This window comes from Cervus canadensis, chromosome 27 (genome assembly GCF_019320065.1).
Source record: "Cervus canadensis isolate Bull #8, Minnesota chromosome 27, ASM1932006v1, whole genome shotgun sequence".
NCBI lineage: Eukaryota > Metazoa > Chordata > Mammalia > Artiodactyla > Cervidae > Cervus > Cervus canadensis.
Window position 1 is genome coordinate 38,468,434 of NC_057412.1, and position 67,601 is coordinate 38,536,034.

A 67,601-nucleotide genomic window follows, 5' to 3' on the forward strand; every position below is an offset into this window, starting at 1 on the left:
AGGTATTAATACATGTGTAATTTGGGGCACTTTTCTGCCTTACCTATACTAATGTTACCCACTGCCTATTAATGTGTTTCATTTTCTCTTTTCATTTGATTGGGATTTAAACAAAATTTAGGTTTTTACTATTTGACTCCAGATATTCAAAACACTGGCTATTCTTTCCACTGTGGTGTCTTTATTAATGTTACATTCTATCCTGATTTTGATAGTTTCACTTGTAATTTCAAAAAAGGAAGGGAAGGAAAATTCTTATAATTGTTTTGGAATTATATGCTTCTGACATATTAAAAACATTCTTGATTAACTGCATGATAACTGTCTACATTGACACGTATTGCCCTAACTCTTAGATTCTTCTTTTCTCCCTCTCTCTTCTTAAAAGAGGGCTTATTTTAGCTTTATTGGTAAAATGCTGAGTTAAAGTTTCTGTGAATGACTAAGCTAGGAATAACAGTGTTCTAGCCTAGGAAGAACTAAATAAATGTTTGATGACTAAATGAATGATTATGCTCACATATGAGAATTTATTCAGTAAAATTAAAAAGAATCTATTTGAAATTTGGTTTTACTTTGAGGCATGTATAACCAAGAGAGTCTATTAGGAATTTGGGGTAATTTTTTATGAATACACAATCAAGCAACATAATGGTAATGGATAGGACACAGCAAAAATGAAATTTTAACTTACTGTATTACTACTTCACCCATTAATGTCTTAGTAGGAAATAATGAAACATATCAGTAGTACAAAGGTATAGCTCATCTTTTGGTTCAATAGAAAAGTTACAATTGAGATTTTAAGAAACAGTGAAAACACTCTTGAACTTCAACAGTTCTCACTTTTTGGAGATTATAGACTAAAACATACTATATACTTTTTATTCTTAATTTTGTACATTTCACTGTGAATACATTCAGTTTTAAGGTATTACTGAGTGGAAGTTATGGACTAAGTCAATTGGTGTTAACCACTTTCTCCATAAACCTTTAAGTAAATGTATATATTTTTAAAACCTTTAAAAAACTCCTTCCTCCTCAAAATTTTTTATAATATTCTTAATACTCTTAGGGGTTTCCCTGGTAGCTCAGATAGTAAAGAATCTGCCTGCAGTGTAGGACACCTGCATTCAACCCCTGGGTCAGGAAGGTACCCTGGAGAAGGGAATGGCTACCAACCCAGTATTCTTGCCTGGAGAATTCCATGGACAGAAGAAGCTGGTGGGCTACAGTCCATGGGGTCACAAAGAGTTGGACACGACTGAGCAACTAACGCTAACACTCTAAAGGGTGTTTTTAAAAAGAAAGACCCTATACCTTCATATTTGTTCAGTAAAGGGCATCTGAAATATAGAAATATGAAATTGCAATCCAGTGTAAGTTTTCATGAACCTTGATTAATTTTTTTCATTTTACTTCTCCATTGCAGTGATCAGCCTGAGTGGATATGATGGAGGCAAACAAGACCCTGGTGATAGAATTTGTTCTCACAGGACTCACAGATCTCCCAGGGCTGCAGGTCCCCCTGTTCCTGGTGTTCCTGGCTATCTACCTCACCACCATGGTGGGCAACCTTGGACTGATTCTTCTTGTCTGGAAGGACCCCCATCTTCACACCCCCATGTACTCATTCCACAGCCTTTGCAGATGCCTGCTCTTCATCTACTGTGACTCCCAAGATGCTTGTCAACACCTTAGACAAGAGTCAAACGATGTCTCTCTTTGACTGCATGGCCCAATACTATTTTTTTGGTTCCAGTGCCACCACAGAATGCTTCCTCCTGGTGGTGATGGCCTATGACCGCTATGCAGCCATATGCAACCCCTTGCTTTACCCAGTGGTGATGTCCGACAGACTCTGCACTTGATTGATAAGTGCATCATATGCGATTGGTTTTCTGCATCCTATGATACATGTAGGATTATTGTTTAGATTAACTTTCTGCAGGTCTAATACAATACATCATTTCTACCGTGAAATCTTGCCACTTTTTACAATTTCTTGCACTGATCCATCTATTAATGCATTAGTGCTTTTTATTTTTGCCTCTTTTATACAAGCTTTTACTTTTATGGGTATTATAGTCTCCTATACTTGTGTCCTCTTTGCCATCCTGAAAGAGAAGTCTGAAAAGGGCAGGAGCAAAGCCTTCTCCATGTGTAGCGCCCACCTTCTCTCTGTTTCCTTGTTCTATGGCACTCTCTTCTTCATGTATGTGCGTCCTGGGTCTGGTCAGGATCAATATCAGGATAAAATGTATTCACTGTTCTACACAATTATAATTCCCATGCTAAACCCCTTTATTTATAGCCTAAGAAACAAGGAAGTTTTAGGTGTGCTTAGAAAAATAATAAAGAAATAAATATTTATCAAAAAAACTTTCATAGTCTTTCCTTTTTACTCTCCATTTACATAAAGTATAATAACTGGACCTGGATTTTGCACATAGGGACCAGTTAAGTATTTGTTAAATCAATTAATAATAATGTTTAGACTAGATATACTCACCTTAGTTATAAGTGAACCTAGGTCCTCAAAATAACTGATGAACAGGGTAAGATATTACTTACTTGTTGGTTTAAAATTCTTATGAGTGAAACTGCAATTCCCAAATTGCTAAGCTTGAAATATGTATAAGGTCTTCTATTTCCAGATACACATGTTTTAAAATTTTTACGAACTTATATGCTTTTAAAGGAAGATTCAAGTCCATGTGAAATTTCTATTTATAAAGTACTCACACCCTCCAAAATAATTCCTGAGCACATAATTTTTCAAAACCTTCTCTTCAGTTAATATTTATAATGAAACTTGAGGTAATTAAATGAACACTTCTAAGAGTTTTAATAGTAATTTTACAAATTAAATTAGATTTGTAATTACTCATAAAAAGGTACAAAAATTAAGAGATAATAAAAATAGTTAATTTTCCTATAATATAATTAAAAGTTTTTAAAAAACTTCTCCTTCTTAATTTATTAAGTGATCTTATTGAGTCCCTTTTCCTGACACACACATACTGAATGAATGAATTTGTACATGTGTATACATACATATATATATATATGTATATATCAGGAATTGGCAGCTACATGAATAATAGGTATGCTGATCAAATCATAATTACATAGCTTAAATGGAATTTTCTTTACAAAAGCTAAGCATAGTTTCCAACTGTCCCTTTTGCCCTTTGCCTCTTGACTTTATAACATTTTGCCTTGTGAATATCTTAGTGAGAAATAAAGGAAAATATATCTCCATGAACATGACACATTCTCCTGACCCCTAGCCTATTAACTGATCTGAGGAAACAAGCAATTTGTGGGTCAGACACCCCAAAGCCCCAAGTGGGCAGACGGCCTTCAGTACAGTGTGTTTGGGATTTGTTTGTTCAGACCCTCGATACTGTGATGCATCTGAGCTCTGCCTCTGCTGTGAGGACTCATTCTAAGCAGCTTGCTCCCCGTGGATCCAGAAGCTCCGTAGGAGTTTCTTTTCCATCTCTTCACAGTCAAAGCCAGTGGCAAAGCTTTCTTTTTTCTTAAGGGCCACACAGAGGGTTTAGGTTTGGCCATTATGCAATTGCTGTATGTCAATAGGCAGTCATTCTCCATCTCCTTTAAATCCTTAGTATTTCAGGCAATGTGGTACTTGAGTACATGCTTTTAATCACTACTCTTCTATATTACTGTAATGTCTTATATGAGAGGAAAGAAAATACCAGATGGGAGAGGATAGCCAAATATGAATAAGGACAAGTAAGTGTTTGCATAAGAGTAAATAGGAAAATAGACTGAGGATGCTAATGGCTGAGGAGGCACAGGGAAGGAGAAGGGGCTGGCCAAATCCTCAACTGCGTTTTTCATGTAACACTTGTCCTCAGACTAAGAGAGTGGAAGCGAGCCTCAGGATGTGCATCCTGACTTCATCTTTTTTCGTGAAAGTTTAGGTCACTATGCTAGGTTTTCCATAGGATCGTGTACACTCTTTGCAGAAATTTATCTTTCATGGTTTTCTGTTCCATGTAAAAGACGGTTTGGAATCCACACAATACCTGCAATAATCCATGAGAACTGGGCATTTCAGGTAGCCCTCAATCCAGTTTACAGCATATCATAAAAAGGAATAATTTTTGACGTATCAGACCCTGTTGATAAGTGACAGAACCAGGAAATAAATACATGTCATCAACCAGGTCTTGAATATTTTCTTCTTCCTCACCCAGAGAGTACAGACTGTGGTTCTCACTATTGGTTATCAACTCAAACCAAACAACTCAAACCTCTAGAATTTGTAGAGGGGTTCTCAGGCAATAGTAGTTTTATAAACCTCTTGAAGTGATTCTAATGTACAGCCAGTGTTAATAATGACTGGAAACAAGTCTTCTAGGAAATTTAACAAGCCTTCTATGAAAACAGATGATTATCAGTTCAAAAAAAGTTACCTGCAATTATTCCCTAAGAAATTCTTTTCTTGCCTATTAGAGTCTCATAGTTAGGCAGGTACTTAATTTTAGCTGCACAGTTCTCCATTTTCTGTCCATATTATTGGGTACTAAAATCAATCCACTGAATATCAGCTGAACTATTATAAAATGTCTACTAGGTATTTAATTTATATAGTTGGAGTGTACAGCCTCTATATAATATTACTTTGGTCACTTTAGTAGAAGAGGAGACAATAATATCGAGATTTTTTCACTTGAGTTTGTCATTGTCAAACTTAGATGACCACGAGCTCACAGCTTTTAGATTCAGCAGATCATTCTGGGCTGGGCCTGAGGTTTTTCATATTCAGAAGCATCTCATGTGATTCTGATGAATCTGCACGCATTGGACCACATTTTGAAAGTCAAATGACTAATAATGCTCAAGCATCCATGGCCACCAAGTTGGAGTCTGAATTGATTTCTTCCTAATAGGAAAGCCTACTTCCTATGATCTGAATGTGTGCATCACCTCAGCATACATATGTTGAAATACAAAGCCCCAAAGATGATGGCTTCCCTGATGGCTCAGATGGCAAAGAATCTGCCTGTAGTGCAGAAGACCAGGGTTTGATCCCTGGGTAGGAAGATCCCCTGGAGAAGGTATGACTACCCACTCCAGTGGAGAATTCTATGGACAGAAGAGCCTGGTAGGCTATTGGCCATGGGGTTGCAAAGAATCAGAGACAACTGAGAGACTTTCACTAGTCACTTGCCAAAGATGATGGTATTAAGAGGTAGGGCTTTTCAGTTCAGTTGCTCAGTCATGTCTGACTCTTTGCGACCCCATGGACAGGGATGCTAGGGCTCTCTGTCCATCACCAACTCCTGGAGTTTGCTCAAACTCAAGTCCATAGAGTTGGTGATGCCATCCAACCATCTCATCCTCTGTCATCCCCTTCTCCTTCCATCTTCAATCTTTCACAGCATCAGGATCTTTTCAAATGAGTCAGTTCTTCACATCAGGTGGCCAAAGTATTGGAGTTTCAGCGCCAGCATCAGTCCTTCCAATGAATATTCGGTAGGGTTTTTGGAAGTTGCTTAATCCATGCGGTGGAGCCACATGAATGGGATGAGAATCTTATAAAAGTGGTTTCAGAGAGATCCCTACCTTTATTCTCCATGTGAGGACACAGTGAGGATGGGTAGGCTAATAATCAGGGAAAGGGCTTTCACCAGAATTCCATCATTCTGGCACCTTGATTTGGACTTCCCCACCTCCAGTAACATGAGAAATAAATTTCTGCTGTTCATAAGCTATTCAGTCTAGATAGTCTGCTTTTATGGCAGCCCGGACTTCCCTGGTGGCGCAGATGGTAAAAGTGTCTGCCTACAGTGTGGGAGACCTGGGTTTGATCCCTGGATCAGGAAGACTCCCTGGAGAAGGAAATGGCAATCCACTCCAGTACTCTTGCCTGTAAAATCCCACGGACAGAGGAGCCTGGTAGGCTACAGTCCGTGGGGTCACAAAGAGTCGGACATGACTGAGCGACTTTATTTTCACATAAATGGACTAAGACACTACCTCATATTTAATTATTGCTTCAAGTCTTTCAGAGTGTTATCATCTGAATCATCTTAATTGATAGTGAGGTGGTATTTCCACCATTTACAAATCAGGCATCCTGGAGCAGTGGAAAAGCACTGGATGTCAAATCATAAGACCTATTATTTTTTTTCTGAAGCTCAAGTGAGGTTAAAAGTGATCACAAGAACCTCCGTTAAATCTACTAGCACATAAAGAGAAGAAAGGATGAGTGTTTGTTGCAAACTCAGTAGACAGTGCCTTAATTTCTTCATGTGTACAATGAGTATAATAATATACACTTGTGATGATACTATACATAGGAAATCCTAAAGAAGCAACCAGAAAACTGCTAGTTAATCAATGAATTTAGTAAAGCTGCAGGATACAAAATCAATACACAGAACTCACTAGGATTCCTATATACCAACAATGAAAGACTGGAAAAAGAAATTAATGAAAGAATCCCATTCACCATTGCAACAAAAAGAATAAAGTACCAGAAATAAGCCTACCTGAGGAGACAGAAGACCTGTATGCAGGAACCTGTAAGACGCTGATGAAAGCAATCAAAGATGACACAACGGAGAGATACAACAAGCTCCTGGATTGGAAGAATCAATATTATGAAAGTGGCTATACCACCCAAAGCAATCTACAGACTCAGTGCAATCTCTATCAAAACACCAATGGCATTTTTCACAGAACTAAAACAAAAAATCTTAAAATTTGTATGGAAACTCAGAAGATCCCAAATAGTCAAAGCCATCTTGAGAAAGAAAAACAGAGCTGGAGGAATCAACCTTCCTGACTTTATACTATAAACAAATTTTTATGCCTCTTGGTAGTTTTACATGTTTGCCAAATACATATAGGTCAGGCATGTACCTTGCCAAGCTTAATATAATAAATATGATTATGTGTGAATTCATAATTATAGCTTTTTATGATAATGATGTAGCCAAGGAAACAACCCAAAAGTTTCTCAAGCTAATAACAAGAAAATATGAATAATATATTATTTAGCTGAACTTATTTTTGAAAAATTATGTGCAGCACTATGTTAACATTATGTGTATATAGAAATGTTTATATAAATTATGTATAAGTATCTATATAACTTCTGTATATAATTATGCATAAAACCCCAATGTTAGCAGTAATGATCAGTGGTTAGTGAAATTAGAAGAATTTGTTTCCCTTGTGTTTTGTACATTTTCAATTTTTTTCTACAAATAAACAGTGATTCTTTTGTTTTTATAAAAGAAGAGTTGCAAAACAAGCTATAAAAGTAATAGTTGCAAAACAATGTTTGAAATGATTTGTTGATTAGTGTATAATGCCCAGTAGGTTGACTTTATTCTATGGGGAATATTTGATGGCTTTCAGGGAATTTCATTATTATCTTCACAAACAGATTTGAAGACAGAAGATATAAATATCTTTTTCTTCACAGGGCATTTTCCAAGAATATTAATTAGAAATGAGCATTTGTTTGGACATTTTTGTTCTTATACACTGAACTCTTCATGAAAGTCTGTATTTTATGGCATCTCTGTATCTTCTTATGGGAATTTCAGGTGAGAACACAATGCTTTATTTTATTTTCATTATTCTTTCCATAAAAAGTGATAGAACATATTTAGTTTTAGTACCTAGAGTCTCTCATCAACTGCCAAAATATTTAAATCATCTTTTCAGATGATTTGTCTACCAAATAAAACAGAAAGCAATCCTAAACTGAGTAGTTAAGTATATGTTATAATCTGTGGGGCTTCCCTGGTAAAGAATCCACCTACAATGTGGGATACCTGGTTTCAATCCCACGGTTGGGAAGACTCCCTGGAGGAGGACGTGGCAACAACTCCAGTATTCTTGCCTGGAGAAGCCCCCTGGATAGAGGAGCCTGGCAGGTTACATTCCACAGGGCCTCAAAGAGTCAGACACAATTGAGTTACTAAGCATACACATACATGTTCTCTGAACTGTTATGGATATAAAGCTATACACTTGGAGAATGAAGACTTGAATTCATGCTATTACATAGACTCTGTGTGCTTAACCACTATGCTATACTACTTACTAAATAGCAAAGAGGACTCATAGTTTCAAAGGCTGGAGGCAGATGTTCCTTAGAAAATCCAGGGCAATACAGATAATCTTAAAATGAAGCCATAAAGTGTTTTAGGTATAATCATTTAATAATTTAGAGGTAAAATTAGCTTCAGAAAATTGGTTACATTTTTGTTACATTTGGTTACATTTTTCTTTGCCAGAAGAATGACTTATAGAATGAATCTATTTAACATTCTTATCTGTAAAAGTGGAATTCATTCTGGCCTTTATTGTACTTTCACAAAATCCAGAAGGTTTTCCAACAGTGAAGAATGATAGGGTTATGGAGCTGTTAGGGCAGTTTATGTCTTTGCCTTTATCCTGGTTCTTGTTTTTTTTTTTTGTACTTCTCTGGAAATAGGCAGAAAGATGGAGTTGATCACATCTTCCCGGAGTCACACCTTATATTCTAGGCAGATTGTAAAACAGGAAAATGTGATCCTTTCCGGGATTTGTCAGCAGTGTGCTTACTTAATAATTACTGCCAATACTACCAACTCTCTATACTTTTAAAAGTCTAATATTAATCTCAAAACATCTCTTTTCCTATTCTCTATGTAGATGCAAAAGAACTTTTTCTCAACATAGCCTCTCTTATAGAATATATACTCTTCAGAGGTTAACTTAGTCAGAACTGGATTTTTCACAAACTCTATATTCCTTAAATTTTCCACATGGTGTCCTCTCTTTGAATTATAAAGTAGGCACTTGGAGAAAATGTTTTAGGCCAGCAGAGACTTGACAGTGAAGTCTTCAACAACGTTGTACAGAATTGGTGACTAGGTTAAAGAAATAAAGATCTGTGTTGGAATGACTCCCGCTCGGCTGGACATGTCATGAAAACAGGGAGCTGTGAATCCAACAATTTTGAGTACTCCCTTGCAGGGTTATGTTCTTAGATCAGCTGCTTCTAAATGGCCATACCCTGTTTCACATAAACCAGGCAGGGACTTGGGTACACAAAGCACATTTTATGTTCAGAATTCTGCATAATTTTTCACTGATGAGATGCATTGTGATGATGTGGACTTAGATTTACCTCCTGGGTTTCTACAGGATCTATCCTTCTTACATGCTTCCCAGGATCACTTGCTTCACAGATAGCTTCAAAAAATTTTTTTTTAATTGGAGGATAATTGCTTTACAATATTGTATTGGTTTCTGCCATAAATCAGCATGAATCAGCCACAGCAGACATATATCACCTCCTACCCCTCTAGACTGTCAGAGAGCACCAGTCTGCGCTGTGTTATGCAGAAAGTTTTCACTAGCTATCTGTTTTACATATGGCAATGTATATGTTTCAATGATACTCTCTCAATTCATCACACCCTCTCCTTCCCCCACTGTGTCCAAAGGTCTGTTCCCTACATCTGTGACATCCTGCCCTATGATTAGGTTCATCAGTACCGTTTTTCTAGATTCCATTATATGCATTAATATATGATACTTGTTTTCCTCTATCTGACTTACTTCACTCTGTATAATACACTCTTGGTTCAGTTCTGAGTGTATATATACTGAGTGTATAATACACTCAGTTCAACTGACTCAGATTTGTTCTTTTTTATGGCCCAGTAATATTCTATTGAGTATATGTAGCACAGATACTATATCCATTCATCTATCAATGGACATCTAGGTTACTTCTGTGTCCTGGCTATTATAAATAGTGCTGCAATGAACATGGGGTACATTTTTTTAAAAATTATGGTTTTCTCAGGGTATATGCCCAGTAGTGGGATTGCCCAATCACATGGTAGTTTTACTCCTAGATTTTTAAGGAATTTCCATACTGTTCTCCTTAATGGCTTTATTAGTTTACATTCCCACTACAGATGTCTTTATTAGTTACTTTCTATCAATGCAATTCATCTTTATTCTTATCTGATTTGGATAGAAACAACAATTATAATTTTTACTACTTAAATTGAGTTTCGAAACAGTGGCTTTTTGACATGGTATCTTTTGTAATGTTTTGATTCCCTCTGATTTTGAAAATCCCAGTTCTAATTTCAAACATAGCAGGAAAAAAAAGTTATAATTTTTCAATATTATGTGCCTTTGACATGTCAAAAACCATTTCTGGTTAACTGAATGATAACTGTTTACTTGGCATGTTTAACATCTCTTAGATCCTTCCCAAATCTGTAGATGAACTGGTTAGTGTCAGTTATTTTTCTTCTTAAAGGAGGGTTATTTTAGCATCTCAGTATAACACCTGAGTTAGAGGTTCTGTATTTGACTGAGCCAGGGACAACGGTGTTCTAGCTTAGGACAGCAAACTAAAAAGGTTTGGTAACAGAATGAATCATTATGATCATATACGAGAGTTTGTTAGATAAAATTATTAAATAATAAGAATCTATTTGAAATTTGCAGTGGTTTTGATGAATTTATAATCAAAAGAGTCTATTAGGGATATGGGGTAAGTTGTATATATAATCAAAGAACATAATGATAATGGATAGAAATCAGCAGAAATGGGATTTTAACTTATTATCTTCTTTTTACTCTTAATTCTGTAAAAAAATTTCAGAGTTAATGCAATATATTCAGTTTTAAGGTATTTATGAATGACAAGATATGGACTAAGTTAACTGTTAGATGACTACAGCATCCTTCATAACCCTTTATGTAATTATATATATATATATATATATATATATATGCATATACACACATTGACTTCTGAAAATAAGTTATAATATTTATAATATAACTACAATACTCTTTGATGTGTTTTAAAAGGACAGACTCTGTACCTTCAGATAGGGCATCTGACACAGAGAACTAAGACATTACCATCCAATATACATTTTCATGACCCTTATTTTTTATTTCACTTCTCCATTGCAGTGACCAGCCTGAGTGGATATGATGGAGGCAAACAAGACCCTGGTGACGGAGTTTGTTCTCACAGGACTCACAGATCTCCCAGGGCTGCAGGTCCCCCTGTTCCTGGTGTTCCTGGTCATCTACCTCACCACCATGGTGGGCAACCTTGGACTGATTCTTCTCATCTGGAAGGACCCCCATCTTCACACCCCCATGTACTCATTCCTGGGCAGCTTGGCCTTTGCAGATGCCTGTTCTTCATCTTCTGTGACTCCCAAGATGCTTGTCAACACCTTAGACAAGAGTCAAACGATGTCTCTCTTTGAGTGCATGGCCCAGTACTATTTTTTTGGTTCTAGAGCCACCACAGAATGTTTCCTCCTGGTGGTGATGGCCTATGACCGCTATGCAGCCATATGCAGCCCCTTGCTTTACCCAGTGGTGATGTCCAACAGACTCTGCACTTGGCTGATAAGTGCATCATATGCGATTGGTTTTCTGCATCCTATGATACATGTAGGATTATTGTTTAGACTATCTTTCTGTAGGTCCAACATAATACATCATTTCTACTGTGAAATCTTGCCACTTTTTACAATTTCTTGCACTGATCCATCTATTAATGCATTGGTGCTTTTTATTTTTGCCTCTTTTATACAAGCTTTTACTTTTATGACCATCATGGTCTCTTACACCTGTGTCCTCTTTGCCATCCTGAAAAAGAAGTCTGAAAAAAGCAGGAGCAAAGCCTTCTCCACGTGCAGCGCCCACCTTCTCTCTGTTTCCTTGTTCTATGGCACTCTCTTCTTCATGTATGTGCGTCCTGGGTCTGGCCCTGACCAGTATCAGGATAAAATGTATTCACTGTTCTATACAATTATAATTCCCATGCTAAACCCCTTTATTTATACCCTAAGAAATAAGGAAGTTTTACGTGCATGTAGAAAACTGATAAAGAAATAAATATTTTTCAGGAAATCTTTCATTTTTCTTTGCTTTTTACTGTTTTTAAATAAGGTATAATGATTTTCTCTGGGTTTTCACATAGTAGGGACTGCCTGAATAGTTGTAAAATGAATGAATATTTAGTCTAGATATGCTTGTCTTAGTTATAAGATAATGTGATCATCAAAATAATGAATACAGTAAGTACAATCATTGACTTTTTGTTGTTTTAAATTACTTTTCAAGGATGAAAATGAAAAATGAATCCCCAAGTTGCTAAAACTTTGCAATATGAACTCTTGTGTTTTCAGATACACGTATCTAAAGCTCTTCTGAACTTATATTCTTCTAGAGGAAGATTCAGTCTGTGTAAATACTCTGTTGAAAAGGTACTCATGCCCTCCAAAATAATCCTTGGGCAAGTAGTTTTTCAAAACTTTATCTTTAGTGGCTACTTATAATGATCCCAAATATATGAACATCAAATTAATATTGTTATCCTAAATATGACAACATACATTCCTCTTGAGGGCTTTGAAATGAATATTTCTAGATTTAAAAGTATTTTGAAAATTAATTATATCTGTGTTGTATTCATTGAAAGATATTAATTTAGCAAATAGCTGTTAATACAATGAACTTTCTGGCAATACAATAAAATGTTGAGTCTTTAAAATGTTTTCCTTTTCAGTTTATTAAGTAATCTTACTGAGTACCTTGTTCAGAGCATTCACATACCAAGTGAATATATTTTCCCACCCCAGAATTGACAACAACTTGATATAGCAGGTGCAGTTGTTCAACTCATAATTATGTAACTTAAATTTTATTTTTCTTACAAGAGCTTTGTATGTTTTGTGTTAATTAATCTTTGACAAAGGAGGCAAAAGCATATGACAGAAAGAACGGTCTCTTCAAGAAGCAGTGTTGGGAAAGCAGGACACTTATATGTAAATCATGAAATTAGAACAGTCTCTCATACCATACACAAAAATAAACTAAAAGTGGTTTAAAGACCTAATTATAAGACACAAGACCGTAAGATTCCTAGAAGAGAACAAAGGCAAAACCTTCTCTGACATAAATCTGTCTCCCAATGCAAAAGAAGTTAAAGTAAAATCAAACAAATAGGACCTGATTAAAGTTTAAAGCTTTTGCATTGCAATGGAAACCAGAACAAAATGAAATGACAATCTACAGAAAGTATTTGTGAATGACAGAAGGGGTTAAAATCCAAAATGTATAAACAGCTCATGCAACTCAATATTAAAAAAAAAATAATCTAATTGGAAATGGGCAAAACTTTTGAAAAGACATTTTTCCAGAAAAAACACCCAGGCCAACAGGCACATGAAAAGATATATAATATCACTAATTATTAGAGAAATGCAAATGAAAACCACATGGGATATCACCTCACACTGGTCAGAAGGCTATCATCAAAAAGTCTACAAATAGCAAATGTTAGAGGATGCAGAGAAAATAAATCCCTTGTATACTGTTGAAGGGAATGTAAATTTGTGCAGCCATTATGAAAAACAGTATGGGGTTTCCTTATAGAACTAAAATGGGGTACCATACGATCCAGCAACCTCGCTCCTGGTATATATCTCCAAAAGATGAAAACTAACTAAAAAAGATAGATACATCCCAATGTTCATAGCGACACTATATGCAATAGCCAAGACATGGAAACAACAACCCAAGTGCTCTTCAACATGTGACTGGCTTAACAAAATCTTTCTATGTAGATATTAATCAGTCATAAAAAATGAAATATTGCCATTTGCAGCAACATGGGTGGACCTAGAGAACATTATACTATAGACAGAGAGAGACAAATACTACACATCACTTACATGTGGAATCTAAAACATAATACAAATATATGTATGCATTAGTTGCTCAGTCGTGTCCGACTCTTTGCAACCCCATTGACTATAGCCCACCAAACTCCTTTATCCATGGAATTCTCCAGGCAAAAATACTGGAGTAGGTTGCCATTCCCTTCTCCAGGAGATCTTCCCAACCCAGGTATTGGACCCAGACCTCCCACATTGCAGGCAGATTTCTTTAACATCTGAGCCACCAGGGAAGCCCTATTTGCTCAGACGTTTTGAACTCTTTGCCACATGGACTGTAGCCCGCCAAACTCCTTTATCCATGAAATTCTCCAGGCAAGAATACTGGAGTAGGTAGCCATTCCCTTCTCCAGGGGGGATCTTCTCGATCCAGGGATCTAACCTGAGTCTCCTGCATTGCAGGCGGATTCTTTACCGTCTGAGCCACCATGGAAGCCCAGTACAAATGAATCTGTGAACAAAACAGAAACAGATTCATGGACATTAAAAATCTATTTATGGTTACCAGATAGAGAAAGTAAAGGGGGAAGAGGAAAATTAGAGGTATGGAATTCCCTTCTCCAGGGGATCTTCCAGACTGAGGGATAGAGCCCAGGTCTCCTGCATTGCCTGCAGATTCTTTGCCATCTGAACCACCAGGGAAGCCTAGATACAAACTACTACACATAAAATAGATATAAGCAACAAGGATTTACTGTGTAGCACTGGGAACTAACTATATACAACATCTTCTAATAACTTATAATGGAAGATAGTCAGTAAAAATAATTGAGTCACTCTGCTGTACACCTATAATATAAAGCAAATATACTTCAATAAAAGAAAAACCCTAGTTCTGGGTTTCAATAATGCAAAACAAAATGTAACACTGTATCTTTGAAGATGATTTTCAAGTTATTGCTATGCTAAGGGGCAGGAACCTCTTTTGGGTTGAAAAGGCATGAACAAACAATAATTCAGACAGAATGAAAGTTGTCACTTTCCTGAGGCCACCTCATACAAGATTTTCACATTCTAAATGTTTGTCAGAGGAAATCTTAGCGACTTGAGAGGGTTGTTGCATAAATACATAAATTTATTTCTGGTGATTCTGTGATTTAACATTTCTAAAATAATTCAATTCTTGCAGATATTCAAAACACCTCAGATAAACACAGTGCTAGACCATGGTTTCCTCTAGCATTTAAAGGCTTTGCGATTGCCTGTGACCTTCTTTAGAACAGACTTTCTCAGAACAAGCAGTTCAACTAGTCCTTTAGGGGCTTCCCCACGCAAATGGTGGGGTCTGCAGCTTCATTCAATGGAAAAGTTTGCATCTCAGAGCAGTGTATCAGGCATTTTTGGTGTAACTAGTGTGATTCTCAGAAACTCAAAGGCAGCAATGGTGATGATCCTCAATAAATCCTTATTTGTTTTACTATCCTAATCTTTGCAAAAACTGTATAGGGCATAGCTGATAATGGTAGAAACCAGAAACAACCCTGTAGAAACTTTCAACACAATATCTGGTATGAGATATATGCTACTGATGTATGCAAAATGTATTCTGCCAATACCAATCATGAATGAGGATTAGAAGTATTTTATATTCATCTGGGAAGGGTAACAGTATAAACTGAAGGTCTTGCCCTAGGGATATATGAAGAAAACTTTATTTTAGAAAATTTTTTGAACAGCAGTTTGGTTCATTATATTGATGACAATATGTTAATTGAACCTGATGAGTACTATGGGTACCTTTATAAAGTTCATGTGCTCCACAGGATGCCAGAAAAACCTATAAGAATTGCATTTTGGGTGGAGAAAAGGGAACTGTCTTGCACTGTTGGTGGGAATATAAATTGATACAGCCAGTATGGAAGACAGTATGGAGACACCTTAAAAACTAGGAATAAAACTATCATATGACCCAACAATCCCAATGCTGGGCACATACCCTGAGAAAATCATAACTGAAAAAGACAATGTATCCCAGTGTTCATTGCAGCATTGTTTATAACAGCTAGGACATGGAAACAATGTAGATGTCCATCAACAGATGAATGCATAAAGAAGTTGTGGTACCAAGATACAATGGAATATTACTCAGCCATAAAAAGGAACACATTTGAGTCAGTAGTAATGAGATGGATGAACCTAGAGCCTATTATACAGAATGAAGTAAGTCAGAAAGAGAAAAACAAATATCATGTATTTATGCATATTTATGGAATCTAGAAAGATGGTACTGATAAATCTATTTGTGGGGCAGCAATGGAGATGCAGACATAGAGAACAGACTTATGGACCCAATGGGGAGTAAGAAGGAGAGGGTGGGACAAATGGAGAGAGTGGCATGGAAATACATACACTAACACATGTTGAAGCTGAAACTCCAATACTTTGGCCACCTCATGTGAAGAGTTGACTCATTGGAAAAGACCCTGATGCTGGGAGGGATTGGGGGCAGGAGGAGAAGGGGACGACAGAGGATGAGATGGCTGGATGGCATCGCTGACTTGATGGACATGAGTTTGAGTAAACTCCGGGAGTTGGTGATGGACAGGGAGTCCTGGTGTGCTGCGATTCATGGTGTTGCAAAGAGTAGGACACGACTGAGCGACTGAACTGAACTGAACTGAACATTTGTAAAACCGATAGCCAGTGGGAATTTGCTGTTGATTCAGGGAACTCAAAGTGGTACTCTGTGACCACCTAGAAGGGTGGGATCGCACAGGAGTTAGGAGGGAGCCTCAAGAGGGAGGAGACATATGTATACTTATGGCTGAGCCATGCTGACGTTCAGCAGAAACCAACACAATATAGTAACTATCTTGCAATTAATAACAAGTTAAAAAATTGCATTTTGGGAGTGTGTAATTATAACATGTGGCAAGATGATATGTATTAACAATTGTTGGTATCTACACAAGAGACATAGCTGGTTTGCTGGAGAGAACAAAGTATTACCTTGAAAGCATAGCTTTTTGTTGAGCTGGACTTCCCCGGCGGCTTAGAGGGTAAAACGTCTTCCTGCAATGCAGGAGACCCAGGTTCAATCCCTGGGTCAGGAAGATCCCCTGGAGAAGGAAATGGCAACCCACTCCAGTACTCTTGCCTGGAAAATCCCATGGACAGAGGAGCCTTGTAGGCTACAGTCCATGGGGTCACGAAGAGTCGGACACGACTGAGCGACGACGATACAGGGACTAGACGGGAATTGGGTTTGACTACTTTTCAATTAGTTTGACTCTGGTTGGGAGAGGCTGAGAGTGTTCTACAAGAGGAGAGGAGGATAAAACAGGTAAATCATAAACAAAAGAAGTACAGAAGAAGAAATTATTAGCTGATAATCAAATCCAAATAACCATTTTCTTCTCCTCCTAGATACATGGCCTCACTTTTCCATTGACTGCAGTATTATGATTGAGGTTAGGATTGCAAGTGATATACTAGCTCACAAGCACCTCACAGTTGGAATCCCCCATGAATTTTCCCCTTCCAGCTTGATCCAGATGAGAACACAATCACTGAAGAAAGTCATGTGTGGGGACTTCCCTGGCAGTCTAGTGGTTAAGACTTCACCTTCCCCTGCAGGGGGTGCAGGTTCAATCCCTGGTTGGAGAGCTAGGATCCCACACTCCTTGTGGCCAAAAGGCCAAGGCTTAAAGGAAAAGCAATACTGAATGTTATGTGTGGGAAATGCTGAATGATAAGATGGAGCCTAGGACTCTGCATCATCAGTGGGGTAGAATAATCTAACAATTAGGAACATGTGATCTATACTCACCATGAATGAGAAGTTATGTTCTATTTTCTCAATTTACTTAGATGTTGAAAATTATCTATAAGTTCAACTAGTGTTACTGTAAATGATACACACATACAATGCAATAAAATTCCTTAACTGCATAGAGTTAATTGTTGGGCCTATTTCTCAGTATAGCAACATGTATATGAGGCTTAGGGATTTCAGCTGTTAGCAGAAACATACCTACAGACTTAGAGAGCGAGCTTATGGTTACCAGGGGGTTAGGGTTGAGGAGAGGGACAGATAGGGAGTCTGGGATTGATATGTACACACTGCTATATTTAAAACGGGTAACGGAACTTCCCTGGTGGTCCAGTGGTTGAGAGTCTGCCTTGCAGTGGGGGGGTCATGGGTTTGATCTCTGCTCAGGGAACAGGGGTCCCACATTCTGGGGAGCAATTGAGCCCACATCCCATAGCTCTAGAGTCTGTGCGCCACAACTAAGGAGGTCGTGGGCCAAAACTATAGAGTCCATGCATCACAACAAAAGATCCCACATGACCCAAGGAGGATCCCGTGTGTCACCACTAAGACCTGAAATAGCCAAATAAATAAATAATTTCTTTTTTAAAAAATAAATAATCAATGATGACCTATTTATTATATAGCACAGGGAACTCTGCTCAATATTATATAACAAACTAAATGGAAACAGAAATTGAAAAACAGCAGATACATGGATATGTATAGCTGAATCACGTTTCTGTACGCCTGAAACTAACACAACATTGTTAATCAGGTATAGTCCAATATAAAATAAAAAACTAAAAAGGAATTTCAGCTGTTATTTTATTTTCAATGAGAAATTATTAACAACATTTAAATGGCAGCAGGCATGTGCTACAGTGTGGTATTGAAACAGTAAAAGAATCAGTCTGGTGTCGGTGTGGAAAATAGATCAGATGACTGTATTAGGAGATGCATATAGTATAGTTAGGAGGTTATTCAATAAGCCAGGCAAGGGATGAATATATTTTATATTTTGGTACTGACTGCATAAAAAGAAATAGTTGGATTTAAGACATACTTAATAGATAAACATTTGGTTTGTGACCCTATTTCCTGTCACAGGAAACCCTGGAAGAATACCAGGTTTGAGGGCGGAATAGATGATGACCATAATTTCAGATCTGGACGTGTTAATTCTAAGGTATCTTTGGGAGTTTCAAATGAGCAAGTCAGGTAGGTAGTTGGGGAGTGGCAGCATTAAGAAAAATAAGAGGAAGGAAAATAGCTAAATTCTATTCAGTGACATTTTATAAACATGCCCTGACAGTGAACTTTGAGGACATTATGTTTAGTTTTAATTGTTATAACTAAAAGTGTATGGATGATTTGATGATTAGCTTACAATGCCCAGTAGAACAGCTTTGACTTCATCCTACCCACTGGGAATACTTTGGAAGCATTAAGGGAATTTAAAAACTTTTTAAGAATGAGTTTGCAAATAGGAGAAAGAAATGTTATATCCTTCCAGTTTTTCGTTTCCAAGGAAAAGCAATGCTTAAATAGTTGTGCTTCATTTCTGTACCTTTTATGCTCCTTTGAGAAAAGCAGCACATTTTCATTTTCCCATATTCTACAGGAGCTGGGTAAGGATGCAGACATTTTCATAATTTTTATTATAGCATTGTAATTTCTATTATAAGAAAATATCTAAATAAGATATTAAAACTGTATACAGGCCTTTTCTTTTTTGAAGTCAGCAAACAAAATCTGAGCAAGCAAGTAAATATTTGTGTGAACAAGCATATTCTAATTTCAGTTAGCATTTTTACTGTGTAGACAGCACATTTGTTGAGGTATTTTTAAATAATAAACTTTGATTAATAGAAGAATGAAAAATAGAAAAAAATAGTAATGATAAGAAAAAATCAGAGTGTATTTTATAATATGAAGTTTTAAAAATTGAGACATAAGTTCTACAGCCCAAAGTTAACTTATTTGTAAGTTTTCAGAATGGGAATTCTGGCTTTAGGTTTATCATACATAATTAAAATTCTTTAATTACATGTAATCATGAGTATGTACACTAAAGTCACTAAAGGTAACTTCAAAAGACTCTTCATGTTATCTAACTCTTGAGAAAAAAATTCATAAAAGTTACTCTTGTCAAAATTATAATAATACTCTACAGGAGCTAAAAGTAAGGTTAGCAATGATTTGGTTATTTGAGGTTCTAAAAGGAGTTGGGCCAATTTATGCAGGGTAAATATTTCTTAAGGTTCTTAATTTCCAATTAATATTTCTGAGATATATATATATATATACACATATATGATATATATATATGCATATATATATATACACACACACACCTATATATATATGTTGCTTTACTCATGGAACTGTTATTCTTTCACTTCTCTACTTTATTCGTTATTATCTCCACTCTCACTCCAGAAAAGCCAGTACTATAAACTTAGTGTCTATTATTCACATGTCCTCAATGTAAAAGAGAGATTTAAAAAATACACTGCTTGTTTTACAATGATGAGACCATAGATTTTACACTTCTTTGGATCTTCCTCTTCTGAGATAACTATACATTATGGAAATTCCAAATTTAAATTAGGTAGAATAGCTCTTTTTTCATGACTGAATTATATTCTGTAACATAAATGTACTCTGGTTTATTTAACCATTTCACTATTCACACATCTGGTCTGTTCTTGTTGTTCAGTTACTAAGTCGTGTCTGACTCTGAGATCCCATGGACTGCAGCATGCCAGGCTTTCTTATCCTTCACTGTCTCCCTGAGTTTACTCAAACTCATCTCCGTTGAGTTGGTGATGTCATCCAACCATCTCATCCTCTGTTGCCCCCCTTCTCCTCTTGCCCTCAATCTTTCCCAGCATCAGGGTCTTTTCCAATGAGACAGCTCTTCACATCAGGAGGCCAAAGTATTGGAGCTTCAGCTTCAGTATCTGTCCTTCCAATGACTATTAGGGTTGATCTCCTTTACAATCGACTGGTTTGATCTCCTTGCTGTCCAAGGGACTCTCAGGAATCTTTTCCAGCATCACAATTTGAAAGCATCAATTGTTTGGCGTTCAGTCTACTTTATGGTTGAACTCTCACATCCATACATGACTACTGGAAAAACCATAGCTTTGACTAGATGGACCTCTGTTGGCAAAGCGATGTCTTTGCTTTTTGATAAGCTGCCTAGGTTTGTCACAGCTTTTCTTCCAAGGAGCAAGAGTCTTTTAATTTCGTGGCTGCAGTGACCGTCTACAGTGATTTTGGAGCCTAAGAAAATAAAATCTGTCACCGTTTCTTCTTTTTCCCTGTCTATTTGCCATTAAGTGATGGACCAGATGCCATGATCTTATTTTTTTGAATGCTGAGTTTTAAGTCAGCTTTTTCACTCTCCCTTGTCACCCTCATCAAGAGGCTCTTTAGTTCATCTTCATTTTCTGCTATTAGGGTGTTATCATCTTCATATTGAGGTTATTGATATTTCTTTGGCAAACTTGATTCCAGGTGTGAGTCATCCAGTCCAGCATTTCACATGATGTTACTCTGCATATAAGTTAAATAAGCACAATGACAGTATACAGCCTTGACATGCTCCTTTCCTAATTTTGAGAACCCCATGAACACCATGGTCTTTGCTACTCTGAACAATAATGCATTAACTATTCTTGGTTTATTTATCTTTGTATAGCTTTGTATAGTGCTTTGATCTCTAGGGTGTGTGTGTGTGTGTGTGTGTGTGTGTGTGTGTGTGTGTGTGTGTATGTATATATATATATATATATAAAATGACAGATGAAAGGATAGATGTATTTTAAGCTAAATGGGATCGTATAAAATTGCTTTTCAAAAAGGCTGTTGCAATTCATAGTTCCACAAATAACATATGAAAGTACTGCTGTTCTCACTTCAGTCAACAAGCAGTATTTTTATTCATTTTATTTCTGCTATTCTGATACATGAGAAAGGAGGCATCCACCTGTTTTTGTGTGTCTGTTCATGTACCTGTGTGTATTTGTGACATAGAAATTTGGGCATATTTTCATTTTATTTATTGGTTATTTTGATTTCTTCATCTGTAAACTTGATTATTTTCATGCTTTATGTTCTTCTATTAAATTCCTTGCCTCTTAAAAAAATCTATACTTTAGTTATTTTATATTATAGACATAGATCTATGTCTTTAATATACATGCAAGATATCTTTCCAAACTAATTACATATTCTTTGACTCTGTTGGATATTATTTTGCTATGCATTCAAGTTATCTATTTTACTGGGTTTCTTCTCTTGGATAATAATTTTTCTATTCATTATGTTACATTATTGCCTTCTCAGTTACTTAGGCAATATCTATGGTGTGGGGCAGAAGCATTAACAGTACTTACTAATATTTCCAGACAGATAGCAAACATTGTCAGCATAACCCACTAAATCAATTGTCATATTCCTACTGAACTGTCATATTTATTTCATGCCACATTCCCATGTATATTGGAACTTACTTCTGAGTTCTGTATTCTGTTGCACTGATCCTCTGGCTTCTTCTTATGCCACTATATTAATGTTTTGATTACTATGTCTCTACATTATTGTTCAACATCAGTTAAGGTATTCTTGATTACTCAATGTTTATATATTTCTTGGGCAGAACGAGAAGTTATTTCTTCCATGTCAATTTTAAGATGAGTTCATGCAAATCTAAAAACGTTGTTACCCACGGTAGATTGAAAAGGATTTGCATGAAATTTACCTATCAATTTAGGTGAATATAATTTTAAAATATTTTATTACAGATAATTTTGAATGTATATAAAAGTAGACAAGTGAAGGTACAAATTACGAACTACTAACTAAATGAGAAGCATGTCTTACAGTCTGTAACGTAAAAATTCACTGTTTTTATGACTCTTTTGTGAGTGTTCCCTCTCTTACTCTTTTATTTTAGAGATTAGCTGGTCAGATATGGCAGAAGAAAATATGACTCTGGTGACGGGGTTTCTTCTCACAGGACTCACAGATCTCCCAGGGCTGCAGGTCCCCCTGTTCCTGGTGTTCCTGGCCATCTACCTCACCACCATGGCGGGCAACCTTGGACTGATTTCTCTCATCTGGAAGGACCCCCATCTTCACACCCCCATGTACTCACTCCTGGGCAGCTTAGCCTTTGTAGATGCCTGCTCTTCATCTTCGGTGACTCCCAAGATGCTTTTCAACACCTTAGACAAGAGTCAAACGATGTCTCTCTTTGAGTGCATGGCCCAGTACTATGTTTTTGGTTCCAGTGCCATCACAGAATGCTTCCTCCTGGTGGTGATGGCCTATGACCGCTATGCAGCCATATGCAGCCCCTTACTTTACCCAGTACTGATGTCCGACAGACTCTGCACTTGGCTAAGTGCATCATATGCGATTGGTTTTCTGCATCCTATGATACATGTAGGATTATTATTTAGATTATCTTTCTGCAGGTCCAACATAATACATCATTTCTACTGTGAAATCTTGCCACTTTTTACAATTTCTTGCACTGATCCATCTATTAATGCTTTGGTGCTTTTTATTTCTGCCTCTTTTATACAAGTTTCTACTTTTATGACCATCATGGTCTCTTACACCTGTGTCCTCTTTGCCATCCTGAAAAAGAAGTCTGAAAAGAGCAGGAGCAAGGCCTTCTCCACGTGCAGTGCCCACCTTCTTTCTGTTTCCTTGTTCTATGGCACTCTCTTCTTCATGTATGTGCGCCCTGGGTCTGGTCAGGATCAATATCAGGATAAAATGTATTCACTGTTCTATACGATTATAATTCCCCTGCTAAATCCCTTTATTTATAGCCTAAGAAACAAGGAAGTTTTTGGTGCACTTAGAAAAATAATAAAGATATAAATATTTATCAGGAAAACATTCATAGTCTTTCCTTTTTACTCTTCATTTACATAAAGTATAATAACTGGACCTGGGTTTTGCACATAGGGACCAGCTAAGATGGGAAGGGGAATGGCAACCCACTCCAGTGTTCTTGCCTGGAGAATTCTGTGGACAGAGGGGCCTGGAGGGCTGCAGTCCACGGGGTCGGAAAAGAGTTGGACATGACTGAGCGATGACCACACACACACACACACCTCAGCTAAGAAGTTTTTAATTCAATTAATAATAATATTTAGACTAGATATGCTTGCCTTAGTTATAAGTGAACCTAGGTTCTCAAAATAACTGATGAATAGGGTAAGATATCACTTGAAAGAAGTGAAAGTGAAGTCTCTCAGTCGTGTCCGACTCTTTGCGACCCCATGGACTGTAGCCTGCCAGGCTCCTCAGTCCATGGAATTTTCCAGGCAAGAGTACTGGAGTGGTTTGGCATTTCCTTCTCCAGGGGATCTTCCCAACCCAGGAATCGAACCCAGGTCTCCCACACTGCGGGCAGACGCTTTACCGTCTGAGCCACCAGGGAAGCCCAAGATATCACTTACTTGTTGTAAGTGAAACTGCAGTTCCCAAATTGCTAAGCTCGAAATATGTATAAGCTCTTCTATTTCCAGATACACATGTTTTAAAATTTTTATGAACTTATATTCTTTTAAAAAAAGATTCAAGTCCACGTGAAATTTCTATTAAAAACTACTTGTGCCCTGCAAAATAATTCCTGAGCACATAATTTTTCAAAACTCTCTCTTTTGTTAATATTTGGAGAAAGAAATGGCAACCCCCTTCTAGTATTCTTGTCTGGGAAATCCTATGGACAGAGGAGCCTGGCGGGCTACAGTCCATGGGGTCGCAAGAGTCTGACATGACTTAGCGACTAAACTACTAAAAAATAATGAAACTTGAGGCAGTTAAATGAAAATTTCTAAGAGTTTTAATAGTAATTTTACAAATTAAGTTAGATTTGTATCACATTCCTAAGAAGGTATGAAAATTAACAAATTCTTAAAATAATTTTCTTGTAATATAATTGAAAGTTCTGAGTTTCAAAAACTTCTTAATTTATTAAGTAATCTTACTGAGTCTTTTTTCCTGACACACACATACTGATTGAATATATGTGTGTGTGTGTGTGTGTGTGTGTTTGTGTGTGAGAGAGAGAGCGTGTGTATGTATCAGGAATAGGCAGCTACATGAATCGAGGGGTGTACTTGATCAAACCATTATTACATAACTTAAATGGATTTTTCCTTACAAAAGCTATGCATAGTTTTCATCTGGCCCTTTTGCCTCTTGCCTCCTGACTTTATAACATTTGGCCTTGTGAATACCCTAGTGAAAAATAAAGGAAATGATATCCCCATGAACATGATACCTCTCCTGTTCTGTAGCCTATTAATTGATTTGAGGAAATAATATGTGGGTCAGATACTCCAAAGCCCCAGATGGGCTGACTGCCTTTAGCACAGTGTGTTTGGGATTTGTTTCCTCAGACCCTCAATCCTGGGATGCATCTGAGCTCTGACTCTGCTGTGAGGACCCTTTCTAAGCAGGTTGCTCCCTGTGGATGCAGAGGCTCTGTAGGAGTTCCTGTCTCCATCTCCTCACAGTTAAAGCCAGTGGCAAAGCTTTCTTTTTATTATGTGCCACACAGATGGTTTAGGCTTGATCATTATGCAATTGCTGTGTGTCAATAGATAGTCACTGACATATCTATTGGGTGGTTTGAAATCCACATAATACCTACATACCATGAGAACTGGGGCATTTCAGGTAATGCTCAATCCAGTTTACAGCATATCATGAAAAGGAATAACTTTTTGATGTGTCAGACCCTGTTGATAACAAGTGACAGAACCAGTAAATGAATAAATGTCATCAACCAGTCTTGAATATTTTCTTCTTTCTCACCCAGAGAGTACAGACTGTGGTTCTCACTCTTGGTTATCAATCCAAACCAAGCAAATTAGAATCTGTAGGAGGCATTATCAGGCACTGGTAGTTTTATAAACCTCTCCGAGTGATTCTAATGTACAGCCACTGTTGACAATGGCTGGAAACAACTGTGAAACTTAACCAGTTTTCCACGAAGATAGATGATTAGCAATTCACAAAAAGCTAACTGTAATTAATCCCTAAGAAATTCTTTTCTTGCCTTATTGGAGTCTCATATTTAGGCAGGTACTTAATTTTAGTTGGATAGCTCTCCATTTTCTGTCCATATTATAGGGTATTAAAATCAATCCACTGAATATCAGCTGAAGTAGTCTACTAGGTTAGTCTACTACTAATTTATATAGTTGGGGTATATAACCTCTATATAATATTTAATTTGGTCACTTAAGCAGAAGAGTAGACAATAATATAGAGATTTTTCACTTGAGTTTGTCATTATCAAACTTAGATGAGCATGAGCCCACAGCTGTTGAATTCAGCAAATCATTGGTGGGAAGGGTCTGAGGTTTTTCATTATTCAGAAGATTCTCAGGTGATTCCTTTGCATCTGTGGGCACTGGACCACATTTTGAAAGTCAAATGACTAATATTGCTCAAGCATCCATGGCGAGCAAGTTGGAGTCTGAATTCTGATTTCTTCCTAAAGGAAAGCCTACCTTCTATGGTCTGAACATGTGCATCACCTCAGCACACATATATTGAAAATTAAAACCCCAAAGATGATGGCTTCCCTAGTGACTCAGAAGGCAAAGAATCTGCCTGCAATGCAGGAGACCCAGGTTTGATCCCTGGCTAGGAAGATCCTTTGGAGAAGAGAATTACTACCCTCTCCTGTATTGTTACCTGGAGAATTCCATGGACAGAGGAGCCTGGTGGGCTATTGGCCATGGGGTCACAAAGAATCAGACACAACTGAGTAACTTTCACTACTCACTCACCAAAGATGATGGTATTAAGAGGTAGGGTTTTGGAAGTTGCTTAATCCATGTGGTGGAGCCACATGAATGGGATGAGTGGAGTCTCATGTGGTGGAGTCTCATGAATGGGATGAGAGTCTTATAAAAGTGCTTTCAGAGAGAGCCCTACCTTTATTCTCCACGTGAGGACACGGTGAGAATATGTAGGCTAATAACCAGGGAAAGGGTCTTCACTGGAATTCGGTCATTCTAGCACCTTCATTTGGACTTCCCAGCCTCCAGAAATGTGAGAAATAAATTTCTGCTGTTCATAAGTTATGCAGTCTAGATAGTATGCTTTTATGGCAGCCCAAATGGACTGACACACGACCTCATATTTAATTATTAGTTCAAGACTCTCAAAGTGTGTTCATCTAAATCATCTTAATTGATAATGAGGTGATATTTCCTCCATTTACAAATGAGGCAGCCTGAAGCAGTGGAAAAGCATAGGATATCAAATCAGAAGACCTATTGTTTTTTTCCTGGGTCTCTGATGAGGTTAAACATGATCACAAGAAACTCCATTAAATCTGCTAGTGCATAGAGAGAAGAAAGAATGAGTGTTTGAGGCTAACTCAGTAGACAGTGCCTTAATTTCTTCATGTGTGCAATGAGTATAATAATATGCACTTATGATGATATTATACATCAGAAATCCTAAAGATGCAACCAGAAAATAACTAGAGCTAATCAATGAATTTAGTAAATCTGCAGTATACAAAATCAATACACAGAACTCGCTTGCATTCCTACACACTAACAATGGAAGTTTGGAAAGAGAACTTAAAGAAAGAATGCCATTCATCATGGCAACAAAAAGAATCAAGTACCAGGAATAAACTTACCTAAGGAGACAGAAGACCTTTATGCAGAAAACTATAAGACACTGATGAAAGCAATTAAAGATGATAGAAAAGGAGAGATACATCATGCTCTTGGACTGGAAGAATCAATATTGTGAAAATGACTATACTACCCAAAGCAATCTACAGATTCAGTGCAATCTCTATCAAACTACCAATGGCATTTTTCACAGAACTAGAACAAAAAATCTTAAAATTTGTATGGAGACAGAAGATCCCAAATAGCCAAAACAATCTTGAGAAAGAAAAAGAGCTGGAGGAATCAACCTTCCTGACTTTATACTACACAGCTACAGTACAAATTTTTATAGCTCTCAGTAATTTTATATTTTTTCCAAATATATATAGGCCAGGCATATATCTTTCCAAGTTTAATATAAATAAATATGATTATGTGGTTATGTGCATATACATAATTATAGCTTTTAATGATAATGATGTAGCCAAGGAAACAATTCAAAAGGTTTTACAAACTAATAACATAAGAAAATGTGAGTAATATATTATTCAACTGAGGTTATTCTTTAAAAACTATGTATAGCACTACCATAATATTATTTATATATAGAAATGTTTATATAAATTATATGAATATAAATACATATATAATGTCTGTGTATTATTATACATAAAACCCCAAAAGTTAGCTGCAATGATCAGTGATTAGTGAAATTAGAAGAATTTGTTTCCTTTGTACTTCCTACATTTTCCATTTTTTTCTACAACTAAACTTTTATTGTTTTGTTTTTAAAAGAAAGAAGCAGGTTATAAAAGTAATAGTTGTAAAACAATATGTTTGAAATGATTTGTTGATTAGTGTATAATGCCCAGTAGGTTGACTTTATTCTATAGGGAATCTTTTGATGGCACTGGGGGAATTTTAATATTACCTGCACAAATAGACTTGAAGATGGGACGATATAAATAATACCTTTTTCTTCAGAGTGTATTTTCCAAGAAAATTAATTCGAGATGAATCTTTGTTGACATTTTTGTTCTTATACCCTGGGCTCTTCATGAAAGTCTGTATTTTATGGCATCTCTGCATCTGCTTATAGGAATTAGGTGAGAATGCAATGATTTATTTTATTGTTATTATTTTCATAAAAATTGATAGAATATAGTTACTTTTAGTACCTAGAATCTCTCATCAGCTGTCAAAATATTTGACTTACTTTTCAGATGATTTATCTACAAAACAGAACAGAAAGCAATCCTAAACTGAATAGTTAAATATATACTGGTTTCTGTGCAGCTTGCTTGGTGGCTCAGACGGTAAAGAATCTGCCTTCAATGCAGGACACCTGGGCTTGAACCCTGGGTTGGGAAGATTCCCTGGAGGAGGGCATGGCAACCACTTCAGTACTCTTGCCTGGAGGATCCCCATGGACAGAGAAGCCTGGTGGGCTACAATCCATGGGGTCTCAAAGAGTCAGACATGACTGAGCGACTAAGCACATACACACGTGTTCTCTGATCTCATGGATACAAAGATATATACTTGGAGAATGAAGACTTGAATTCATGCTGTTACATGCAGAGTTTGTGTGCTTAACCACTATGCTATGCTACTGACTAAATAGCAAAGAGGACTCAGTCTCACAGGCTGGAGGCAGATGTTCCTTAGAAAATCCAGGGTGCTACAGATAAGAATCTTAAAACAAGGCCATACATTGTTTTAGGTATAATCACTTAATAATTTAGAGGTAAAATTAGCTTCAGAAAATTGGTTACATTTTTGTGAAAATTTTCTTTGCTAGAATACATATGTTATAGAGCTAATCTATTTAATATTTTTATCTGTAAAAGTGGAATTCATTCTGGCCTTTATTGTGCTTTCACAGAATCTGGAAGGTTTTCCAACAGTGAAGAATCATAGGGTTATGGAGCTGTTAGGGCAGTTTGTCTTTGCCTTCATCCTTGTTCTTGTTTACCTTGTACTTCTCTGGAAATAGGCAGAGAGATGGAGTTGACCACATCTGCCCGGAGTCACACCTTATATTCTAGGCAGGCTGTAAAACAGGATAATGTGCTCCTTTCAGGGATTTGACAGCAGTGTGCTTACTTAATAATCACTGCCAAGTTAACCAACTCTCTATACTTTTAAAAGCCTAATATTAATCTCAAATCATCTCTTCCTATTCTATATGAAGATGCAGAAGAACTTTTTCTCAACATAGCGTCTCTTGTAAAAAATATTCCAATTCTTCTATAGGCTTACTTTTCAGAGGTTAATCTTGTCAGAACTGAATTTTTCACAAACTCTATATTCCTTAAATTTTCCACATGGTGTCCTCTCTTTGAATTATAAAGTAGGCACTTGGAGAAAATATTTCAGGCCAGCAGAGACTTGGCAGTGAAATCTTCAACAACGTTGTACAGGATTGGTGACTAGGTTATAGAAATAAAAATCTGCTTTGGAATGACTCCCACTTAGCTGGACATATCATGAAAGCAGGGAGCTGTGAATCCAACAATTCTGAGTACTCCCTTGCAGGATTATGTTCTTAGATCAGCTGTTTCTAAATGGCCATACTCTCCTTTTTATAAACCAGGCAGGGACTTGGATATACAAAACAACTTTTATGTTTAGAGTTCTGCACAATTTTTCATTGATGAAATGCATTGTGATGATGTGGACCTAGGTTTACCTCCTGGGTTTCCACAGGATCTAGCCTTCTTACATGCTTCCCAGGATCACTTGCTTCACAGATATCTTGAAAATTTTTTTTTATTTGGAGAATATTTGCTTTACAATATTATAGTGGTTTCTGCCATATATCAGCATGAATCAGCTATAGCATACATATATCACCTCCCTCATGAGCTTCCCCCTCATCCTGTCCCCATCCTATCCCTCTAGATTTTCACAGAGCCCCAGGCTGAGCTCCCTATGTTATACAACAACTTCTCACTGCCTATCCGTCTTACACATGATAATGTGTACATTTCAGTGCTACTCTCTCAATTCATCCCCCCCCTTCTTTTCCCCCACTGTGTCTGCAAGGCTGCTCACTACGTCTGTGACTGTCTTTCTGCTCTGCAACTAAGTTCATCAGTACCATTTTTCTAGATTCCATTATATGCATTAATATAGGTTTATTTTCCTCTTTCTGATTTACTTCACTCTGTAAGTATAGGCTGTGTTACAGCCTATATATAACACTCTGTATAACAGGTTCTAAGTTCATCCACCTCAGTTCAACTGTCTCAGATTTGTTCCTTTTTATGGCTGAGTAATATTCCATTGTGTACATGTACCACAACTTCTTTACCATCATCTGTCAATGGACAGCTAGATAGCTTCCATGTCATGGCTATTGTAAATAGTGCTGTAATGAACATTGGGGTACATGTGTCTTTTTAAATTATGGTTTTCTCAGGGTATATGCCCAGTAGTGGGATTGCTAGATCACATGGTAGTTTTACTCCTAGATATTTAAGGAATCTCCACACTGTTCTCCTTAGTGTCTGTATCAATTTAATCCCCACCACAGATATCTTTATATTAGTTATTTCCTATCAATGTAGTTCATCTTTTTCATTATTTGATTTGCATATAAACAACCATTTTTTAAAAAAACTATTTTTTACTAATTTTTACTATTTAAATTGAAACTGCTCCAAAACAGTGGCTAATCTTTTTGACTGCTGTGTCTTTTGCAAGATTTTAATCCACTCTGATTTCGAAAGTCCCAGTTCTAATTTCAAACATGGTAGGAAAAAGATGCTACAATTTTTTAGTATTATGTGCCTTTGATATATCTAAAACATTCCTGGTTAATTGAATGATAATTATTTACTTGACATGTTTAACAACATCTCTTAGATCTTCCCCAAATCTGCAGATGAACTGGTTAGTGTCAGTTATTTTTCTTCTTAAAAGAGGGGTTATTTTAGCATCTCATTATAACACCTGAGTTAGAGGTTCTATATTTGACTGAGCCAGGATTAACAGTGTTCTATCATAGGACATCAAACAAAAAATGTTTGATGACAGAATGAATGATTATGATCATAAATGAGAGTTTGTTGGATAAAATTATTATATAACAAGAATCTATTTGAAATTTGGAGTGTTTTTCATGAATGTAAAATCAAGAGTCTATTAGGAATATGGGGTAAGTTGTTGTATATAATCAAACAATGTAATGATAATGGATAGAAATCAGCAGAAACGGGATTTTAACTTATTGTCTTCTTACCCTACTCATGTCTTAGAGAGAAAAAATTATATATATTTATCAGTAGTATAAAGGTATAGTCTATTTCTTGGTTCAATAGAAAATATATGAAAGAGTTTCTATGAAACAGTGAACCAGAGTCTCACTTTTAGAGATTTTAGTATAAAATGCAGTATGCATTTTTTACTCAATTCTGTAAAAACTTTCAAAGTTAATACAATACATTCAGTTTTAAGATATTTATGAGTGACAAGATATGGACTAAGTTAACTGGTAGACATCTAGAACCTCCTCCATAATCCTTTAAGTAATTATATATGTATGTATATATACATATATATATATACACTGACTTCTGAAAATCACTTATAATATTTATAATATACCTATAATACTCCTCAGTGTGCTTTACAAAAGGGAGACTCTGTACCTTCAGTTAGGGTATCTGACACAGATAAATAAGATATTACCATCCAATATGTTTTCGTGACCCTTATTTTTCATTTCAATTCTCCATTGCAGTGATCAGCCTGAGTAAATATGATGGGGGCAAACAAGACCCTGGTGACGGGGTTTGTTCTCACAGGACTCACAGGTCTCCCAGGGCTGCAGGTCCCCCTGTTCCTGGTGTTCCTGGTCATCTACCTCACCACCATGGCCGGCAACCTTGGACTGATTTTTCTCATCTGGAAGGACCCCCATCTTCACACCCCCATGTACTCATTCCTGGGCAGCTTGGCCTTTGCAGATGCTTGCTCTTCATCTTCTGTGACTCCCAAGATGCTTATGAATTTTTTATCTAAGGATCACATATCCCTCATTGAATGCATCACCCAATTTTATACTTTTGCTTTCAGTGCCACCACAGAATGTTTCCTCCTGGTGGTGATGGCCTATGACCGCTATGCAGCCATATGCAGCCCCTTGCTTTACCCAGTGGTGATGTCCAACAGACTCTGCACTTGGTTGATAAGTGCATCATATGCGATTGGTTTTCTGCATCCTATGATACATGTAGGATTATTATTTAGATTAACTTTCTGCAGGTCCAACATAATACATCATTTCTACTGTGAAATCTTGCCACTTTTTACAATTTCTTGCACTGATCCATCTATTAATGCTTTGGTGCTTTTTATTTCTGCCTCTTTTATACAAGCTTCTACTTTTATGAGCATCATGGTCTCTTACACCTGTGTCCTCTTTGCCATCCTGAAAAAGAAGTCTGAAAAGGGCAGGAGCAAAGCCTTCTCCACGTGCAGCGCCCACCTTCTCTCTGTTTCCTTGTTCTATGGTACTCTCTTCTTCATGTATGTGCGTCCTGGGTCTGGCCCTGATCAGTATCAGGATAAAATGTATTCACTGTTCTACACGATTATAATTCCCCTGCTAAACCCCTTTATTTATAGCCTAAGAAACAAAGAAGTTTTACTTGCATGTAGAAAACTGATAAAGAAATAAATATTTCTCAGGAAATCTTTCATTTTCTTTACATTTTACTCCTTTTAAATAAAGTGTAATGACTGTCTCTGGGTTTTCATATAGTAGGGACTTCATGAATAGCTGTTTAATGAATGAATAATAATATTTAGTCTAGATATGCTTGTCTTAGTTATAAGTTAATGTGATCATCAAAATAATGAATAGAGTAAGAACAATCATCACTGACTTTTTTGTTGTTTTAATTGTCAAGGATGAAGACGAAAAATGAATCCCCAAATTGCTAAATCTTTGCAATATGAACTCTTGTGTTTCCAGATACACATATTTAAAGCTCTTCTGAACTTATATTTTTTTAGAGGAAGATTCAGTCTGTGTAATACTCTGTTGAAAAGGTACTCATGCCCTCCAAAATAATTCTTGGGCAAGTAGCTTTTCAAAACCTTATCTTTAGTGGCTACTTATAAATGAGCCAAACACGAACATCAAATTAATATTGTTATACTAAATATAACAACATACATTCCTTCTTAGGGCTTTGAAATGAATATTTCTAGATTTAAAAGTATTTTGAAACAACATATCTGTGTTGCATTCATTGAAAGATTAATTTAGCAAGTAGTTGTTAATACAATGGACTTTCTGGCAATACAATAAAATGTTGAGTCTTTAAAATGTTTTCCTTTTCAGTTTAGTAAGTAGTCTTACTGAGTACCTTGTTCCCAGCATGCAAATAACAATTGAATACATTTTCTCACCCCAGAATTGACAACAACCTGATATAGCAGGTGCTTTTGTTCAACTCATAATTATTTAACTTAAATTAAATTTTTCTTACAAGAGCTTTGTATGCTTTATGTTAATTAATCTTGACAAAGGAGGCGAAAGTATACAACAGAGAAAGGACAGTCCCTTCAAGAAGCAGTGTTGAGAAAGCAGGACAGTTATATGTAAATCATGAAATTAGAACAGGCTCTCATACCATTTACAAAAATTAACTAAAAATGATTTAAATACCTAAATATAAGACACAAGACTGTAAGATTCCTAGAAGAGAACATAGGCAAAACCTTCTCTGACATAAATCAGTCTCCCAATGCAATAGAAAGTAAAGTAAAAATACACAAATAGGACTTGATTAAACTTTAAAGCTTTTGCACTGCAACAGAAACCATCAAGAAAATGAAATGACAATCTACAGAATGGGAGAAAATATTTGTGAATGACACAAGGGGTTAAAATAAAAAATGTACAAACAGCTCATGCAATTCAATATTAAAACAATAATCCAATCAAAAATAGGCAAAACTCCTGAATAGACATTTCTCCAAAGAAAACACCCAGGCCAACAGGCACGTGAACAGATACACAATATCACTAATCATAAGAGAAATGTAAATGAAAACCACAGGGGATATCACCTCACACAGGTCAGAAGGCTATCATCAAAAAGTCTACAAATAGCAAATATTAGACAGGATGCAGAGAAAAGAAATCCCTTGAATACTGTAAATTAGGGAATGTAAATTTGCACAACCATTATGAAAAACAGTATGAGGTTTCCTTATAGAACTAAAGTAGAGGTACTTTATGATCCAGCAACCCTGCTCCTGGGTATATATGTCCAAAAAATAAAAACTAACTAGAAAAGACAGATGCATCCCAATGTTTATAGCAGCATTATTTGCAATAGCCAAGACATGGAAACAACAACCCAAGTGCCCTTCAGTATATGATTGGCTTAAGAAAATCTTTATATGTAGATATTAATCAGTCATAAAAAAGAATGAAATATTGCCATTTGCAGCAACATGAGTGGACCTAGAGAACATTATACTATAGACAGAGAGGGACAAATATTACATATCAATTATATGTGGAATCTAAAACATAATACAGATGATATTTACGCATGCATTAGTCGCTCGGTTATGTCCAACTCTTTGCAACTCTATGGACTGTAGCCCACCAGGCTCCTTTATCCATGGAATTCTCCAGGCAAGAATACTAGAGTGAGTTGCCAATCCCTTCTCCAGGGGATCTTTCCAACCCAGGGATCGAACCCAGGTCTCCCACATTGCAGGCAGATTCTTTAACATCCGAGCCACCAGGGAAGCCCTATTTGCTCAGTCATGTTCAACTCTTTGCCACATAGACTGTAGCCCACCAGGCTCCTTTGTCTTTGGAATCCTCCAGGCAAGAATAGTGGAGTAGGTAGCCATTCCCTACAGGGGATCTTCTTGACCCAGGGATCGAACCTGAGTTTCCTGCACTGCAGGCAGATTCTTTACCATCTGAGCCACCATGGAAGCCCAGTACAAATGAATCTGTGTACAAAACAGAAACAGATTCATGGACATAAAAAACCTATTTATGGTTACCAGATAGAGAAAGTAAAGGGGGAAGAGGAAAATTAGAGGTATGGAATTCCCTTCTCCAGGGGATCTTCCAGACCCAGGGATCAAGCCCAGGTCTCTTGCATTGCCTGCAGATTCTTTGCCATCTGAACCACAAGGGAAGCCTAGATACAAACTACTACACATTAAATAGATACACAGATACACAGAGGATTTACTGTGTAGCACTGGGAACTAACTGTATTTAATATCTTCTAATAATTTTTAATGGAAAATAATCAGTAAAAATAATTGAGTCAATCTGCTGTACACCTATAATGTAAATCAAATATACTTCAATAAAAGAAAAATCCTAGTCCTGGGTTTCACTATTACAAAATAAATATAACACTATAGAAAATTTCCTCCACGCTCATAGGTGGTATCTTTGGAGGTGATTTTCAAATTATTGCTATGCTAACGGGCAGGAACATCTTTTGGCGTGAAAAGGCGTGAATAAACCATAATTTAGATAGAATGGCAGTTTCCCCTTTCCTGAGGCCACCTCATGCAAGATTTCCACATCCTAAATGTTTGTCAGAGGAAATCTTAGCAACTCGAGAGGGTTGTTGCATAAATATATACATTTATTTCTGGTGATTCTATGATTTAACATGTTTTAAATAATTCAATTCATGCAGGTATTCAAAGCACCTCAGATAAACACAGTGTTAGACTACGGTGTCCTCTAGCATTTAAAGGGTTTGCAATTGCCTGTGGCCTTCTTTAGAACAGACTTTCTCAGAACAAGCAGTTCAACTAGTCAGTCCTTTAGGGGCTTCCCCATGCAAATGGTGGGTTCTGCCAGCTTCATTCAATGGAAAAGTTCGCATCTCAGAGCAGTGTATCAGGCATTTTTGGTGTAACTAGTGTGATTCTCAGAAACTCAAAGGCTGCAATGGTGATGATCCTCAATAAATCCTTATTTGTTTTACTATCCTAATCTTTGCAAAAACTGTATAGGGCATAGCTGATAATGGTAGAAACCAGAAACAACCCTGTAGAAACTTTCAATACAATATCTGGTATGAGATAAATGCTACTGATGTGTGGAAAATGAATTCTGCCAATACCAATCATGAATGAGGATTAGAAGTATTTTATATTCATCTGGGAAGGGTAACAGTATAAACTGAAGGTCTTGCCCCAGAGATATATGAAGAAAATTTTATTTTCAGAAATTTTTTTTGAACAGCAGATTGGTTCATTATATTGATGACAATATGATAATTGATCCTGATAAGTACTGTGGGTACCTTTGTAAAGTTCATGTCTTCCACAGGATGCCAGAAAAACCCTATAAGAATTGCATTTTGGGTGGAGAAAAGGGAACTGTCTTGCACTGTTGGTGGGAATATAAATTGATACAGCCAGTATGGAAGACAGCATGGAGATTCCTTAAAAAACTAGGAATAAAACTACCATATGACCCAATAATCCCAATGCTGGGCATGTATCCTGAGAAAATCATAACTGAAGAAAGACACATGTATGCCAATGCTCACTGCAGCACTATTTATAACAGCTAGGACATGGAAGCAATGTAGATGTCCATCGACAGATGAATGGATAAAGAAGCTGCAGTACCTATATACAATGGAATATTACTCAGCCATAAAAAGGAACACATTTGAGTCAGTAGTAATGAGATGGATGAACCTAGAGCCTATTATACAGATTGAAGTAAGTCAGAAACAGAAAAACAAATATATGTTTATGCATATTTATGGAATCTAGAAAGATGGCACTGATAAATCTATTTGCAGGGTGGTGGTGGAGATGCAGACATAGAGAAAAGCCTTATGGACACAAAGCAGGGTAAGAAGAGGGTGGGACAAATGGAGAGAGTAGCATGGAAATATATATGCTAACATATGTTAAACTGATAGCCAGTGGGAATTTGCCGTGTGTTTCAGGGACCTCAAAATGGGACTCTGTGACAACCGAGCAGGATGGGATGGGGCAGGAGGCAGGAGGGAGTCTCAGGCGGAAGAAGACATATGTATATCTATGGCTGAGCCATGTTGATGTATGGCAGAAACCAACACAATTTTGTAATTATCCTTCAATTAAAAACAAATAAGTTAAAAATTGTATTTTGGGAGTGGGTAATTGTAACCTGTGGCAAGATAATATGTATTAAAAGTTGTTGGTATCAACACAAAGAAGAGTCACAGCTGGGTTTGCTGGAAAGAACAAAGTATTACTTTGAAATCATAGCTTTTTATTGAGCTAGGGACTAGATGGGATTTGGGTTTGACTAATTTTAAATTAGTTTGACTCTGGTTGGGAAAGGCTGAGAGTGTTCTACAAGAGGAAAGGAGGATAAAACAGGTAAATCATAAAACAGAAGTACAGAAGAAGAAATCATTAGCTGATAACCAAATCCAGATAACCATTTTCTTCTCCTCCTAGATACATGGCCTCACTTTTCAATTGACTGCAGTATTATGATTGAGGTTAGGATTGCAAGTGAAATACTAGCTCATAAGCACCTCACAGTTGGAAACCCCCATGAATTTCCCCCTTCCAGCTTGATCCAGATGAAAACACAATCACTGAAGAAAGTTATGTGTGGGGACTTCCCTGGCAGTCTAGTGGTTAAGACTTCACCTTCCACTGCAGGGGGTGCAGGTTCAATCTCTGGCTGGAGAGCTAGTATCCCACACTCCTCGTGGCCAAAACGCTAAGGCTTAAAGCAGAAGCAATACCGAATGCTATGTGTGGAAAATGCCTGAATGGTAAGATGGAGCCTAGGACTCTGCATCATCAGTGGGTAGAAGAGTCTATCAGTTAGGAACATGTGCTATATTCACCATGAATGGGAAATTAACTTCTATTTTGTCAAGTTACTTAGATATTAAAAATTATCTATAAGTTCAATTAATGTTACTGTAAATGATACACACATACAATGCAATAAAATTCCTTAACTGCATACAGTTAATTATTGGGTGTATTTCCCAGTACAGGGACATGTATATGAGGCTTAAGGATTTCAGTTGTTAACAGAAACGGACGTACAGACTTAGCGAACTTATGGTTACCAGTGGGTAGGGCGGAAGGGAGGGATAGTTAGGGAGTCTGGGATTGATATGTACACACTGCTATATTTAAAATGGGTGATGGAGCTTCCCTGGTGGTGCAGTGGGTGAGAGTCCGCCTTGCGGTGTGGGGGACACGGGTTTCATCTCAGGTCAGGAAACAGGGGACCCACATGCTGGGGAGCAACTGAGCCTGTGCATCACAACCGCAGAGTCCCCGCATCACAACTGCAGAGTCCCTGCATCACACCTTCAGAGTCCCTGCATCACAACTACAGAGTCCCTGCATCACAACTATAGAGTCCCTGCATCACAACTGCAGAGTCCCTGCATCACTACAGAGTCCCCGCATCACAACTGCAGAGTCCCCGCATCACACCTTCAGAGTCCCTGCATCACAACTACAGAGTCCCTGCATCACTACAGAGTCCCTGCATCACAACTGCAGAGAGTCCATGCATCACAGCTACAGAGTCCCTGCATCACTACAGAGTCCGTGCATCACACCTTCAGAGTCCCTGCATCACAACTACAGAGTCGCCGCATCACAACTGCAGAGTCCCCGCATCACTACAGAGTCCCCGCATCACAACTGCAGAGTCCCCGCATCACACCTTCAGAGTCCCTGCATCACAACTACAGAGTCCCTGCATCACTACAGAGTCCCTGCATCACAACTGCAGAGAGTCCATGCATCACAGCTACAGAGTCCCTGCATCACTACAGAGTCCGTGCATCACACCTTCAGAGTCCCTGCATCACAACTACAGAGTCGCCGCATCACAACTGCAGAGTCCCCGCATCACAACTGCAGAGTCCCTGCGTCACTACAGAGTCCCTGCATCACAGCTAGAGTCCCCGAATCACAATGGCAGAGTCCTTGTGTCCCAACAAAGGATCCCCCATGACACAAAGAGGATCCTGCGTGCCACCCTAAGACCTGACACAGTCATATAAATAAATTTAAAAAAACTTTTTAAACAGATAATCAGCAATGACCTACCATATAGCACAGGAAACTCTGCTCAGTACTGTATAACAAATTAAATGGGGAAAGAATTTGCAAAAGAATAGATACGTGTACACATGTATAACTGAGCCACTTTTCTGTACGCCTGAAACTAACACAACATTGTTAATCAACAATACTCCAATATAAAATAAAAAGCTAAAAAAGAATTTCAGTTATTATTTTATGTGCAATGAGAAATTATTAATAACATTTAAATGGGGGCAAACGTGTTACGGTGTGGTTCAGTTCAGTTCAGTTCAGTCGCTCAGTTGTGTCTGACTCTTTGCGACCCCATGAATAGCAGCATGCAGTATACATTTTATAAAAATCAGTCTGGTGTCAGTGTGGAAAATAGACTGGATGACTGTGTTAGGATTTGTAGATAGTATAGTTAGGAGGTTATTTAATAAGCCAGGCAAGAGACAAATGTATTTTAGATTTTAGTACTGACTGCATAAAAAAAAATATTGGATTTAAGACATCTTTGGTAGATGAATTCTTGGTTTGTGATCCTATTTTCTGTGACAGGAAACAGTGGAAAAATACCAGGTTTGAGGGCGAAATAGAGGATGACCACACTTTCCGATGTGGACGTGTTAATTCTAAGGTACCTTTGGGAGTTTCAAGTGAGCAAGGCAGGTAGGTAGCTGGGGAGCAGCAGCATTAGAAAAAAATAAGAGGAAGGAAAATAGCTTATTCTAAATTCTGTTCAGTGATATTTTTTAAACATGTCCCTGTAGTGAACTTTGAGGACATTATGTGTAGTTTTAATTGTTATAACTAGAAGTGTATGATGATTTGATAATTAGCTTACAATGCCCAGTAGAACAACTTTGACTTCATCCTACCTACTGGGAATATTCTGGAAGCATTAAGGGAATTTAAAAACTTTTTAAGAATATGTTTGCAAATAGGACACAGAAATGTTATATCCTTCCAGTTTTTCGTTTCTAAGGAAAAGCAATGCTTAAATAATTGTGCTTCACTTCTGTACCTTTTATGCTACTTTGAGAAAACCAGCACATTTTCAGTTTCCCATATTTTACAGGAGCTGGGTGAGGATGCAGATATTTTCATAATTTTCACTATTATAGATTTGTAATTTGTCTTAATGATTAAAAAAATATCTAAATAAGATAGTAAAATCCTAGACAGGCCTTTTCCTTTTTTTTATGTCAGCAAACAAAACCTGAGCAAGCAAGTAAATGTTTGTTTAAACATGAATATTTGTTAGAATTTTTGCTATATAGATAACACATTCATTGAGGCATTTTTAAATAATAAACTTTGATTAATAGAAGAATGACAAATAGAAAAAATAGCAGTGATAAGAAAAAATCAGAGTGCATTTTATAATACGAAGTTTTAAAAATTGAGATAAGCTATGCAGCCCAAAGTTAACTTATTTGTAATTTTTCAGAATGGGAATTCTGGCTTCAGGTTTATTATATATAACAAAAATTCTTTACTTTCATGGAATCATGAGTATGTATGCTAAAGTCACTAAAGATAAATCAAAAGACTCTTTGTGCTATCTAACTCTTGAGAAAAAAATTTCATAAAAGTTACTTTTTTTTGTCCAAATTATATTAATACATTATAGGAACTAAAGCAAAGATAGCAATGACTTGGTTATTTGAGGTTCCAAAAGGAGTTGGGTCAATGTATGCAGGGCAAATTTTTCTTAAGCTTCTTAATTTCCAATTAATATTTCTGATATATATATGCTGCTTTTCTCATGGAAATGTTATTCTTTCACTCTCCTCTATTTCGATATTTACTATCTCTGCTCTCTCTCCAGGAAAACCACTGCTATAAACTTAGTGTCTTTTATTCACATGTTTCTCCATGTAAAAGAGAGATTTAAAAAACACATTGCTTGTTTTACAATGATGAGACCATAGATTTTATACTTCTTTGGATCTTGCACTTCAGAGATAACTATATATTGTGGAAATTCCAAAATTAAAATTATGTAGCATAGCTCTTTTCTCATGACTGAGTTACATTTCTTAATATGAATGTACTCGGTCTATTTAACCATTCCATTATTGATGTGTCTGGGCTTTGTTGTTGTCCAGTTGCTAAGTCATGTGTGACTCTTTGCAGTCCCAGGCAACTGCAGCACACCAGGCTTCCTTGACCTTCACTGTCTCCCTGAGTTTGCTCAAACTCATGTCCATTGAGTCGGTGATACCATCCAACCATCTTGCCCTCTGTTGCCCTCCTTCTCCTCCTGCCCTCAATCTTTACCAGCATCGGGGTCTTTCCCAATGAGACAGCTCTTCACATCAGGTGGCCAAAGTACTGGAGCTTCAGCTTCAGTATCTGTCCTTCCAATGAATAAGGGTTGATTTCCTTTATGATTGACTGGTTTGATCTCCTTGATGTCCAAAGGACTCTCAAGAGTCCTCTCCAGCACCATGATTTGAAAGCATCAGATCTTTGGCGTTCAGTCTATTTTATGGTTCAACTCTCACATCCATACATGACTACTGGAAAAACCATAGCTTTGACTAGATGGACCTTTGTTGGCAAAGTGATGTCTTTGCTTTTTAATACGCTGCCTAGGTTTGTCACAGCTTTTCTTCCAAAGAGCAAGAGTCTTTAAACTCATGGCTGCAATCACCATCTACAGTGATTTTGGAACCCAGGAAAATAAAATCTGTCACTGTTTCTACCTTTTCCCCATCTATTTGCCATGAAGGGATGGACCGGATGCCATGATCTTACTTTTTTGAACACTGAGTTTTAAGCCAGCTGTTTTTCACTTTCCTCTTTCACCCTCATCAAGAGGATCTTTAGATCCTCTCATTTTCTGCCATTAGGATGGTATCATCTGCATATTTGAAGTTGTTGATATTTCTCCTGGCAATCTTGATGCCAGCTGTGAGTCATCCAGCCCAGTATTTTGCATGATATACTTTGCATATAAGTTAAATGAGCAGAATGACAGTATACGGCCTTGACATACTCCTTTCCCAATTTTGAGAACCCCATGAACAGCATGGTCTTTGCTACTCTGAATAATAATGCACGGACTATTTTTTGCCTATTTATCTTTGCATAGCAGTGCCTTTATTTCTAGAATATATATATATATGAGTAATAGGTGAAAGAATATATGTATTTTAAAATTACATGAGATCGTATAAAATTGCTTTTCAAAAAGGCTGTCATAATTCATAGTTGCACAAGTAACATATGAAAGTACCATTTTTCTCACTTCAGTCAACATTGAGTATTTTCATTCATTTTAATTCCCGCTATTCTGATACATGAGAAAGGAGGTATCCACCTGTTTGTATGTGTCTGTTCATGTGCACATGTGTGTATTTGTGACATAGAAATTTGAGCATATTTGCATTTTATTTATTGGTTATTTTGATTTATTCATCTGTAAACTTGCTTATTTTTATCATACTTTTATTCATCCTTCTATTAGATTATTTGCCTTTTTTATATCATACCTTTATTCATACTTCTGTTAGATTATTTGCCTTTTTTTATATCATACCTTTATTCATACTTCTATTAGATTTTTGCCTTTTTTTAAATCTATGTGCTGTGTACTTAGTCACCTCTTTGCAACCCCATGGACTATAGCCCACCAGGCTCCCCTGTCCATGGGATTCTCCAGGCAAGAACACTGGAGTGGGTTGCCATTCCCTTCTCCAGTTTTTATCTATACTTAAGTTGTTGTATATTATGGACATAAATCTATGTCTTTCATAAACATACAAGATATCTTTCCAAACTAATTCTATATGCTTTGACTCTGTTGGATATTGTTTTGCTGTGCATTCAAGCTATCTATTTTACTGGCTTTCTTCTCTTGGACAATAATTTCTCTGTTCCCTATGTTACATTCTCAATTACTTAGACAATATCTATGGTGTAGGGTAGGAGACTAACCTTATTTACCAATCCTTCCAGACAGATAGCAGACAGTGTCAGCATAACCCATTAAATCAATTGTCCTTTTCCTACTGAACTGAAATATCATATTTGTTTAATGACACATTCCCATGTATATTGGAACCTACTTTTGAGCTCTGCATTCTGTGCCCTGATGCTCTGGCTTTTTCTTATGCCACTATCTTAATGTTTTGATTATTACGTCTCTACATTATTGTTCAACATCTGTTAAGGTATTCTGGACCATGTTTATATTTTTCTTGGGCAGAAGGAGAAGTTACTTCTACCATATGAATTTTGATTCTAAAAACTGTAAGTTACCCATGTTAGATGGAAAAGGATTTGCATGAAATTTACTTGTCAATTTAGGTGAATATAATTTTAAAACATTTTATCACAGATGATTTTGAATGTTTATAAAAGCAGATAAGTGAAGGTACAAATTAAGAGCCACTAATTAAATGAGAAGCACGTCTCATATGTCAGTAATGTAAAAATTCACTGTTTTTGTGACTCTGTGAATTTTCCCTAACTTATTCTTTCATTTTAGAGATTAGCTGGTCAGATATGGAAAAAGAAAATACGACTCTGGTGACGGAGTTTGTTCTCACAGGACTCACAGATCTCCCAGGGCTGCAGGTCCCCCTGTTCCTGGTGTTCCTGGTCATCTACCTCACCACCATGGCGGGCAACCTTGGACTGATTTTTCTCATCTGGAAGGACCCCCATCTTCACACCCCCATGTACTCATTCCTGGGCAGCTTGGCCTTTGCAGATGCTTGCTCTTCATCTTCTGTGACTCCCAAGATGCTTATGAATTTTTTGTCCAGGGATCATATATCCCTCATTGAATGCATCACCCAATTCTATGTTTTTGCTTTTAGTGCCACCACAGAAAGTTTCCTCCTGGTGGTGATGGCCTATGACCGCTATGCAGCCATATGCAGCCCCTTGCTTTACCCAGTGGTGATGTCTGACAGACTCTGCACTTGGCTGATAAGTGCATCATATGTGATTGGTTTTCTGCATCCTATGATACATGTAGGATTATTATTTAGATTAACTTTCTGCAGGTCCAACATAATACATCATTTCTACTGTGAAATCTTGCCACTTTTTACAATTTCTTGCACTGATCCATCTATTAATGCTTTGGTGCTTTTTATTTCTGCCTCTTTTATACAAGCTTCTACTTTTATGACCATCATGGTCTCTTATGCCTGTGTCCTCTTTGCCATCCTGAGAAAGAAGTCTGAAAAGGGCAGGAGCAAGGCCTTCTCCACGTGCAGCGCCCACCTTCTTTCTGTTTCCTTGTTCTATGGTACTCTCTTCTTCATGTATGTGCGTCCTGGGTCTGGCCCTGATCAGTATCAGGATAAAATGTATTCACTGTTCTACACGATTATAATTCCCCTGCTAAACCCCTTTATTTATAGCCTAAGAAACAAAGAAGTTTTACTTGCATGTAGAAAACTGATGAAGAAATAAATATTTATTAGGAAATCTTTTATTATCCTTTACTTTTTCCTCTTTTTAAATAAAGCATAATGACTGGCTGTGGATTTTCACATAGTAAGGATTGAATGAACAGTTGTTAAATGCATTAATAATAATATTTACACTAGCTATACTTGTCTTAGTTATAAGTTAATCATAAAAATAATTAATGAACAATAAGAACAGTCATCACTGACTTTTTCTTGTTGTTTTAAATTCATCTCTAAGGATGAAACTGACACTGAATCCCCCAAATTATTAGGCCTTTGTAACATGAAAAAGCTCATGTGTTTCCAGAAACACATATTTAAAACTCTCGAACTTATATTCTTTTAGAGGAAGATGGTCTGTGTAAATGCTCTTTTGAAAATGTACTCATGCTCTCCAAAATAATTCTTGAACAAGTAATTTTTCAAAAACTTATATGCACATCAAATACTGTTAGACTAAATATGGCAACATATATTCCTCTTGAGGAACTTGAATATTTCTAGATTTAAAAGTTTTGAAAATTACCTGAGATTTCCCTTGCATTTAATGAAAGATATTAAATTAGCAAATAGTTAATGAATTTTCCTGCAAGATAATAAAATGTTTAGTCTTCAAAAATTTTTTTTTTAATTTATTAAGTAATCTTATTGAGTACCTTGTTCCGGGTGTACATACACCAGCTGCATACAGTTCCCCACCCTAGAATTGACAACAACCTGAAATAGCACAGTTCTTGTTCAACTCACAATTACATAATTTTTTCCCCTGGCGTTATTGTATATGACCTTGTCAATATCCTAGTGAACAATAAAGGAAAAGATGTTTCTATATATATGACACGTTTTCCTCACCCCTAGTCTATGTTTTTATTTAAAGAAATAAACTGTTGAATCATACCACACAAAAGCCCCAAGGTAGGTAAGGCTGACTTTAGGATGTCCACAGACCTTCATTTTCCCTAGACCCTGGTTCCTCTCCCTGCATCTGAGCTCTGCCTTCTGCTGTGCGGGCTCATTTTAAGCAAGTTGTTCTCTGTTTGCTAATTTTCTTAGGAATTCCTATCCCCATCTCTCTGCAGTCAAGGCTGTCAGGAAGCATTTAACAAGAGGCTTCCTGCGTGCTGTTTTGGATCTGTCAGGAACCCTCTGGCCCTTATTAATAATTAAGAGGAGAGGCATGCCTTTCCCGGGGCTGAGGAATCCAGGCATTTCTCATTATGGTGATAAGTACCCTCTTTCTTTTTATGGACCATACGGTAAAAGGTGATTGTTTGCAACTCTCTCTTTGATAGGGATCCTCTTATGTTTTGTAAGTCTGGAATTTTAATCTTTATCTTTGCTGAGAATAACCACCTTGTAAGACAGTATATATGTCCACATCATGTTGATTAAAACACCTTTGCTTCATCAGAGCTTGGGTCCCCGTGTCTTTCTTTCTCTCTCTATCTCTGTATTTCTGGCTAACTCCTTGGAGCGCAGAGGCCGGCTGAGCTCACTTTCTTGCCAGGGCTTCTAAGACCCTCTCGAGAAGGCGCCCTGTGCCTTCACCCCCTCGAGAGGGCGCCTGGTGCCCACGTGCAGCAGCGCGAGCCCTAGGAACAGGACTCTATTGGCTTTCCGCCTAAACCAGGGGACATCAGCCTCTTCCTCTCTCTTACTTTCTTATCATCGACTCCAGACCACCAGGTTCCGGTCCATTAAAGGACCAACAAAGGCCAGTGGCAAAGTTTTCTCCCTCTTTTTTTAATGTGCTATACACTGGTCTTAGCTATATCATGCTCAATCACTTCAGTCGTGTCCGACTCTTTTCGACCCTAAGGGCTGTAGCCTGCCAGGCTCCTCTGTCCACGGGATTCCGCAGGCAAGAATAATGGAATGGGTTGCCATGCCCTTCTCCTGGGGCTCTTCCTGACCCAGGGATTGAACCTGCGTTTCTTATGTCTGCTTCATTGGCAGACAGGTTCTTTACCACTAGTACCACCATATGCATGCAGTGGCTATATGTTAATATATACACTTTCTCTGTTACCTTATACCTTTATCACTTCTGAAATACTGATACTAATTTGGGGTAGAATCTAGAGGCAGACGATTACTTTTCAACCCTTCTGTCAGCACATGATGATACATGTCAGGATCTGCCATCATCCCGTCTACATGTCAAGACTGCCATCTTACAGTCCTTCTGGTGAAAACCAGTCACAAGAAGTTCCAAAGTCAACAGGATAAAGAAAGTGAAGTCGCTCAGTCGTGTCCAACTCTTTGCGACCCCATGGACTGTAGCCTACCACGCTCCTCCATCCATGGGATTTTCCAGGCAAGAGTACTGGAGTGGGTTGCCATTTCCTTCTCCAGAGGATCTTCCCAACCCAGGGATCGAACCTGGGTCTCCTGCATTGTAGGCAGAGGCTCGTCTGAGCCACCAGGGAAGTCAATAGGATGATATTTTTGTAAATTAAACAATAAAATTTTAATTTCTCATTTTTAGCATGTTTCTTTTCATGGTGGAAAAAGCTAGCAATTGCTTTTCATCAATTCTAAAGGGTAGAGTTTCTAAATTCATTTATTTCCTTCTTTGGTATATGTTGATATGCCAGGTTTGGTGAATTTACCTTTCTTGTTTTTTCTGTATATAACTAGAGGATTTAACCTTGGTAGTCTGTTAAAAGGAAGACATTTCATAATAGGGGGGAAAGTCTACCTCATCTGGCCCTAGGAGATGATGAGGGAAAAACAGAAGATGCAATGGTAGGGGAGGACTCAGACATGCAGGTTTTAATCCCCCATCTGGAGAGGCTGGGGGTTTGGAAAGTAAAGAGGAAAATTAGATGGGTATGAGTAGTGTGTTATCTATTGCCATTTTAACAAATTAGCACTGTGGCTTAAAAAATTAGCCACAGAAAGCTTAGTGATTTAAAACAATACTAATTTATTATATTACCTTTCTGTAGTGCAGAAGTCTTTTAAAAAATTTATTTATTGTAAATTGGAGGATAATTGCTTTACAATATTGTGTTGGTTTCTGCCATACATCCACATGAATCAGCCATAAGTACACATCCGCCCCCTCCCTTTGAACTGCCCCTTCACCTCCCACCCCATCCCACCCCTCTAGGTTGCCACAGACCATTGGTTTGGGCTCCCTGTGTTATGCAGCAGATTCCCACTGGCTACCCATTTTACATATGGTAATGTATGTGTTTCCATGCTACTCTCTCAACTCGTCCCACCCTCTCCTTCCCCCACTGTGTCCACACGTCTGTTCTCTATGTCCACATCACCACTGCTGCCTTGCGAACAGGTTCATCGGTACCATCTTTCTAGATTCGATATATATGCGTTTATATACAGCATTTTTCTCTTTCTGACTTAATTCCCTCTGTACAATAGGCTCTGTGTTCATCCATCTCATTGGAATTGATTCAAATGTGTCCCTTTATATGGCTGAGTAATATTCCATTGTATGTATGTACCACAGCTTTTTACCCATTCATCTGTCAATGGGTATCTAGGTTGTTTCCATGACCTAGCTATCGTAAATAGTGTCGCATGTAGTGCAGAAATCTGACATAGATCTCACTGGAGTAAAATCAAGGTATCAGTAGGGCTGAATCCCTTTCTGTATTCTGTGGGAAATAATTGTTTCCTTTCCTTTTCCAGCTTCTAGAGACTGTCCACATTCTTTGGCTCAGAGGCCTCTTCCTCTACCATCAAAGCCAGCACTGTTGCATCTCTCTGTGCCTGACTTTTGTAGTTACATTTTCTTTTGACCCTGATCCTTCTGTTTCCCTCTTCCACTTTAAGCACCCTTGTGATTGCACTGGACCCACCCAGATAAATAAAGATAATCTCCCTATTTTAAGGTCTGCTGCAACACTAACTCCCTTTTTGCTATGCAACATAACATTTTTGCAGGATCACATCTTTGTGGAGGCATTATTTTGTTCATCCCAAAAAGTTTTAGAAAAGAGCTACTTATGCCTAAATTCCAGTTTAGGGCCTGAAAAGGAATCATGTCTGGCTCTGATCCTTCCTTTTCTGCTTCTATTCAACAAAATATTAGAGGTCCTAGCTACAGTAATCAAATAAGAAAAAGAAATAAAAGGTATCCAAATTGGAAGGGAAAAGTCAAAATTGTCACCATTTTTGGTGATGATAAGCTATGCAGAGAACCCTAACATCTCCACACAAACATATTAGAACTAATAATGAATTCAGCAAAGAAGCAGGATACAAGATTAAAACACATATATGCTTGCATTTCTTTATACTAACAATGAAATATCAGAAAGAGAGTAAAAAAAAAAAATATATATATATATATATCAGAAAGAGAGAGTGAAAAAATCCCATTAAAAAGCATCAGCAAAACACCTTAGGAATAAACTTAACCAAGGGGGTGAAAGACACATATGCTGAAAACCATAAAACATTGATAAAGGAAATTGAAGATATTCAAGGAAATGGAAAGATATCCCATGCCCTTGTGTTGGAAGAATATTGTCAAAATGACCATACCACCGAAAGCAATCTACAGATTTAATGTGATCCCTATCAAAATACTCATGACATTTTCACAGAATTAGAACAAATAATCCTAAAGTTTATATAGAACCACAAAAGACCCAGAACTGCCAAAGCAACTCTGAGAGAAAAGAAAAAAGGTAGAGACATAACTCTCCAGTCTTCACGCTATACTACAAATCAGCATAGTATTGGCACAAAAATAGACATAAAGATAAATGGTACAGAATCACTCACCTACAGTCAGTTAATCTTTGATAGAGGAGACAAAAGTATACAAGAGAGAAAAGATAGTCTCTTCAAGAAGTAGTGTTAAGTTGGACAGCTACATGTGAATCATGAAATTAGAACACTCTCTCACACCATATACAAAAATAAACTCAAAATGGTTTAAAGACCTAACAGTGAGACATGAAACCAGCTTCCCTAGTGGTGAAGAATCCCCCTGCCAGTGCAGGAGACACAGGTTCTATCTCTGGTCTGGGAGGATCCCACAAACCACAAAGAAATGAAGCCAGTGAACCACAACTATTGAGCTTCTGCTCTAGAGCCCAGCAACTGCAACCACGGAGCCCACGTGCCAAAACTAATGAAGCCCATTAGTTTCATTCCAGGGCCCACGGTCTGAAACAAGAGAAGTCACCATAATGAGAGGCCTGCACACCATGACTAGAGAGTTGCCGGTGATCCCCGCAACTAGAGAAAAAGCTAGCACAGCAACAGAGATGCAATAGCCAAAATAAATAAATTAAAGAAAACATAGCCAAATGGGACTTCATCAAAAATTTTTTAAAAAAGACATGAAGCCACAAAAAATCTAGAAGAGAACATAGGCAAAACCTTCTCTGACATAAATCATAGCAATATTTTCTTAGATCATTTCTGCAAGGCAAAAGAAATGAAAGCAAAAATAAGCAAATGGGACCTAATTCAACTTCAAAGCTTTTAAATAACAAGGAAACCATTAACAAAATAAAAAGACAATCTACAGAATGGGAGAAAATACTTGCAAATGATGTGACTAACAAGGGGTTACTATCCAAAATATACAAATAATTCAAACATTCAATATTGAAAAAAAAAAACCCAATCAAAAAATGGACAGAATTCTTGAATAGACACTTCTCCAAAGAGAATGGTCAACAGGCACATAAAAAGATGCACAATATTACTAATTATTAGAGAAATGCAAATCAAAACCATAATGCAATATTACCTCACACTGGTCAAAATGGTTATCATCAAAAAGTGTACAGACAGTAAATGCTGGAGAGGATGTACAGAAAAGGAATCCTGTGTACACTGTTGAAGGGAATGTAAACTGGTGCAGCACCTCTGAAAAAGAGTATGGAGTTTCCTTAAAAAACTAAAACTACAGGTACCATATGATCCAGCAATCCCACTCCTGGATATATCTGCTTAAGATGAAAACTCCAATTAAAAAACATACGTGCATCCCAATGTTCATCAGTTCAGTTCAGTTCAGTCACTTGGTTGTGTCTGACTCTTTGTGACCCCATAGACTGCAGCACTCCAGGCCTCCCTGTCCACCACCAACTCCCGGAGCTTACTCAAACTCATCTCCATTGAGTTGGTGATGCCATCCAACCACCTCATCCTCTGTCATCCCCTTCTCCTCCTGCCTACAATCTTTCTCAGCATCAGGGTCTTTACATATGAGTCAGTTCTTCGCATCAGGTGGCCAAAGTATTGGAGTTTCAGCTTCAGTATCAGCCTTCCAATGACTATTCAGAACTGATTTCCTTTAGGATTGACTGGTTGGATTTCCTTGCAGTCTAAGGGACTCTCAAGAGTCTTCTTCAACATCACAGTTCAAAAGCATCAATTCTTCAGCACTCAGCTTTCTTTATAGTCCAACTCTCACATCCATACATGACCACTGAAAAAACCATAGCCTTGACTAGACGAACCTTTATTGACAAGGTAATCTCTCTGCTTTTTAATATGCTGTCTAGGTTGGTCATAACTTTCCTTCCAAGGAGCAAGAGTCTTCTAATATCATGGCTGCAGTCACCATCTGCAGTGATTTTGGAGTCCAAAAAGACAGTCTGTCACTGTTTCCACTGTTTCCCCATCTATTTGCCATGAAGTGATAGGACTAGATGCCATGATCTTAGTTTTCTGAATGTTGAGCTTTAAGCCGACTTTTTCACTCTCCTCTTTTACTTTCATCAAGAGGCTCTTTAGTTCTTCTTCACTTTCTGCCATGATGGTGGTGTCATCTGTGTATCTGAGGTTATTGATATTTCTCCTGGCAATATTGATTCCAGCTTGTGCTTCATCCAGCCTGGCATTCTGCATGATGTATTCTGAATATAACTTAAATAAGTAAGGTGACAATATACAGCCTTGACATACTCCTTTTCCTATTTGGAACCAGTCTGTTGTTCCATGTCCCATTTTAACTGTTGCTTCTTGACCTGCATACAGATTTCTCAGGAGGCAGGTCAGGTGTTCATAGCAGCACTCTTTACAATAGTCCAGACATGGAAATAACTGCCACAGTGCCCATCAATATATGATTGACTTAACATATTTTAGGAAGATAACTCAACCATAAAAAAGAATAAAACTTGCCATTTGCAGCAACAAATGGACCTAGAGTATATTATACTAAGTAAAGAGGGACAGACAAGGCAAATATATCACTTATAAGTGGAATATAAAACATAATACAAATGAATCTATATACAAAACAGAAACAGACTCATAGAAAATAAATTTATGGTTACCATATGGGAAAGTAGAGGAGGAGTAGGAGTATAAGATTAATTGACACAAACTACTGTACAGGAGACAGGGATCAATACCATCCGCAAGAAAAAGAAATGCAAAAAAGCAAAATAGCTGGAGGAGGCCTTAGCAAATAGCTGTGAAGAGAAGTGAAAGGCAAAGGAGAAAAGGAAAGATACACTCATTTGAATTCAGAGTTCCAAAGAATAGCAAGGAAGATAAGAAAGCCTTCCTCAGTGATCAGTGCAAAGAAATAGAGGAAAACAATAGAATGGGAAAGACTAGAGATCTCTTCAAGAAAATTAGAGATACCAAGGGAAAATTTCATGCAAAGATGGACTCAATAAAGGACAGAAATGGTATAGACCTAACAGAAGCAGAAGATATTAAGAAGAGGTGGCCATAATACACAGAAGAACTGTACAAAAAAGATCTGCATGACCCAAATAATCACGAAGGTGTGATCACTCACCTAGAGCCAGACATCCTGGAATGTGAAGTCAAGTGGGCCTTAGGAAGCATCTCTATGAACAAAGCTAGTGGAGGTAATGGAATTCCAGTTGAGCTATTTCAAGTCCTAAAAGATGAGGCTGTGAAAGTGCTGCGCTCAATAGGCCAGCAAATTTGGAAAACTCAGCAGTGGCCACAGGACTAGAAAAGGTCAGTTTTCATTCCAATCTCTAAGAAAAGCAATGCCAAAGAGTGTTCAAATTACTGCACAATTGTACTCATCTCACATGCTAGTAAAGTAATGCTCAAAATTCTCCAAGCCAGGCTTCAGCAATATGTGAACTGTGAACTTCCAGATGTTCAAGCTGGTTTTAGAAAAGGCAGAGGAACCAGAGATCAAATTGCCAACATCTGCTGGATCATGAAAAAAGCAAGAGCGTTCCAGAAAAACATCTATTTCTGCTTTATTGACTATGCCAAAGCCTTTTGACTGTGTGGATCACAATAAACTGTGGAAAATTCTGAAAGAGATGGGAATACCAAACCACCTGATCTGCCTCTTTAGAAACCTGTATGCAGGTCAGGAAGCAACAGTTACAACTGGACATGGAACAACAGACTGGTTCCAAATAGGAAAAGGAGTACGTCAAGGCTGTATATTGTCACCCTGATTATTTAACTTATATGCAGAGTACATCAGGATAAACGCTGGGCTGGATGAAGCACAAGCTGGAATCAAGGTTGCCAGGAGAAATATCAATAACCTCAGATATGCAGACGACACCACCCTTATGGTAGAAAGTGAAGAAGAACTAAAGAGCCTCTTGATGAAAATGAAAGAAGAGAGTGAAAAAGTTGGCTTAAAGCTCAACATTCAGAAAACTAACATCATGGCATCTGGTCCCGTCACTTTATGGCAAATAGATGGGGAAACAGTGGAAACAGTGGCTGACTTTATTTGGGGGGGGGCTCCAAAATCACTGCAGATGGTGATTGCAGCCATGAAATTAAAAGACTCTTGCTCCTTGGAAGGAAAGTTATGACCAACCTAGACAGCATATTAAAAAGCATAGACATTACTTGGTCAACAAAGGTCTGTCTTGTCAAGGCTATTGTTTTCCCAGTAGTCATGTGTGGATGTGAGAGTTGGACTATAAAGAAAGCTGAGTGCTGAAGAATTGATGCTTTTTAACTGTGGTGTTGGAGAAGACTCTTGAGAGTCCCTTGGACTGCAAGGAGATCCAACCAGTCCATCCTAAAGGAGATCAGTCCTGGCTGTTCATTGGAAGGATTGATGCTGAAGCCGAAACTCCAATACTTTGGCCACCTGATGCAAAGAGTTGACTCATTTGGAAAGACCCTGATGCTGGGAAAGATTGAGGACAGGAGGAGAAGGGGATGACAGAGGATGAGATGGTTGGATGGCATCACCAACTCAATGGAGATGAGTTTGAGTAAGCTATAGGATTGGTGATGGACAGGGAGGCCTGGCGTGCTGTGGTCCATGGGATCATGAAGTGTTGGACAGGACTGAGCAACTGAACTGAACTGAATGCAAGGAAGTGCCATAGCTGAGTTTGATGGAGAGAACAAAGTATCACCTTGAAATCCTAGCTTTTTGTTGAGTTAGGGACGAAATAAGAATTGGGTTTGACTGCCTTGAAGAAAGGCTAAGAGTATTCTATACATAAGAAGGAGGGTCTAGACTAGTCTAACCTCGTGGAGTCCATACGCAGGACTAGGTACCTCCCTTCAGGAGTGCCATGTGGTGCTGCCCAGTGATTGTCTTAGTCACTCCGCTGTGTCCAACATTTGTGACCCCATGGACTGTGGCCCACCAGCCTCCTTCGCCCATGGGATTTTTCAGGCAAGAAGACTGGAGTGGGTTGCCATTTCCTCCTTCCGGGGATCTTGCAGAGCCAGGGATCCAACCTGCATTTCCTGCGTCTCCTGCATTGTAGGCAGATTCTTTACTTGCTGAACCATGGAGGGAGCCTCAAGAAGGAGGGTAAAAAAGGTTAATGATAATCAGAAGAAGTAAAGTTGAAGAAACAATCAGCCTATAACCAAATCCATGTTCTTCTCTTCCTATATACACAGTCTCCCTTTTCGGTACACTGCAGTATTATGATTGATTTTAGGATTGAAAGTGATATACATCACTTACATTTCTAGTTCATAATCCCCTCACAGTCAGAATCCCCTGTGAATTTTCCCCTTCCAGCTGAAACAGATGAGAACTGGATCAATGAAGAAAGTCATGTGTAGGGACTTTCCTGGCAGTCTAGTGGTTAAGACTTCCCCTTCCACTGCAGTGGATGCAGGTTGAATCCCTGACTGGAGAGCTAGGATCTCACACGCCTCGTGGCCAAAATGCCAAGGCTTAAAGCAGAAACAATACTGAAACTTACGTGTGGAAAATGCCTGAATGATAAGATGGAGTCTAGAACTTTGAATCATCAGTTGGGGTAGAGGAGTCTATCAATTAGGAACATGTGATTTATATTTATCGTGAATGAGAAATTAACTTCTATTTTGTCAGTTTACTTAGATATTGAAAAATATCTGTAAGTTCAGTTAACGTTACTATAAAAAATACACACATACAATGCAATAAAATTCCTTAACTGCACTCACTCAATTATTGGGCCTATTCCTCAGTACAGGGACATGAATATGAGGCTTAAGGATTTCAGTTGTTAACAGAAACAGTCCTACAGACTTAGAGAGTGAATTTATGGTGACCAGAGGGTTAGGGGTCAGGGAGAGGGCTAGATCGGGAGTCCGGGATTGATACATAGACACTGCTATATTTAAAATGGGTGATGGAGCTTCCCTGGTGGTGCAGTGATTAAGAGTCTGCCTTGGAGTATGAGGGGACATGGGTTTGATCCCTGGGCAGGGAACAGGGGTCCCACATGCTGGGGAGCAGCCGAGCCCCTGTGCCGCAACTACAGAGTCCATGCTCCACAACTGCAGAGCCAGTAGTGACAGGGTGTAGTTATGCAACCCCAGAGTCCGCAGAATAGATACGTGTACATGTATAACTGAGTCACTTTTCTGTACACCTGAAACTAACACAACATTGTTAATCAGCAATACTCCAGTATAAAATAAAAAGCTAAAAAAAGAATTTCAGTTGTCATTTTATGTGCAATGAGAAATTATGAACAACATTTAAATGGGGGCAAGCACGTGTTATGGTGTGGTAGTGAAACAGTATACATTTTATAAAAACCAGTCCTGTGTCACTGTGGAAAATAGATAGGATGACTGTGTTAGGAGATGCAGATAGTAGAGTTAGGAGGTTATTTAATAAGCCAGGGAAGAGACGAATGTATTTTAGATTTTAGTACTGACTGCATAAAAAGAAATATTGGATTTAAGACGTCATTGGTAGAGCAAATCCTGGTTTGTGACCCTATTTTCTGTGACAGGAAACCCTGGAGGAATACCAGATTTGACGGCGGAATAGAGGATGACCACACTTTCCGATTTGGACGTGTTACTTCAGGTACCTTTGGGAGTTTCAAGTGAGCAAGTCAGGTAGGTAGTTGGGGAGTGGCAGCATTAAAAAAAAAAAAAAGAGGAAGGAAAGCAAGCTTATTCTAAATTCTGTTCAGAGATATTTTTAAACATGTCCCAGAGTGAACCTTGAGGGCACAATGAGAGTTTTAATTGTTATAACTATAAGGGTATGATGATTTGATGATTAGCTCACAATGCCCAGCAGAACAACTTTGACTTCATCTTACCTACTGGGAATACCTTGGAAGCATTAAGGGAATTTCAGAACTTTTTAAGAATGGGTTTGCAAATAGGAGAAAGAAATGTTACATTCTTCCAGTTTTATGTTTCCAAGAAAAAGCAATGCATAAAGAATTGTGCTTCATTTCTGTACCTTTTATGTTACTTTAAGAAAACCAGCACATTTTCAGTTTCTCATATTTTACAGGAGTTGGGTGAGGATGCAGACATTTTCATATTTTCATTATTATAGCTTTGTAATTTGTCTGTATGATAAGAAAATATCTAAGTAAGATATTAAAACCCTAGACAGGCCTTTTTCTTTTTTAAGCCAGCAAACAAAATCTGGGCAAGCAAGTAAATGTTTGTCTAAACATGAATATTTCTGTTAGAATTTTTGCTGTGTAGATAACACATTTATTGAGATATTTCTTAATAAGAAACTTTGTTAATAGAAGAATTAAAAATAGAAAAAATAGTAGTGATAAGAAAAAAATCAAGGTTTATTTTATAAATATGAAGTTTTAAAAATTGAGACATAAGCTATGAGCCCTAAAGTTAACTTACTTGTAATTTTCAGAATGGGAATTCTGGCTTCAGGCTTATTATATATAATAAAAATTCTTTAATTTCATGGAATCATGAATATATACACTAAAGTCACTAAAGATAACTTTAAAAGGCTCTGTGCTATCTAACTCTTGAAAAAAAATTCACAAAAGTTACTATTCTTGTCTAAATTATATTAATACATTATAGGAACTAAGAGTAAGGATAGCAATGATTTAGTTATTTGAGATTCTAAAAAGAGTCGGGCCAATTTATGCAGGATAAATATTTCTTAAGTTTCTTAATTTCCAGTTAAAATTTCTGAGATATGTGTGTGTGTGTGTGTGTATATATATATATATTTGCTGCTTTTCTCATGGTACTGTTATTCTGACTTTTACTCTCCTCTACTTCAATTATTACCATCTCTACTCTCACTCCAGAAAAACCAGTGCTATAAACTTAGTGTCTATTCACGTTTCTCAATGCAAAAGAGAGAGTTAAAAAATACATTGCTTGTTTTACAATGATAAGACCATAGATTTTACACTTCTTTGAATCTTGCTTTTCTGAGATAATTATACATTGTGGAAATTCCAAAATTAAAATTAGGTAGAATAGCTCTTTTTTCATGATTGAATTATATTCCATAATATGAATGTACTCTGGTTTATTTAACCATTTCCCTGTTGACGCATCTTGTCTTTGCTGTCGTGTCCAACTCTTTGCTATCCCATGGACTGCAGCATGCCAGCCTTCCTTGTCCTTCACTGTCTCCCAGAATTTGCTCAAACTCATGTCCATTGAGTTGGTGATGCCATACAACCATCTCATCCTCTGTCAACCCCTTCTCCTCTTGCTCTCAATCTTTCCCAGCAACAGGGTCTTTTCCAATGAGTCAGCTATTCTCATCAGGTGGCCAACGTATTGAAGCTTCAGCTTCAGCATCAGTCCTTCCAATGGATATTAAGGAGTGATTTCCTTTAGGATTGACTTGTTTGATCTCCTTGAAGTCCAAGGGACTCTCAAGAGTCTTCTCCAGCACCACAATTTGAAAACATCAATTCTTTGATGTTCAGCCTTCTTTATGCCAACTCACAAGTCTGTGAATGACTATTGGAAAGACCATAGCTTTGACAAGATGAACCTTTGTTAGCATAGTGATATCTTTACTTTTCTGTCTAGGTTTGTCATAGCTCTTTTTCCAAGGAGGAAATGTCTTTTAATTTTGTGGCTGCAGTCACCGTCTACAGTGATTTTGGAGCCTAAGAAAATAAAATCTGTCACTGTTTCCACTTTTTCCCCTTCTACTTGCCATGAAGTGATGGGACCGGATGCCATGATCTTACATTTTTGAACGCTGAGTTTTAAGCCAGGTTTTTCACTCTTGTCTTTCACCCTCCTCAAAAGGCTCTTTAGTTCCTCTTCACTTTCTGCCATTAGGGTGGTATCATTTGCATATTTGAGGTTGTTGATATTTCTTCAGCAATCTTAATTCCAGCTGTGAGTCATCCAGCCCAGCATTTCACATGAGGTACTCTGCATATAAGTTAAATAAGCAAGGTGACAATATATAGCCTTGATGTACTCCTTTTCCAATTTTGAGAAACCTACGAACAGCATGGTCTTTGCTACTCTGAACAATAATGAAGTAAATATTCTTTGTATATTTATATTTGCATAGCAGTGCTTTTATTTCTAGGACACATATATATATATATACATGAATGATAGATGAAAAGATATATGTATTTTAAAAACTTAAATGGGATTGCATAAATTTTTTTTCAAAAAGGTTGTTGCAATTCATAGTTCCACAAGTAACATATGAAAGTACCACTTTTCTCACTTTAGTTAACATTATTTTTATTCATTTTAATTTCTGCTATCCTGATATATGAGAAAGGAAATGTCCTTCTATTTTTGTGTTTCTGTTCTTATTCACATGTGTGTATTTGTGACAGAGAAATTTTGGCATCTTTTCATTTTATTTATTGGTTATTTTGATTTCTTCATCGGTAAACTTGCTTATTCTTCTCATTTACTCATTCTTCTATTAGATTGTTTGCCTTTTTAAATATAATCTTGTTATTTTACATTATAGACATAAATCTATGTCTTTCATATACATGGAACATATATTTCCAAACTAATTATATACCCTTTGACTCTATTGTTTTGCTATGCATTCAAGCTATCTATTTTACTGGCTTCCTTCTCTTGGACAACAATTTCTCTATTCCCTATGTTACATCATTGTCTTCTCATTACTTAGACAATACCTATGGTGTGGGGTAGGAGACTAACCTTATTTACTAATCCTTCCATACAGATAGCAAAGAGCGTCAGCATAACCCATTAAATCAGCTGTCCTTTTCCTACTGAACTGAAATATCATATTTGTTTCATGCTATGTTCCCATTTATACTGGGACTACTTCTGAGTTCTCTATTCTGTTTCACTGATCCTCTGTCTTCTTCTTATGCCACTATCTTAATGTTTTTATTACTATGTCTCTACATTATTGTTCAACATCAACTAAGGTATTCTTGACTACTCAATGCTTATATTTTTCTTGGGCAGAATGAGAAGTTATTTTCTTCCATATGAATTTTAATGAGTTCAAGCAATTCTAAAAACTGTAAGTTACCCATGTTAGATTGAAAAGGATTTGCACTTAAATTTGGTAAATGCAAATTTACCTATCAATTTAAGTTAATCTAATTTTAAAATATTTAAAGATAATTTTGAAATATATATATATAAAAGTAGATAAGTGAAGGTACAAATTAAGAACCACTAATTAAATGAGAAGCATGTCTTATACGTCGGTAACGTAACAATTATGACTCTTTTGTGAATTTTCCCTCACTTATTCTTTCATTTTAGTGATTAGCTGGTCAGATATGGCAGAAGAAAATATGACTCTGGTGACGGGGTTTCTTCTCACAGGACTCACAGATCTCCCAGGGCTGCAGGTCCCCCTGTCCCTGTTGTTCCTGGTCATCTACCTCACCACCATGGCGGGCAACCTTGGACTGATTTTTCTCATCTGGAAGGACCCCCATCTTCACACCCCCATGTATTCATTCCTGGGCAGTTTAGCCTTTGCAGATGCTTGTTGTTCATCTTCCGTGACTCCCAAGATGTTTATAAATTTTTTATCAAAGAATCATGTAATACCTCTCTTTGACTGTCTGACCCAATTTTATTTTTTTGGTTCCAGTGCCACCACAGAATGTTTCCTCCTGGTGGTGATGGCCTATGACCGCTATGCAGCCATATGCAACCCTTTGCTTTATTCAGTAGTCATGTCCAACAGACTCTGTATTCAGTTTATAGGTGTTTCATATTTCGTTGGTTTTCTACATTCAGCCATTCATGTGGGTTTGTTATTCAGATTAACTTTCTGTAGGACCAATGTAATACATTATTTCTACTGTGAAATTTTACAACTGTTCAAAATTTCTTGCACTGATTCTACACTTAATACACTTCTGGTGTTTATCTTTTCAGCTTTTATACAAACTTCTACTTTTGTGACCATCATGGTCTCTTACACCTGTGTCCTCTTTGCCATCCTGAGAAAGAAGTCTGAAAAGGGCAGGAGCAAAGCCTTCTCCACATGCAGCGCCCACCTTCTCTCTGTCTCCTTGTTCTATGGCACTCTCTTCTTCATGTATGTGCGTCCTGGGTCTGGCCCCTCTGAAGATCACAGCAAAATATATTCTTTATTCTATACAACAATAATTCCTCTACTAAATCCTTTTATTTACAGCCTGAGAAACAAAGAGGTTATAAGTGCTTTGAGAAGAATAATGAAGAAATGAATAGTTGCTGGACAGTTTTCAAACTGTTTGTTTTTTACTGTCTTCTAAAAATGCCCCCTTTCCTAAAGATTTGCCATGGCTCTGCCATTTCATCAGAGAACTAGAGGTCAGCATGGTCTGTGAACTTCTGACTATTTTTTCCTTGGGTATGAGACCAGTGAAAGTTTGGTAACTTACCTATAACTAGCTCATTTAGAAACACTGGGCTCCATCTTTATCTAGACACTAAGCTTTCACAAATTAGCCATTTTCCTGAGACTTAAAAAATTCCAGATAGTAATTGACAGTTTACTAGAAACAGCTCTGAGACTGGCATATAGGGTTAGTCACTTATTTCCTTACCCCAGTTCACTGCTCTGGCCCTGCCAGGTAATAAAGCGTCACTGTTCTCATCCATACATAATAACTACAGTAGATGGATAAAAGTCTACTTCTTGACAGAATGCATTCCTGTGGAGAAGTGTACTGTTTAGTGATAAAAGTTAGGAAAAAGTAAAAGGTTCTAAAAATGTAGTGGATCTTAGAAAGAAAAATGGAAGCAGGCATGAATTCAAGAATGGAGGATCAAAATTAACCACAGCTCCTACTTGTAAATCCACATACTATTTTTATCAGGAATATTGCCTGTAGCATAATATAGCATGATATTCAATAACTTATAAGTTTAGGAATATTTCAGTGTAATAAAAAGCAATCTCAGAGATCAGCCTTGACTGCATTACTATTCCTATCAGTTTTTATCAGTTTTGGTTCAGTTCAGTTCAGTCGCTCAGTAGTGTCTGACTCTGCAACCCCATGAATTGCAGCATGCCACACCTCCCTGTCCATCACCAATTCCCGGAGTTTACCCAAACTCATGTCCATTGAGTCGGTGATGCCATCCAGCCATCTCATCTTCTGTCGTCCCCTTCTCCTCCTGCCCCCAATCCCTCCCAGTATCAGGGTCTTTTCCAATGAGTCAACTCTTCACATGAGGTGGCCAAAGTATTGGAGTTTCAGCTTCAACATCAGTCCTTCCAGTGAACACCCAGGACTGATCTCCTTTAGGATTGACTACTTGGATCTCCTTGCAGTCCAAGAGACCCTCAAGAGTCTTCTCCAACACCACAGTTCAAAAGCATCAATTCTTCGGCGCTCAGCTTTCTTTATAGTCCAACTCTCACATTCATACATGACCACTGGAAAAACCATAGCCTTCACTAGACAGACCTTTGTTGGCAAAGTAATGTCTATGCTTTTTAATATGCTGTCTAGGTTGGTCATAACTTTCCTTCCAAGGAGTAAGCGTCTTTTCATGGCTGCAGTCACCATCTGCAGTGATTTCGGAGCCCCCCAAAATCACTGTTTCCACTGTTTTCCCATCTATTTGCCATGAAGTGATGGGACCGGATGCCATGATCTTAGTTTTCTGAATGTTGAGCTTTAAGCCAATTTTTTCACTCTCTTTTTTTACTTTCATCAAGAGACTTTTCAGGTCCTCTTCACTTTTTGCCATAAGGGTTATCAGTTTAGTAAAGCTAACTAGGAGGAAGGCAAGGAGCCAAGATCAGAGATAAGAACCTAGTTTAGTACGTAAAGATATGGGTGAAAACTTGTGTCAGTGAATTCCCTACCACTAATGTACTTCCATTTAGAATGTGTTCATATATGTATTCTAGCACATACAGGGGGTCTTGGAATGGATTCCCCACAGATAAGGGGGGAATATATACATTCCAGTTTATTTCAAAAGTATTAAATAGACATAAATAATTCAAATTCTCTGTTAGCAAAACAATGTTCCTTGGACAATATGCTTTTTCTTAGCACATTCATTTAGGAAAAATAGTTACACAAAATGAGAATGAAGTTTAAGTTGTTTAAGAATAAATATGCTTGTTGTTCTAGTATTTTAGAAACACTTTCAATCTCAATTTTAAAAACACTTTAGTTCCAATAAATATACAAAAATATTATCTAAAATATAGGCATGTGGTAAATTTTATCATTTAAATTTATTATATAAATATTATTAGAAAAAGTCAACTTGTTTGTATAGTCTCAAGATTATTTCAAATTGGCCCCTAATAATACAACTTATTTAAAAAACACCCCACATGATTAAAAACTTCCAAAAGTATCTGTTCTTGTAGGTGACTTTTAGCAATTTCAGTCTTTGAAACTCATTTTATAAACTAAATTGGTTTCCTTAACATTTTAATTTTCTTTCTGAATAAAATATTTTTTCTATAATTTACTATTGGTCTTTTTAAAGTAAATCTTAAATACTTTTCATTATTTATGTACAGGTAAATACATTTATCTCTTAATGTGCATGGTACAACATGTTTTATTTGAGGTATTTGCAAAAACAACTACAATAGTCACCCCTCGTCTGTGGGTAATCCATTCCAAGATCCCCTGTGGATGTCTGAAACTGCTGTTAGTTCTGAACTCTGTTTCCTGTTTTCTACCACAACTTTAATGTCTTTCCAGTCTTAACTAAGTTCTTATCATGCACTCTGGCTGTAACTTTTGCAGTTTGAGGTGCAACAGCAAAATCAACAAGAGTTTCTTTTTCTTTCTTTATACTTTCATGAATATTCTTACCATAAATTTTAACAACCTCAGCATATGATTTTTTCCTATGAGAACTTTCATATTTTCACATAAAGGAAGCACTTTATGGCTTTTCACTGTCAAATCCTAATTGCCAACATCACTACTCTTGTGTTCGAGGGACAACATTAAGTCAAATGAGGGTTACTTGAACACAAGCACTGCAACAGCCAATCTGATAATCCAGACAGCTACTAGGTGACTAGGGATGGGAAGTGTATACGTATACAGCATGTATGATAGTGTCTATGCTAGGCAAAGGGATGGTTCACATCCCGGAAGGATGGAGTAGGATGGTGTGAAATTTCATCATGCTACTTAGAATGTGTACAGTTTAAAACTTATGAATTGTTTATTTCTGGAATCATTTAATATTTTGAGACCATCATTGTCTTTAAGTAATGGAAACTGTGATAAAGGGTAACTACTGTATATATTATGATCTTTTAATATCTTCACAATTGCACAAGTAATACATGGTTTTATTAGGATTGTTTTCAACAAAATCCACACATTACCTTGGAAATAAAGTTTAAGTTAAACTTCAGCATTTTCCTCCAATTTGATGCCCTACCTTGAGGGACTGAGATTTATACAGCCTTGTCATGTCAACTCAAGAGATGCATCAACTTGGGATAAATTAGATTCTAGGCAGGGTTGGTATGAACTGACTGCTAATCTGAAATGTTCCTAAATATATTGTATGTCAAGTATCTCAAAATTGTTTATGGTACAGTCTGTGTTTTGTAGAATGCAGCTGTACTAAAAAGTGGATGTGAGGGTTTCCCTGGGTGGTGCAGTGGTAAATAATCCACCGGACTACGCAGGAGACACAGGTTTGATCCCTGGTCCAGGAAGATCCCACATGCCAACTAAGCCCACGTGCCACAACTACTAAAACTCAGGTGCCCTAGGGCCCCTGCTCTGCAACAAGAGAAGCCACCACAATGAGAAGCTTGTACATTGCAGAGAGTAGCCTCCACTCTCTGCAACTAAAGAAAAGCCACACAGCAACAATCTGCATTCAGAGAATGACTTTGGAAGCTGTATCTGGGTATCTAAGACCTCTGGCATGTTGCTGTTATGTATGCTGATACTTCACTTGTTTGGTATTTTTTGCTTAAATTTTGGTGAACTTGGGTAATAATTTGAGTAAATAAACAATGGGTAAGTCCACTTCATCTTAAGAATTTGGTTATCATTCTACATTTGAAATCTACAGTGGTCTTATTAAATGACCCTTGTGCAGAAGGATGGGTCAGGAGGATCTTTTGAGGTTTTGGTGCTAAGGTAACTGAAAACCAATCTTTGGTTTGAGACAGTGGAAGTTTTTTGAGGCAAGTTATGGGAGACACGGGAGAAGGGCATGGCAACTCACTCCAGTGTTCCTGCCTGGAGAATTCCATTGGACAGAGGAGCCTGGCGGGCTACAGTCCAGAAGGTCGCCTAGACTTGGACATGACTGAAGCAACTTAGCATACATGCATACATGGGAGACACATCTTATCAATGGAATTTAGATGATATAACTTCAAATTTCTGTGATTTAGCAGAATGTATTAATAAAGGCAAAAAAGGGAAGATATCTAGATACTTGGCTTGTTTACTTTTAAAAGCATTGACAAAATGGAAACTATATCAGAACACAAAGAAGCAGACTGAATGAGGGGCTTCCCTGGTGGTCCAGTGGCTAAGACTCTGAGCTCCCAATGCAGGGGGCCTAGGTTCAATCCCTGATCAGGTAACTAGGTCCCACATGCCACAACTAAGGGTTCACATGCTGCAACTGAAAGATCCCACAGGCTGCAATTAAGACTCAAATAAGTAACTAACTAAATATTAAAAAAGAAATAGACTGAGTGATGCAACAAACAAGTAAAATAAAATATGTAGAACAGAAGATGGTGATATCAGCAAGAGAAATGAATTAGTGAGTGTGCAACATAAAATTTGGTGGTGAACTATTATAAGCTGGGAGGTAGGAAACTGGTAGTTAGGGCAACTGTATTTGCCTTGCCAAAGAAGTCTCAACAAATTTGTTCTATTTACTCCTATTTGGGGTTTGTCAAAGGGTATTTATTACCCATTTAGAGTAACAAGGGATACTCCTTTTGTTAAGGTAAAAGAATAAAAAGATGGTTGAGATCTGCTTTCAAAGTTTCAACAGGAAAACCCAAACATGTATGACTGGTCTAAGTTAAACGGCTTTGGGGTAGTGCACAGAGTTTTCTGGGATTACCAGAAATGGAAGCATAATACATAGTGATATGAGTTAGAGACAGAGAGGGCAACATTAAAGGACTAAAAGATAATACTTTGAAGATAATGTGATGTGGTGTTAGTAAGTTCAGCTCAGTTCAGTCAGTCAGTCGTGTCTGACTCTTTGCGACCCCATGAATCGCAGCACACCAGGCTTGCCTGTCCATCACCAACTCCCGGAGTCCACCCAAACACATGTCCATTGAGTCGGTGATGCCATCCAACCATCTCATCCTCCGTCATCCCCTTCTCCTCCTGCCCTCAATCTTTCCCAGCATCAGGGTCTTTTCAAGTGAGTCAGCTATTCGCATCAGATGGCCCAAGTATTGGAGTTTCAGCTTCAACATCAGTCAGTAAGTACTAAAATTACATTAAATTACAAATTGGAATATAAGAAAGTAAGGACAGCCTGTAGAAATGTCACCTCTATCTGAATGTTTTACTGGATTTGATATGTTGTGAGAATGGAGGGCTTTGCCCTTGCTTGCTAGTATCTATCAGGTATTAGTCTAGTTAGCCTCCACTCATTTCTACTTTGACATACAAATGAGAAGATTTAGAATTGTGTGAACTGATTCTACTGATCACCTTCTCTGTGCTAGGCATGGTGAAAACAGTTTAAGAAGTAGAGTGAACTAAAGGTGGCTGGTATACTAATATAGATTTGGCCAAGGAATTGCATTTTTATTCTAATTTCAGAAGAAAGTTCAAACACTTTCATTTGATGAAGGCTCCAATACATGTTTGAATAGTTAATCATTCCTGTGTAGCCATACATCTTCATTAGATTAAGAGATTTGATCCCTATAAAGAGGACACAGGTTTATTATTGATACATTGAAAATACTATGCTACTTTATCTTTTAGAGAAGGAAGACACCTAGGAATTAGGAACTGTGGTAACACATATGACTAATCCAAAATGGCTAATTCATTCAGCTAAAATATAGTGCCTTTCCTGATACATAAAAGTTGGGGAAATAACTTGGACTGGACCCCAGCAGACACTCTACAAATAGTATGGAATGAATTACTATCTTTGTAGACTCTCTAGATAAGAAGAGGACTATTTGCACATTAATGAGTGTATTTACTGCACTTGAGCATTTTATTAAACCTTATACTGTTACCCAAAAGAGATCTGAATTTTAATGGGGTTAAGAAAAATAACCCTAGAGACTTATAAACTGAACTCAGTCTCTTTGGAACTGTATCATTCCAAGTCACAAATGACTTCAGATGTGTCTGCTGTACAGTTGCAGAAAGATTGCAGTCTTTGGCAAACATTAACACTATCACACAATGGCATTCATTGAGGATTTTAGGCTTGTAAATCACTTGGTGTACAGCAAAGAAGAACCCTTTGAAAGCCAAATGCAGGTCTGTTATTAGGCTCTGGTAGAAATAATTTCCCTAGGGGAAAAAGTAGATAATTTTTGCATTGCATGTAAAGAATGCCAGAGAAATGTTCCAGAAAATGAGATAACACAGCAGAGGTCATTGAATAAATGAAGAGTATATACAGGAGTATTCACTGGTGGTGGCTCTGGAGGAAGTATCTCTTATTTTTGAATTCATGACTAATTGCATGTAAAGAATGCCAGAGAAATGTTCCAGAAAATGAGATAACACAGCAGAGGTCATTGAATAAATGAAGAGTATATACAGGAGTATTCATTGGTGGTGGCTCTGGAGGAAGTATCTCTTATTTTTGAATTCATGACTAAACTATAGCTCTGTCACTGAGACTGAATATAGGACACCCCAAGGAGCTACCATCTCCTAGCTCCTAGTGAGCTAGGAGAATAATCTGAACCTTTTGATTCTTCCCCTGAAAAAGCAAAGCAAACTACCTGATTCATTAACAGAAGGTCCAGAACTGAGACAAGATGCCTTTTGGAAATCTGTAGCCATTTACCTTGCAGATGAAGGATAAAGTCTTAACTGAAGGAGGCAAGAGTAAATATACCCAACGTCAGGAAAAGGATAGTATACAGGATCCTCACCAGTCTTATTGGGTGGCTTGAAATGAGTTTTGACAGTAATAATTATGTGTTGCACTTTGGGCTTCATTTACCCTGTGGCTGAGGTCATAGAGCAGTAAATCAATGGTCATATATCCCCTTGGACAGCAAGGAGATCAAAACAGTCAATCTTAAGGGAAA

General features: G+C 37.4%; 5 protein-coding genes and 1 pseudogene across 5 annotated transcripts; all 6 read left to right on the forward strand.

Annotated features, from left to right (window-relative positions):
- Positions 1–1,450: 1,450 nt before the first annotated feature.
- Positions 1,451–2,366, forward strand: LOC122428884 (annotated as a pseudogene).
- An 8,641-nt stretch (positions 2,367–11,007) lies between these two features.
- On the forward strand, positions 11,008–11,931 carry LOC122428894 (olfactory receptor 5AC1-like). Its single transcript, XM_043449037.1, has one exon. The coding sequence runs from the start codon at positions 11,008–11,010 to the stop codon at positions 11,929–11,931; it is 924 nt and encodes a 307-aa protein (XP_043304972.1).
- A 10,578-nt stretch (positions 11,932–22,509) lies between these two features.
- On the forward strand, positions 22,510–23,430 carry LOC122428667 (olfactory receptor 5AC1-like). The gene has a single exon (XM_043448686.1). It carries the CDS (start codon positions 22,510–22,512, stop codon positions 23,428–23,430), a length of 921 nt encoding a protein of 306 aa, XP_043304621.1.
- Positions 23,431–31,968: 8,538 nt separating this feature from the next.
- On the forward strand, positions 31,969–32,889 carry LOC122428886 (olfactory receptor 5AC1-like). The gene has a single exon (XM_043449022.1). It carries the CDS (start codon positions 31,969–31,971, stop codon positions 32,887–32,889), a length of 921 nt encoding a protein of 306 aa, XP_043304957.1.
- Positions 32,890–43,805: 10,916 nt separating this feature from the next.
- LOC122428887 (olfactory receptor 5AC1-like) lies at positions 43,806–44,726 on the forward strand. Its single transcript, XM_043449023.1, has one exon. It carries the CDS (start codon positions 43,806–43,808, stop codon positions 44,724–44,726), a length of 921 nt encoding a protein of 306 aa, XP_043304958.1.
- A 14,920-nt stretch (positions 44,727–59,646) lies between these two features.
- On the forward strand, positions 59,647–60,579 carry LOC122428838 (olfactory receptor 5AC1-like). Its single transcript, XM_043448972.1, has one exon. The coding sequence runs from the start codon at positions 59,656–59,658 to the stop codon at positions 60,577–60,579; it is 924 nt and encodes a 307-aa protein (XP_043304907.1). The 5' UTR covers positions 59,647–59,655.
- Positions 60,580–67,601: the final 7,022 nt, after the last annotated feature.

Bases quoted from the DNA above. Each gene is read 5' to 3' on its own strand.
- LOC122428886 (XM_043449022.1), top strand. From the start codon at position 31,969: ATGATGGGGGCAAACAAGACCCTGGTGACGGGGTTTGTTCTCACAGGA.
- LOC122428887 (XM_043449023.1), top strand. From the start codon at position 43,806: ATGGAAAAAGAAAATACGACTCTGGTGACGGAGTTTGTTCTCACAGGA.
- LOC122428894 (XM_043449037.1), top strand. From the start codon at position 11,008: ATGATGGAGGCAAACAAGACCCTGGTGACGGAGTTTGTTCTCACAGGA.
- LOC122428838 (XM_043448972.1), top strand. From the start codon at position 59,656: ATGGCAGAAGAAAATATGACTCTGGTGACGGGGTTTCTTCTCACAGGA.
- LOC122428667 (XM_043448686.1), top strand. From the start codon at position 22,510: ATGGCAGAAGAAAATATGACTCTGGTGACGGGGTTTCTTCTCACAGGA.